The sequence below is a fragment of the Nicotiana tomentosiformis genome, chromosome 3 (genome assembly GCF_000390325.3).
Source record: "Nicotiana tomentosiformis chromosome 3, ASM39032v3, whole genome shotgun sequence".
NCBI lineage: Eukaryota > Viridiplantae > Streptophyta > Magnoliopsida > Solanales > Solanaceae > Nicotiana > Nicotiana tomentosiformis.
In genome coordinates this window covers 74,683,920-74,756,008 of record NC_090814.1, presented here as the reverse complement: position 1 = coordinate 74,756,008, position 72,089 = coordinate 74,683,920, and the positions used below count along the sequence as shown (strand labels likewise).

The 72,089-nt window shown below is 39.0% G+C and overlaps 3 protein-coding genes across 3 annotated transcripts; all 3 read left to right on the top strand.

The window, feature by feature from the left end:
- Nucleotides 1-18,620: 18,620 nt before the first annotated feature.
- On the top strand, nt 18,621-19,088 carry LOC138908022 (uncharacterized mitochondrial protein AtMg00810-like). Its single transcript, XM_070198652.1, has 2 exons — nt 18,621-18,754; nt 18,950-19,088. The coding sequence occupies exons 1-2, from the start codon at nt 18,621-18,623 to the stop codon at nt 19,086-19,088; spliced, it is 273 nt and encodes a 90-aa protein (XP_070054753.1).
- Nucleotides 19,089-20,418: 1,330 nt separating this feature from the next.
- LOC138908021 (uncharacterized) lies at nt 20,419-20,997 on the top strand. The gene is made up of 2 exons (XM_070198651.1): nt 20,419-20,713; nt 20,759-20,997. Exons 1-2 carry the CDS (start codon nt 20,419-20,421, stop codon nt 20,995-20,997), a joined length of 534 nt encoding a protein of 177 aa, XP_070054752.1.
- A 4,739-nt stretch (nt 20,998-25,736) lies between these two features.
- On the top strand, nt 25,737-30,047 carry LOC104118445 (probable pectinesterase/pectinesterase inhibitor 59). The gene is made up of 2 exons (XM_009629676.4): nt 25,737-26,767; nt 29,072-30,047. Exons 1-2 carry the CDS (start codon nt 25,870-25,872, stop codon nt 29,764-29,766), a joined length of 1,593 nt encoding a protein of 530 aa, XP_009627971.1. The 5' UTR covers nt 25,737-25,869; the 3' UTR covers nt 29,767-30,047.
- The last annotated feature ends 42,042 nt before the right edge of the window (nt 30,048-72,089 follow it).

Genomic DNA, 72,089 nt, shown 5'->3' with positions numbered 1-72,089 from the left:
GTCCCGACTCTCTCTCTCCCGTGATTTGATTTGTACTTGTTATAGTCTTTGTTTGGGCTGTTGTTGTGATAATTGTGAAGCTGGAAAGGCTAGTGACTGATATAGGGCATGAGTGCCAGGTTGAGAGTTGTGTGAGATATATTGGATCGGGCTGCACGCCGCAGCAATACCTGGATCGGGCTGCACGTCGCAATAAATGTTGGATCGGGTTGCACGCTGCAACAAGCCTTCGGGCCATGATATTGGATCGGGTTGCACGCCGCAACAGTACCTAGATCGAGCTACACGCCGTAGTAATATATGGATCGGGCTGCATGCCGCAGCAGTATTGGGTATGGCTGCATGCCGCAACAATATAGCACTTGGGCTGTAGGAGCCCCTCCGGAGTCTGTACACACCCCCAGCGAGCGCAGGTACCTTGAGTGTGAGTATTGATGCTGAGAGCCGAGCGATTGAGCTGTCGAGATAGATGAGTGACAGTAGCCCCTGTGAGGCTGTGTATGGCTTTTATTTATTGATGCACATTGTTGCTAGTCATTTCTGTTGTGATGTTTTGAAGGACTTATACTGTTTCGCATGAGCTTAAACGTTTTGAGTTTAAAAGCACCGGTTTGAAAGCATGCCTAAATTCCTTTACTGAAATTTCTGAAAAGAACTCCGTTTTGTGTAGCTCGACTTTGTTTTCTCAATTCCTTATTTATTTTTGTTGCTTGCTGTATTGGTTGTACTCATGCTACACCCTGCACTCCATATGTAGATCCAGGTGTGTTTGATCACGGAGGTCGTTGAGTTCGGGCACGATCGAGCACCGGAGACTACGAGGTAGTTGCCGTCGTCCACAGGACCTTGTCTCTCCTTCTATATTTCTTTCTGTCTTGTATTGATACTTAGACACTGGTTGTATTAGTTTGGTTATTTAGATGCTCATGACTTAGTGACACCCCAATGTTTGGGGCTGGTTCCGCATTTTGATTTTATATCGAGTTCAAATGTGGTTTTTATGATATGAAAAAGTTTAAAACTACCTTTTATTGAACTACTAAAGTATTTTGGGAAAGTCGGCTTGCCTAGTACCATCGATAGGCGCCATCACGACATGTTAGGTTTTTGGGTCGTGACAGATTGGTATCAGAGCCCTAGGTTACATAGGTCTCACGAGTCATGAGCAGATTTAGTAGAGTCTTGCGGATCGGTACGGAGACATCTGTACTTATCTTCGAGGGGCTGCAAAACCTTTAGGAAAATTCTACATTCTTGAAATCTTGTCATGCGAATCTGTTGATTCTGGTAACTAAACATCTGTTGTTTCATTCTCTCACAGATGGTGAGGACTCGAACTACCGGGAAGGATGGACAACCACCAGTACCACTAGCCAGGGCCGCGAGAGGTCGAGGTCGCGATAGGGGTAGAGGTGCAGCCCACACAGCAGCTGGGGCAGTACCTGTAGATCCACCAGTTGTCCCAAATCAGGACCAGATTCCAGTTGTTGATGCACCCGCTCAAGCACCACCTGTGCCTATTGTGATTCCAGGCCTCCAGGAGGCCCTAGCTCAGATTCTGACAGCGTATACCGGCCTTCCTTAGGCGGTCTCTATCTCGACGGCAGCAGCCACTTCTCAGGCTGGGGGAGGCACAAGCACTCAAACTTCTATCGCTCGCACACTTGAGCAGCTTGTTCAGGGACTCCAGACACCGGGGGCACCACCAGCCCAGCCGGTTGCAGCTGCACAGGATTATGTGGTTCCTGCTATGCCTGAGGATGATCAGCATAAGTTGGAGAGGTTTGGGAGACTCCAGCCGCCACCTTTCAGTGGCATATAGAGAGAGGATGCTTAGGACTTCTTGGACAGATGTTAGAGGATACTCCGTACAGCTGGTATTCTAGAGACTTGTGGGGTCTCATTTACTACCTTTCAGTTTTCCGGGATGCACTCAGATGGTGGTAGACTTACGAGAGGCGTAGGCCTGTTGGCACAACACCCCTTACTTGGCAGCAGTTCTCCGTGGCCTTTTTGGAGAAGTTCGTGCCTCGGTTCAGCAGAGAGGAGCTGCGTAGACAGTTTGAGCGACTTTGCCAGAGTGATATGTCTGTGACGCAGTATGAGATGCGATTCTCGGACTTGGCCCGTCATGCTATCTAGTTAGTTCCCACGGACAGGGAGAGGATCATGAGGTTTATTGATGGTCTCACTTTTTAGCTACAGTTGCTCATGACCAGAGAGAGGGTGTCGAGTGCTACCTTTGATGAGGTTGTCGACATTGCTCGGCAGATTGAGATGGTTCGCAATCAGGAGAGGGTTGAGAGGAAGGCCAAGAGGCCTCGTGGTCGGGTTGGATTCAGTGGTGCACCTTCTGGGGGTCAGTTCCAGCACTGTAGAGATCGTCATTTCAGACAGGCTCAGCCAGCTCTGCCATTTCATCATGGTGCATTATCTAGCCATGGTTCTCACAGTTATCAGCAGGGCCATTCATCTCTTGGTGCCCTTCCAGTGCATAGTTCTTCACGTGCTCCATTGGCTCAGAGTTCGTCTATGCCGGGTCCTTCTGCTAGTCATCCTAGTGCTCAGGGCTCCCTTCAGTCCCCAACACCAGCATCAGGGTATTGCTATGAGTGTGGAGAGTTTGGTCACCTGAGGAGGGAGTGTCCCCATCTAGTTGGAGGTCCCGCTCCGCAGAGGAGCCAGTCAGCTAGGGGTGGAGCCCAGTCAGCTAGGGGTCGCCCTAGAGGGGGAGGCAGATCAGGGGGTGGCCATGCCCGTTTCTATGCCCTCCCTGCTAGACCAGATGATATTGCTTCAGATGCTATGATTACAGGTATTGTCTCAGTTTGTCATAGAGATACCTCTGTATTATTTGACCCTGGTTCCACGTATTCATATGTTTCCTTGTATTTCGCCCATTTTCTAGATATGCCCCGTGAGTCTTTAGTTTTATCTGTTTATGTATCTACTCCTATAGGTGATGCTATTGTTATGGACCGCGTATATCGGTCATGTATGGTGACTATTAGGGGTCTGGAGACCCAAGTGGACCTTTTGTTGCTCATTATGGTTGACTTTGATATGATATTGGGTATGGATTGGTTATCTCCATGTCATGCTGTTCTATATTGTCACGCTAAGACTGTGACGTTGGCGATGCCGGGATTTTCGAGGGTTGGGTGGAGCGGTTCTATAGATTATGTACCTAGTAGGGTGATTTCATATTTGAAGGCTCAGCGTATGGTTGAGAAGGGTTGCCTATCTTATTTGGCGTTTGTGAGGGATGTTAGTGCAGAGACTCCTGCCATTGATTCTGTTCCGATGGTACGTGATTTTCCGGATGTGTTTTCTGCAGACCTACCAGGCATGCCGCCTGACAGGGATATTGACTTTGGTATTGATTTGGTGCCAGGCACTCAGCCCATTTCTATTCCACCGTATCGTATGGCATCGACGGGGTTGAAGGAATTGAAAGAACAACTTCAGGAACTCCTTAATAAGGGATTTATTCGGCCTAGTGTGTCACCTTGGGTGCACCAATTCTATTTGTGAAGAAGAAGGATAGTTCCATGAGAATGTGTATTGATTACAGGCAGTTGAACAAGGTCAAAGTCAAGAACAAGTATCCTTTGCCTCGTATTGATGATTTATTTGACCAGCTTCAGGGAGCGAGGGTGTTCTCCAAGATTGATTTGAGGTCCGGTTATCACCAGCTAAAGATTCGGGATTCAGATATTCTTAAGGCAGCTTTCAGGAACCGATATGTCCATTATGAGTTCTTAGTGATGTCTTTTGGGCTGACCAATTCCTCAGCAGCGTTCATGCATTTGATGAACAGTGTATTCCAGCCCTATTTGTACTCATTCATTGTTGTATTCATCGATGACATCCTAGTGTACTCTCGTAGCCAGGAGGAGCACGCTCAACATTTGAGGATTGTATTACAGAAATTGAGGGAGGAGAAGCTTTATGTAAAGTTCTCCAAGTGTGAGTTTTGGCTCAGTTCAGTAGCATTCTTGGGACACGTGGTGTCCAGTGAGGGTATTCAGGTAGATCCGAAGAAGATAGAGGCGGTGCAGAGTTGGCCTAGACTGTCCTCAGCCACGGAGATTAGGAGCTTTCTTGGTTTGACGGGTTATTACCATCGCTTTGTGGAGGGATTTTCATCTATTGCATCGCCCTTGACCAAATTAACCAAAAAGGGTGCTCCATTCAGGTGGTTGGATGAATGTGAGGAGAGCTTTCAGTAGCTCAAGACTGCCTTGACCACACCTCTAGTGTTAGTTCTGCCATCAGCTTCAGGTTCTTACACCATGTATTGTCATGCCTCGAGGGTAGGTATTGGATGTGTTCTGATGCAGGAGGGTAGGGTGATTGCCTATGCCTCACGCTAGTTGAAGACCCATGAGAAGAACTATCCTGTCCATGATCTTGAGTTAGCAGCCATTGTTCACGCCTTGAAGATTTGGCGTCATTATTTGTATGGGGTTCATTGTGAGATCTATACTGATCACCGGAGTTTGCAGTATCTGTTGAAGCAGAAGGATCTTAACTTGCCTCAGCGGAGATGGTTAGAGCTTCTTAAGGACTATGATATCACTATTTTGTACTATTCGGGGAAGGCCAATGTGGTGGCCTATGCTTTGGGTCGCCGGGCGGAGAGTTTGGGGATTTTAGCATATCTTCCAGCAGCAGAGAGACCTTTGGCATTGGATGTCCAGGCCTTAGCTGGCCAGCTTGTCAGATTGGATATTTCGGAGCCAAGTCGGGTATTGGCTTGTGTGGTCTCTAGGTCTTCTCTTTATGACCGTATCAGGGAGCCTCAGTATGATGACCCCCATTGTTCGTTCTTCAGGATAGGGTTCAGCGAGGTGATGCTAGGGATGTGACCATTGGTGATTATGACATGTTGAGGATGCATGGCCGGATATGTATACCTAATATAGATGGGATCAGGGAGTTGATTCTTGAGGAGGCCCACAACTCGCGGTATTCCATCCATCCGGGTGCCGCAAAGATGTACCAGGATTTGAGACAGCACTATTGGTGGAGATAGATGAAGAAGGATATAGTTGGGTTTGTAGCTTGGTGTCTCAACTGTCAGCAGGTTAAGTATGAGCATCAGAGACCGGGTGGCTTGCCTCAGAGATTAGAGATCCCAAAGTGGAAGTGGGAGCGGATCACCATAGACTTCGTAGTTGGGCTCCCACGGACTTCGAGTTAGTTCAATGCTATTTAGGTGATTATGGATCGGCTGACCAAGTCCGTGCACTTCATTCCTGTTGGTACTACTTACACTTCAGAGTGGTTGACTGAGATTTATATTCGCGAGATTGTTCGCCTGCATGGTGTTCCAGTTTCCATCATTTCGGATAGAGGTACTCAGTTTCACAGTTTTGGAGGGCCGTGCAGCGAGAGTTGGGTACTCAGGTTGAGTTGAGCACAGTTTTTCACCCTTAGATGGACGGGCAGTCCGAGCGCACCATTCAGATATTAGAAGACATGTTGCGCACTTACGTCATTGACTTTGGGGGTTCATGGGACCAGTTTTTGTCGCTCGCGAAGTTTGCATATAACAACAGTTACCAGTCGAGTATTCAGATGGCTCCGTACGAGGCTTTATATGGGAGGAGGTGTAGATCTCTAGTAGGATGGTTTGAGCCAAGAGAGGCTAGGCTATTGGGTACAGACTTGGTCCAGGATACATTAGATAAGGCGAAATTAATTCAGGAGCGGCTTCGCACGACACAGTCTAGGCAGAAGAGCTACGCGGACATGAGGGTCCGTAATGAGTCTTTTATGGTTGGGGAGAAGGTTTTGCTTAAGGTATCACCCATGAAGGGTGTTATGAGGTTTGGGAAGAGGGGCAAGTTGAGCCCCCGATTCATTGGGCCTTTTGAGGTGCTTCAGAGGATAGGGGAGGTGGCTTATAAGCTTGCCTTGCCACCCAGCTTGTCGAGTGTGCATCCAGTGTTTCATGTTTCCATGCTTCGGAAGTATGTTGGCGATCCGTCCCATGTTTTGAACTTCAGCACGGTTCAGTTGAAGGGTGATATGACTTATGATGTGGAGTCGGTGCCATTTGGATCGGCAGATTCGGAAGTTGAGGTCAAAGGATATAGCTTCAGTGAAGGAGCATTGGAGAGGTCAGCCTGTGGAGGAAGCCACCTGGGAGACCGAGCGGGAGATGCGGAGCAGATATCCACACCTATTCGAGACTCCAGGTATGTTTCTAGACCCGTTCGAGGACGAACAATTGCTTAAGAGGGAGAGGATGTAACGACCCGACCGGTCGTTTCTAGAGTTATAGCCCGATTTCCCCCATTTTTGATTCTTTTTGTGTTATTCAAATATAGTGTGTTATACCAGGTTGGTTGGTTCGGGTCCGGAGTGGAATAAGACATTTAATCTCTTATTTAGAAGCTTAAGTTAGAAAAGTCAACCGGATGTTGACTTATGAGTAAACGATCTTGAAATTGAATTTTTATGGTTCCGTTAGCTCTGTTAGGTGATTTTGGACTTAGGAGTGCGTCCAGAATGTGATTTGGAGGTCCGTAGTAGAATTAGGCTTGAATTGGCGAAAGTTGGAAATTTTGCGATTTTGTTCGGCAGTGGAAAATTTGATATCGGGTCGGAATGGAATTCCGAAAGTTGGAGTAGGTTCGTAGTGTCATTTGCGATGTGTGTGCTAAATGTGAGGTTATTCGGGCGTGGTTTGGTAAGTTTCGGGGTCGTTTGCATAATTTGGAAGTATAAAAGTTCTTAGGCTTGAATCCGAGGGTAATTTGGTGTTTTGATGTTGTTTTGAGTGTTCCGAAGGCTCGACTAAGTTTGTATATTGATATATGACTTGTTGGTATGTTTTGGTTGAGGTTCCGAGGGGCTCGGGGTAATTCCGGGTGGTTAACGGATTATTTAAAGTTGGAAATTGCAGCTGAAGCTGCTGCTGCTGGTATTTTCGCACCTGCGAAGGAGGGGAACACAGGTGCAAGTTCACAGGCGTGCGTGGGAGTTCGCAGGTACGGGCAAGGCTAAGGAGGGATGGAACCATAGGTGCGAGGAGTCTGTCGCATCTGCGAGCCCGCAGGTGCGAGGCCTGGGGCGCATATGCGGAGATGAGGATTTTGGGCAGGCTTCGCAGAAGCGTAGGGAAATGCGCAGGTGCGCTTTTGCAGGAACGAGATTTTGGGCCGCAGATGTGGAACCTGGGCTCTTAAGTGAATTCGGCAGGTGCGATGGTTTTGACCGCAGGTGCGGTCCCGCAGGCGCGGGAAAGAGCCCGCAGGTGAGAAAACCTGGGCAGAATGTATAGATAGCACACTTCGCGAATTTTGGTTCATTTCTACCATTTTCAAGTCGGGTTTTGGAGCTTTTGGAGGAATTTTGAAGGGAGATTCAAAGATTTTCAGTGAGGTAAGTTGCTTGAGCCCTAATACTCGTGTTTATGGTGATTTCTCTTTGTTTAATCATTTAATTAATGGAAAAGGAGGGGTTAGGGATTGGAATTTTGGAGAGTTTAATTTAAGAATTTGAGGGACCAAATGATATCGGATTTTGATAAATTTTGTATGTATGGACTCGTGAGTGAATGGGCTTTCTAGTTTTGTAAATTTTGCCGGATTTCGAGACGTGGGCTCGAGGGGCGGGTTTGAGCCGATTTCGGGATTTTCGGCTAATTTGATAGTTTTTCTTGTGGAATTCATTCTATTAGCGTATATTGATGGTATTGTACTGATTGTGAATAGATTCGGAGCGTTTGGAGGCCGATTTGGGAGGCAAGGGCATCGAGGAGTAGGATTTTGCTTGGTTTGAGGTAAGTAACTGTTTTAAATATGGTCTTGAGGGTATGAAACCTCGAGAAACTGATATGATGTTGATATTTAGAGGTGATGCACACGCTGGGTGACGGACGTGTGAGCATGCACCGAGGGGGATTGAGACTTGGTCTGTCCCGGTAGACTGTAAAGTCAAATACACCTTTGCTATTACTTGTTCACTCTTGTTTTCGAGTTATTGCCTGCCTTAAATGTTAGAAACCATGTTTAGGTTATATGGAAACCCTGTTGGGACCCACAGTGGTAGTGAACTTGTTGCATTGACTGTTAAATTGCTAACTTGTACTCAGTCATCATTTGCTTATGCACTTTGTCCCGGCTCTCTCTCCCGTGATTTGATTTGTACTTGTTATAGTCTTTGTTTGGGCTGTTGTTGTGATAATTGTGAAGCTGGAAAGGCTAGTGACTAATATAGGGCCTGAGTGCCGGGTTGAGAGCTGTGTGAGATATATTGGATCGGGCTGCACATCGCAGTTGTACCTGGATCGGGCTGCGCACCGCAGTAAATGTTGGATCGGGTTGCACGCCGCGATAAGCCTTCGAGCCATGATATTGGATCGGGCTGCATGCCGCAGCAGTACCTGGATCGGGCTGCATGCCGCAACAGTACCTGGATCGGGCTGCACGCTACAGTAATATATGGATCGAGCTTCACGCCGCAGCAGTATTGGGTCGGGCTGCATGCCGCAACAATATAGCGCTTGGGCTGTAGGAGCCCCTCCGGAGTCTGTACGCACACCTAGTGAGCGCACGTACCTTGAGTGTGAGTATTGAGGCTGAGAGCCGAGCGATTGAGCTGTCGAGATAAATGAGTGACAGTAGCCCCTGTGAGGCTGTGTATGGTTTTTATTTATTGATGCACATTGTTGCTAGTCATTTCTGTTGTGATGTTTTGAAGGACTTATACTGTTTCGCATGAGCTTATACGTTTTGATTTTTAAAGCACCGGTTTGAAAGCATGCCTAAATTCCTTTACTGAATTTTTTGAAAAGAACTGTATTATGTGTAGCTCGACTTTGTTTTCTCAGTTCCTTATTTATTTCTGTTACTTCCTGATTTGGTTGCACGCATGCTACACCATGCTCTTCATGTGCAGATCCAGGTGTGTTTGATCACGAAGGTTGTTAATTTCGGGCGCAATCGAGCACCGAAGACTACGAGGTAGCTGTCGGCGTCCGTAGGATCTTTTCTCTCCTTCTATATTTCTTTCTGTCTTGTATTGATACTTAGACACTGGTTGTATTAGTTTGGTTATTTAGATGCTCATGACTTAGTGACACCCCGATGTTTGGGGCTTGTTCCGCATCGGGGTTCAACTGTGGTTTTTATGATATGAAAGAGTTTAAAACTACCTTTTATTAAACTACTGAAATATTTTGGGAAAATCGGCTTGCCTAGTACCATCGATAGGCGCCATCACGACAAGTTAGGTTTTTGGGTCGTGACATGGGATTTATTAGTCGTGTGAGTAGTAAGTTGGTATTTGAAGGCTCTCCTGTTGTGATCGCCCTAAATACGAGGAGATAAACTATATGTCATGGGTACCAATAGTATAAGATAATATCATGATAAAATTATAGAGGAATTAAGGAATGTACTAGACCGATACAGATGACTTTATATTGAAAGAGTTTTGATGGAGTGTTTGTGAATAACATATGTAAGCTGAGGGTTGATGTTGAAATTCTGCTTATGAGAATGATTAGAAAATGGAATCTTCACCCATAAAAAAGTTTGAAAATGGAGAACAAGTATGTAACGTCATTTCAAGTGTTGTGGTGAAACCTTAATTCTAGAAGAATTACACGGAATGTAGGGATAGATATCCAAAATACAGTTGTTATTTGAATGAACAATGCCAAGAACATGGGTTAAGAAACATGATGTGGCATCCTTATAAAGAAATCGCCAATGAAAGGTATAATGAAGCTCAAATGGTAAAGCGTACTTCGTGGAGGTTGTAGAAGATTTCTAGAAAGAGTGGGGACCACACATGATTTTACATTATAACCGAAACTACCTTTAGTAGATTTGATCTTATAATTGCCTAACTACGAGAGTATATGGACGACGAGGCATGTGTGATTCATGTGGTAAAAGAGGTAATAACCTTAGAGGCAGTGCTATCTTTTGATCTCTCCAAATAGGTTCACATATTGAGAATGATAGTCTCATTTACGAGGGAGAATCGGTTGAGACTCATGTGATGCAAGTTTGTGGGTTGAAAAATATAGTCATAAATCCAGTGAAAGTATTATCGCATTATGATATTGAGAAGGCCGCTTGGAATATCGATGAGGGATGTGAAAATTTGATGCCCTTACTTGTTCATGACCACAAGTATGAATGTTTCTTAGCATTTTCTTTTAATTCGATGTATATCATGCTTATTCCGTGAAGTGAGTAGGTAAATAGTTTATCTTGCTTATAAGTTGAGATTCAGTACATAATTGATGTAGTTGATTCACGTATTGCCTATGGTGGCTAGGCATGTCTCAGGATATATACCTTATTATTGTAATGCTGGGAGTGTTTAAGAGATCCCTCACATGTCATTTTGCCACAAATTATTGAGATAAATGAATTACTAACATATGAGGATATTTATATTTGTATACTTGATGAACAACTATGAAAGTTGAGGAGAAAAAAGAGATACCATCGGTTAAGGTGTTATGTCAGAGTCAAGATATTGAAGAAGCAACATGAGAAGCGTAGGATGACATGAATAAAAGATATCCTTATCTAATTCAATAATATGGAGGCTAGGCTTGAATAGTATACAAATGTGTCTTATATTTCCTTTTAAAACTTGAATTGTAATCACTTGTATTTGGTAGAGTGTATTAAACTTTTGTTGGCATATAAAGATGCATTGTGTTAAATGCGAGCTTTATGGGGCCGCCATGCTTGATGTATATCACATACGTGCGGTTGGCTAACAAGTGGATATTTGCGGATGATCATATTTATAAAGGAGACTTTGTCAAATATTTTTGAGAATTTGGAGAGTTAGCCAAAAAGGATGAATAATTAGAGGTCATTTAGTAAAAAGGTCTAGAAGAGTTATGATTATTTGAACTTGATTACGATATCGGCTTGACATTCAAGGACAAATATTTCTAAGTGGGGAAGATTGTAAAGATCAAGAAATTTTTCTAACAAGATTAAGCCTAATTCGAGCTTAAGAGAATAATTAGCAAGACATCGAAGTATGTGCCAATGCACACGAGAGTATCGAGATCATTAAAATACTTGGACATGAATATTATGAGGTTTGAAGGTCACTAAGTTGCATGAATAAAGGCATAGCGAGGAATGGTGGAGAAAAGAGGAAAGAAGGAAACACGGCAAGCCTGCGTAGGCAAAATCAGCATGCTGGAGGAGGGGGAGGCTTTTGTTACGTAGGCTACGCAATTTGCCTACAAAACTCATTTTTTAAAAATAGTAGGAGGTCAGGATTGTCACGCCCCAACCTCGGGGAGGAGCGCGACCGACGCTCAACCGAGATACCCTGGTTAAGCAAGCCTACTAGATTCTTTCTACCCAACCTTGCCCATTAACAACATAAGAATCAGTACAAGTGATAGACATGAGAAGAGTCAAGTATTCCACATTCTTTTTCCATTACTAAAGGATATTCATTTATGATTTTCAAAATATTACAAGTTTATAGATATGATGAAAAACATGTTTGCTCAAATACCAACACTTACTAGTTTAATTCCGAACATCAAACACCACCCACAACCTATCTACGGAGCCTCTAAGTACAACAAAAGAGTAGTATGGAAGTATCGGAGATAAAGCCCCGACTATGCCTCAAAACATAAAGTACAATGTCAAATGACATGAAGCCCAGAACAGAGTAGGGCTCACCAAAATCTGCTGAATAGAGAGTAACTGCTAACGAGGATCAAAACCTCCCGCTGACGAACCACCTACATCCATTGAAGATGCAGCGCCCTCGACAAAAGGGATATTTGTACATATGGAATAGTACTAATATGTACAGCTAAATGTCCTCTTTCGAAATAGAATGCCAATATAAGAAAGAGAAAATCATAGAAACAACAGGTCACCATCAACAATATCCAAATGCCTAGTTAAAACATAATAATTTTCAAAATACAAAAATATATATATATTTGGTTGGGAGATCATTAGTACCGATATAGATATGCCACCGTGTATTTTGCACGGAGTTCGATCACGACCCGATCGGCTAGGCCGTCTTCCCCGAAGACAATTACATTTACTATCCCGAACTTCAATCATTAACTCAATCACAATTTCAATTATAATTTCCAGCACAATCACTACCATGTGTGCGGCATGGCGTCCGATCACGACCGGACCGGACCACAATGTCGTGTGGATCGACATCACCCTTTTCTAGTAATCACCTCATTCCAATAAAGGGGAATATTCTCATCACAACAATCTCATCCCAAATAAGGGGAATAATCACAATGTACCCTACACCTGTACATGTAGTTTCAGGGTTAGATTATTCCTACCTACCCTTCCTCGGTGACTAACGATACTCCCAAAAATATTTTTCTTTTGCACATAAGAGAAATAAAAATACAAATATATTTTATATTCACCTCATTACCTTTTACACTATATATATCTTCATTAATATTTTCAACTATTCACAACATCGTTATTTTCTTGGCTCTCTTGGCCATACTTATGATTCTTCATTCATGGCACAGTGGCCCTATATCATATTCCACACTTTCATTTCTTTACTTTTAAGGATCATCATCACAAACATCAACATATCGAATAATTCGGAAATCATAACTTCAAGTTCATTAGTAATGAAAACTTTAAACACAATAGGCTTCTTCCTAAAGAATGGGGAAAACTTACCAGCAGTAGAAACACACGTTAAAATCATAAACGAGCAATACACCATTTATTTTTGAAATGCTTTTTCCAAAAAGGGCAGTGCATAATTTCAACTCATAAATATGTAAAGGCTTAAAACATGTTGGAAATACTTACAAAGCATAGCGTTAGTTAAAGAAGCCACATTGGGGCATGACTTGAGGACATAAAATTTTAGGCAAATCTATTTTCGAAGTCAATTTGGAACAGTTGAATCAAAGCTCATTTCATAACCTTTCTCATATCATTTTATTTTATTGGAACCATTGGCCACAAGTATAATTTTCATTCTTGGTACGTTGGCCACACTTTATACCTCCAACTCACTTCTTTCACTTTCAAGCATCTTTATAGATTATCAATAATATGAATATTCAAAATCAAGGCCTTAAGTATATATATGAGCAATAAGAGTTTTAGACGCATTGAGTATTCTTTCCAAGTTAAGCATAATGGACTTTCATTTGAAACAAGACTCAAAGCCATAACATTTTCATACACAATTCTTGAACACAGTCCCGAAGGATAACACAATGTGATAAGAACATTCGGAACACATTTTGAATACATAACTCTCGACACTTTGCTTACTCGAGACAATCGAATTTATTGGGAACAACTCGGAACATGGGAATAAGGAACTTGAGCCAACCATACCTGAAACTCACGGGAACATCATGGAATTCAATTCTAAGAGAGTAGTTTAGCCAACATACCTTGTTTGAGCTTTCCTTAAGTTACTACAACGTCCCAATACTTCTAGCAATAACAATCTATAGGAAGATAGCAAAAATCGGATAATAATTAGAAGGATTCTCATGGTGTAACACTCTTAGAAATTTTGTCAAACACCTAGTATGCAAAATAGACTATAAAGCTCTACAATGGTAATCCCTTCCTCCCCCAACTAATTTCAACAAGAAACTAACCAAAATGGTTCATTAATCCCACATACTACAACCTATTGTCACATGCATGGCCTATTTCTAAACCCCCACAATATACTTGAACTCATAACCTCTTGCATGAAAGCTTAGGAGTAGGACTTACCCGGATAGATGATAATCTAGTGATTGGCTTCCTTGATTATTGAAGATTGGTGCAAGAATAGGTGATTAGAATGCTAGGTTTCCTCCTTCTCTCTCTCTAAAATACTCTTAACTCTCTCTAAAATCATTAGATATTTCCTTCTAAATGGGCCCCTAAGGCTATTTATCAAAATGTGATCGAGTTATAAAATAGGGAAATTGGACCCTCCGAACTCAGGTATGTGGTCGCAGAGTGGACCGCATAACAGATATGTGATCAGCAAAATGGACTGCGAAAGTGATGCCGAAATACTAGAATGGTCTGGACAGGTCTGCGGTCCGCAGACCACTTATGCGGCCGTATAATGGACCGCATAATCACCTAATAAAATTCTTTATACAAAATCTGCGATGGATGTGCAGACTGTGAAATGGATATGCGACTGCAGAATGGGCTGCAAAACGACCTTCAAAATTTGACCATTTTTCTACTCAACTCTACGACGGGAATGCGGCCCGCATAATGGATCTGCGGTCGCGATTCTGACCGCATAACTGACCCTTCAATAAAACATTTCTACCAACACCTCGATGCATTCTTCAACCCAAAAAGTCCATACCGCGGCGAGCTTACTACTACATCTGTACACATTACCTAACCTCGGCACCACAAAACTAGAATTTATTGGCGAAATTTTACGGGGCCTTACATCCTCCCCCACTTAGTATCATTCGTCCTCGAATGAGGAGTAGAGTCCGCCCAGAACACCCAACATAATTCATTTCTCCTTTCACACATCACAAGCCCCCAAATTTGACTAACTCTCAAATTTTTCAGAAATTTTGGTAAAGTCACCCCTGTAATTGGGCCTATCTACCTACCAGAGAACCACCAAAACAACTCCTAGAAACACATCCACAACTCAACAAAGTATCACAATATATATCAACAATACTAATCTCAACATTAAAGGCATTACATTAACAGAAGTGGTACCTTGACATGAACTGTACATATTTTAAGTCATAACACATAGAAAGTACCTTTTGAACCACAGTCATTTGGCTCTACAAACGAGTGAGAACATTTTCTTCCCACAACATACTCGGCTATCGAGGAGACCTACTCGACTCATAGACTTAGCCATAGCGCTTGACGGAGGCAATCTCAACTTCTGGACTTATCTAACAAGGATGACAATTAGGTACATCTCATAAGTCAATTACTCATTAACTTTACCTTCCATAGCTCCCACTAGAACGATAGACAAACAATTCCCAGCTATCCTCCTTGACGTAGACACATGAAACACAGGGTGCAAGGAGAACAACGATGGGGGACATCATCGCCGTGAAGATTAACTATTACGTCCGTACACATTACCTGACCTTGGCACCACAAAAGTAGAATTCCTTGGCAAAATTTTACGGGGCCTTAAAGGGGTGAGAGAAAGAAATTACATTTTTGGCTACATTTTGGGTTCTAGAGAGAAAGTGGAGCATCCTCAATTCAGATGAGTTTTATGATATTTTTATAATGGATTAACACTAGTTAATGATAGTATTAACATCATAGGGATTCCTCTAATCTTCAAGAATCATTCAAAGGGGTTCAAGTTAGGGTTTGAGCTATAAGAGATAAATTCTCTACCCTACACTTAAATATAACTATGGATTAAGCATTTGGAATATATTATGAAGTAGAAAATACCAATTGGTTGAAGAATTATGTTAGTCCTTGAAATGGATATTGTGAGTTAGGGTTCTTGAATGGGGAAGAAGATGAATTGTGAATTTTTGAATCTTGTTAGGATGATTGGTGATTATATTACTTCAATAGCTTAATAATGATTAAGTATTGGATCCTATAACCTTGATTGGGAAATAAAGGCCAAGGATGGAATCATTTAATGATAAAAGGGATATGTTTGGGTGAATTGGGTTTTCGAGGACTTACAATCAACTTGTTAACCTTAAATGGGTATCGACATATATATATTTGGATAAGTTTTGATGTCTTGGGATATCTAATGTAGAGATTGGCTTGTTGGCGACGTTTGAGAGTTCTAAATGAATTGGAGCGTCATACTATTATTTAAAGCTTGGACTTGAGGTATATTGATTAAAACTTACTCTTCTAGAGGGATTTTCTCTAAAATCATATTTGAGTCATTACATGCGTTTGTTTGTAAATGTGCATCCGTACTTGTGGGGACAAGCGGGGAAAGGATGTCACCATATATTTTGAGTTTTGTTGCATAAAAGAATGTCTTGTTATTTTACAATTGAGAAATTCTATTTTTAAAGATTTGAAGGTAAATAACGCTTGCGGAAAATGTTATAACTTTTATTTAAACTTATGTATTGGAAAGAATATAAAGCATTTGAGTGATAAAGAGGTATTTTATGAAAAGTATTTCTTTTGAATCTTGATTAATAGATAACACTCGTCATATCTTTGAATGATGGCTGTTAAATCGCTAAAGGCTTTTACATGAAAAAGATCATATAATTGATTGTTTTATTCCAATGGTCTAGTTTGGCCATGAGCTATGATCTGATAAAAATAGATCATTTGAGGCAACTATGCTATGAATCTATTTTAGAGATTTCAAATATTTTCGGAGTTACTAGTGGAGACCACCGAGATTGGTTCAAATATTGAGTTCGTTGCCATGGAATTGCACGTGCCAGTGTAGGGACATATTCCAAGGCTAAGCTAAGGTTTGTGGGATAAAGTCCCCCATTGAGAGGGCAAATGATCATTACTTAAAGTAATGAGGTTAAGTCGACTCGTACGGCACTACGGGAAGCCGCCCAGACAAGTATGGTCAAATACTTGTTGCTAGGTCTATCACATAGTAGTTGTTTATTATGTTGGTGTCAGTATAGTACTCCCGGTAAAAAGTTAAGAGATAATTTTGTTATGTTTAGGCCTAAGGAGCCAAAAGTAATTTCAATGACTTAATGAAGATGAAATGGTTTCGTATGATTTTTTTAGAATCATGGATTTATATAAATATTTTAAAGGTTTGTATCATAATTTATTCTAGTCTTTTCATTTAAAATAATAAAGAGCATGAATTGATATAATTGTCATCATTTTATATTGAATGCTAGTTGCATTATTTTTGTTAAGCCTTGTCCCATGAACTTGAGATAGAGAGAGTCTATGACACTTACTGAGTACCGTTGTGATGTACTCAGCCCTCAGGGGCCCCTCTCCAGAGTTCTGCTTACTTTATATGTTTCAGGAGGAGGTATGGTATGTGATGAGTGGATGAGCCTAGGATGACTCTCTTTCCGAGATGTATGGTGAGGCACCACTTCTATTTCGTGCTAGCTGCCATGTTGATTATTTACACTCTGTTGCTTAGGATTGTCTCAAATATTTATTTTATTCTCATGTCATAGAGATTCCATAGACTATTAGTATTATTTTGGGGTTGTAATTGATGGTCATTCATGTATCATGAAATGAAAGAGACATTGTTATCCTTATGTATTTTCAATTATTGAAAATGATGTATTTAAAGATTATACTTCATGTATGATTTTAATCATTTAAAATGATTATGTTTTCAAAAAGGCTTTCGCATGCATCTGTTAGTCATATAGATGGATATTCTAGTATGGGTTGGTTTGCCCGGGTTGGGTAGTGTGTCGGGTGCCGGTCACGTGGTCTTGGGTCGTGAAACTATCGGGTGCCGGTCACGTGGTCTTGATAAATCTAACAATTTGGCCGAGAAAGGTCTGCATGATGAAGATTATGACATAGGACTCATTGGTGATGAAGTCATAGGAATCTGAACCTCAGTATGAAGATGGATCCGAAGACCACAAGGAAATTGACAGTGATCATGAGGAACAAGAAGACGAAAGAACTGCTTTAACTGCTAACCAGATTAATGAAGCCACACCCACTAAACCTGTTCCTTTGGGTCACTCCTCCAATGAATCTTCTCTGGGTATAGAGACCAGACAATGGAAACATCAAAGTTCACATCCTCTTGAGAATATCATCTCTGATCCAAATGGAGGAATGCAAACCAGGTCTTCTCTAAGAAATCTATGTGCACTGACAATATTTCTCTCACAGGTTGAACCTAAGACCATCAAAGAAGCTATAAATGATCTAGACTGGATCATGGCCATGCAAGAAGAGCTAAATCAGTTTGAGAGAAACAAGCTCTGACACTTGGTACAGAGACCCAAGAACAAAACTGTCATAGGTACCAGATGGGTGTTTAGAAACAAGCTAGATGAACAAGGAAATATCACAAGAAACAAGGCCAGACTGGTGGTTAAGGGATACAATCAAGAGGAGGGCATTGACTATGATGAGTTTTTTGCACCTGTACCTAGAATGAAAGCTATAATAATGTTGATAGCTTTTGCTGCCCATATGGAATTCACCTTATATCAGATGGATGTAAAGAGTGCATTTTTGAATGGTTATCTAAAGGAGGAAGTATTTGTCAAACAACCTCCTGGATTTGAAAGTGAAGAATTTCCTGACTATGTGTTCAAACTGGATAAATCTCTTTATGGACTGAAACAGGCTCTAAAAGCTTGGTATGAAAGACTCTCAAAGTTCCTCTTAGCCAAACTTTGTAAGAGAAAAGGTGGACAACACTCTATTTCTAAGGAGTAAAAGGAAAAATATTCTGATTGTGCAAGTGTATGTGGATGACATTATCTTTGGGGTTACCAATGAAGCAATGTGTAAGAATTTGCTGAGATGATGGGAAATGAGTTTGAAATGAGCATGATGGGTGAATTGAACTTCTTTCTAGGGCTGCAAATCAAGAAAACACCTACTGGAACCATGATATATCAGCAGAAATATATCAAGGAACTACTGAAGTAGTTCAACATGGACTCCTATGAGTTCATTGACACTCCCATTGCAACTGCAACAAAGCTGGATCTTGATGACGATAGGAAAAGTGTGGGACAGAAACTATATAGAGGAATGATTGGGTCACTGTTGTACCTCACAACAAGCAGGCATGATATTGTATTCATTGTGGTATTATGTGCAAGATTTCAGGCAAATCCCAAGGAATCTCACCTGAAGGCTATCAAAAGGATACTATGATATCTCAAGGGGACCCCTGACCTCTGTCTATGGTATCCCAGAGGGTATAGCTTTGATCTAGTTGGTTATGCTGATGCTGACTATGCAGGTTTTTATGTTGACAGGAAAAGCACTTCAGGAATAGCTCATTTTCTAGGTTCTTGTTTGGTGTCTTGGGGAACTAAGAAGCAAAACTCAATGGCCTTATCTACAGCTGAGGCTGAATATGTGGCAGCAACATCCTATTGTGCTCAGTTGCTATGAATAAGACAATAACTAATGGACTATGGTATATTTGTTAATTGTATTTCCATTTTCTGTGACAACACCAATGCTATAAACATTGCTAAAAATCTATGTCAGCACAAAAAAACCAAGCACATTGGCATTAGACATCTCTTTCTCAGAGACAATATTGAAAAGAGGAATATCTCAATTAACTTTTGTAAAGCAAAAGATCAAATTGCTGATATTTTTACTAAAGCTCTAAGTAGGGATCACTTTGAAAGGAACATACTAGAACTAGGTCTAATCAACTCTTCCAACTAAGTTGAATCCTAATGATTGGCTAGAAAAGGCATAATTAGATGTAGATAATTAAGTACAATGTGTTTGATTCAGCTTTGTACTTGTATTAAGCTCACACACTTGCTTGGAAAATTTGGCTGATAACTGTATTGTATGATACTAATATGAAGTGCTGAAGCTTTATTGCAGAAATAAATAAGGAGTTACTAAGGAGTTAGTTCTTTGACTCAGGTACGTGCCATAATGTTTTAAGTCATTAGGTCTTAATATCCTAAAATTATTGCTATGCTCAGACTTCTAATTCTATTGCATCACTTCCAGTCGTCTTCTAGTCAAAGAGTAAGGGGGAATCCTAGTACAATTAGAGTTCACTTACTCCTAAAATCCTAACAATCAAAGTAACCGTTATAAGAGTCCCGTTAGAACTCAGATTTGGTCACCTTCTGTCTTCCAGTCAAATCAGGAGTAACGTCTTTAAAAGGCCTCTACGATTAGCTTCTCAGACCTCATTGTTTCTCTCAAACCCTAAGCAAGAATCAAGAGAAAATATCAAGAACTAACTCTCCCTCTCTCTTCTTCGAGTCTCTTATATGATCACCATGCCTAAAGCCAGTCAAACCCCAACTAAAGACAAATCATCAACCAAGGCTGAAGAAAAATCCAAAATCATGAAGCCCAAATCATAAAAAAGTGCCAAGCCTTCAAGGGAACCCACACCCACACCTGCTCCTTCTCCTTCGATATCCTCCGATGTACCTACATCATCATCCCCTATTCCTGCTGCTCTTACTATCTTCACCTCCACAGTACCCCCACTTCTAAAACCAACCACCCATGCACCTGAGCTTACTGCGAAAAATACCTCTAAGTCAACAAAGGTCAAGGCTAATCTAAGAAAATCTATCAAGTGCCTGATGCTGCTACATAGGTAGACACATTAGTCAAGGAATCTGTGATTCAGGGAGAATTAGTGCCAATCATTACTGATCAGGTACAACATCCTCCTTTGAAATTATATATTTTGGTATTCGTTATAGATGTTGCACCCCTAGATACTCTCCCACCCATGGGTGAGAAAACACAAGTGGAGAAATTCACTGTGGAAAAGGGTGTAGGTGATCTGGGAAAGGAGGTAGATACTACTACTGTGGAGCCTATGGTTAAGGGGGAAAGAAGTAAAGAACCTGTGCAAAAAGAAGCTTCTGATGATCTTTCATTTAGTTGGACTGAGAATAAGGATAATGATGGGGGTGAAAAAGAAGAAGAAGATGTGAACAGTCATGAAGAGAATGATGCTCAAAACATAGCCAATGAAGAAGAAAAGAGTGAGAATGAGGGAGCATCTAGAGATGAGAAGGAGAGTGATACAGATTATGAGACATGTGAATAAGTAAATGACTCTGCAGAAGAAGAAAATCATAGTGAAGAAGAGGACAACTCTGAAAGTAAGGGTGAGGATCAAGAAAAGGTAAGTGAGTGTGAAAGAGCTGATGAAGAGAGTGAGAAAGAAAATGAGAATGTGAGTGAGGAATTTGAAGGCTCTATGACCAATGGGAACACTGTGATAGCCCCTTCAGAAGAAACTGGTGAAGAGACAAGGGCTCAAGAACCTGGGTCTATGTTAACTCCTTTCACTGGAGATTAAGAAGTTAACAGTGATGAAGATGAACCAGGAAGACTCATGTGAAAGCTACAAAGTCAGCAGTCCCAACAAGGAAATGAGTGGTTCCTCCTGCCATGACTCCTCTTACAAGGAGTAAAAGAAAGGTTGTTGATGAACAAGTCATTAAAGAGTCTAGAAGTGCAAAGAAGCCAAGGAAGAAGGTCTCAATTGTGGAACCTGTTATTGAGCTGGATTGAGAAGATGAGTCTGAATCTGCCTTGCCAACTAAGTCCTCTACACCAAAGAGAAAGGTTTCCAAAGTTACAAAAAATGGCTACCCCTTCTGCAATGGCTAGTAGGGGTAAGACAAGAAAGAATGTGACAGTTGCAGTTGATCGACTCACAGAGTTCAGCAACAAAAAAGTGCTAAATAGAAGATTCTTGCAAACACTGATGAGAAGGGGATGGCTCAACTGGTCGAAAAACTTGAGCTACAGGGGTGGAAGCACATGTTTGTCAAAGATTTCCCTCTTGTATGTGTTCCTGTTGTGTGGAGTTCTATTCAAATTTCAACTTTGATGGGAAGGTAGTCAAGAGTAAGTTAGGGGGATTTGAAATGAAGTTTGATGTTGAGGAGTTGGGGAAGCTTCTGAATATCTCTTCTTTGGGATTTGACAATTGCTTGAAGAAAAAGTGGCCAGCCATAGACAATGATGTTGACAGTAGCATTGTGGTCACAAGGAAGTTTTCTCAAAAGTTTGAACTAGATTTTCCCCAGAAAGTGTACAAGACTGATATGACTCTCTTCCACAAGTTATTGTTTCATTTTGTCAATTCCTGCATTCTTTAGAGTTCTGAGAGAAGGCATGAAGCTACTCTGCTGGACATGGCTGTAATGGAACTGCTTGACACTGGTAGACCTATCAATCTCTCTAGCCTGATGATTCAGCATATGGCAAGAGCTACAGACACCTCCAAACCTAAGCATGCTATGCCTTATGGTTTCATGTTGACTGAGTTGTTTAACAAGCTCAACATTACCTTACCTAAGCTTAAGTTTGGAAACAACAATGACGTTTTGGATGTTGTTACCCTCAAGCAGTATGGGTATGGGGAGATCAAGGCTAGAGGACCCAAAAGATCTGCTATTCTACCTGGGAGCAAGAGGGTTGCAGAGCTCAGTAAGAGGTTGGAGTTGGCTGTTGAGGAGAATGCCAAGCTTCGTGAAGACGATGATGAGCTGAGAAATGAAACAAGGCAACTTAGGAAAGAGCTTAGAAGAGATATTGAAGCTCATTCCCAATAGATTGCCACCCTTTTGAAAGCATTGACTCCCTCTACTTCTCACCAATTAACTTGTTCCTTCCCAGTGTCCTTAGTTTCCTTTGTTATTCCAGTGATGCCTTATCTTTTTTTCTTCTTCTTCTTAGTCTGAGTAGTTTGCAGTATGCTTAGTATATTTTGTTCTAATAGTTAAGACGAGACCCTGGGCTTCTTTTGGCACTACTTAATGTCTCCTCTTGTTTTGCTTTACTGCTTTGTACAATATTGGATCTTCAGCCTAGTCTGTTTGCCTTGATATTTCTTAAGCTTGTGATGTAGCCTGTTTGGCCTTAAATCTTAAATTATATTTGCTTAATGTCTAATATTTTTTTTTTTTTTGATGATTCCAAAAGGGGATGGTAAGGTTGGAAGGGTTATGAACATACATGTATGTCAATAGTACTTGTTGTGATACCTGAATTTGCTGTATATAAAGTTTTTCATCATCAAAAAGGGGGAATTTGTTGAGTATTGAAGTTTAGATTATTAACAAAGTATGTCTAAATGCTCAAAGAACCAGGTCCTCAATGTAGCTACTTACTTGTTCTAAAGAACCAGCTCCCCTGGATAAAGGGCCGAATCCTCATGTTGATAATTGTACATCTGTACAAGACAGTAACTTTACCTCAAAGTTACCCAGGTCCGAGTTTGGTGGAAGGTGACTGCTATATGTGATAAGGGTTGTTGTTCAAGAAGATACGGATAATTCAGTCAGAGACAAAAGTCCCAAAGCATATGGAATCCTTGGAGCATAAGGAGTCTTATCAAAGGAGAAACTAACTATGAATAAGACTCTTAGAAGATCTCAATGAAAAGTGTTTAAATACGATCTACTTTGGACTTCTGTAGTTATCTTTTTACACATCAACTGAAGAGTCCTAAGTCGATTACTCCAGTCGAGTACTTGCATTGTATTCTTCTTGAGTCAGTCGAGTGAATGTGTTTTAGGAAATCGAGTTGTAATCAAGTGTCATAAACAATTGGTGAGTTGGAGTGAATGTTTGCTTTACAAGTTAGAGTAACTTGTAAATCAAATTATCGTAGTAGGAGTACTGGAGAGTATTGAATTGCATTCTTGTAATTGATGCATTTTTGGCTCATTATTCTAGTGGAGTTGAAGTTGAAAATTCTATGCAGTAGATCGGTGTTTTTGCATCTTTTGAGCTAGGTAATTTTTCACATAAAAATTGATATGTTTAATTTATTGCTTATTTACTTCACGTTTAAGGAACGCAACAAAGAACCTAGTTCTTTAATAATTCATAGGGGTACTCAAATTAACAAGCTTACTCGTGATTCGTGTAATCTAAAGGCAAAGTGTTTAACTGAACAATTGCATAAAGTTAACTTCAACTCAATATTCAAAAGCAACAAGGTTTATCGTAAAGATCCCAATGCGCACCCAGTGAAAATTAGATAATCTGTAAACAAACTCCGCAAGTTGATTTAGATTTTCTTAATCTTACTTAGAATTTTCACACCGAATAAAAGGAACATTGCGTCCGAAGAACTTGCAAGCACATGGGCATCCCCCGATAAATAGCTGTTTAGGCATCTGCTTAAGGGATTAGGGAGAATACTAAGCTTCTATTCCTTAAATTGCACATTAATTACTCTGCTTGAGCATCAAGTTAAGCATCACATGTACGGACCTCAAGACATGCATGTTAATGGCTTTCTTTCTGTCCACTCTATATTTGTTAACGCTTAAATATTTAAACATACCCTCCAGTACTGCTGCCAAATGAGCGGGTCGAATCAAACAGACAGGTTGAAAACGGATAATATAAGTACATGCATCTTGAATAAGAGTGTAGAGGAATCAATGTAAGAAAATAAATTTAGTAAAAATGCTTACCATCTCCTGCTTAATTTTATATGTAGCTGAAGATAAAAATAATGGTTGCAAAGCAAACTCACAAAGGAAATATTATATCACTGTTTTACTTGTGTAGTTGGATTTGAATCTTAAGCTATGAATTTATATCACTGTTTTACTTGTGTAGTTGGATTTGAATCTTAAGCTATGAATTTAATTGGCAAACCAATTGACTACAATCTTGGTTAAAAAATGTCCTTTTGATTGACAAAACAAGTAGTAGTAAGCAGTGTTTTAAAAAGCGTGGGCGTAAGGCAAGACGTTTTACATATGTCTCAGCAGGGCGTAAGTCCCATAGGTATTTAATTTTTAATATTTTATAAATAATATAATGACAGTAAATATTTATAAACAGGTAAAATTGCATAAAAATTAAAGAAAACTATATATATGTGTGCTCCATCCCCACAAAAAACTAATCAAAATAATCTATCATACGTTACTTACAAGCACAAGTAATTTGAGTCTAAAAAAATAAAGTTTTCTATAAGGAGAAACAAAAAGGATGATTAACCTGCAATTTGAACTTTGAATTTGCTGCTATGAAGAAGAATGTAGTTCTCTTTGTATTTGTAAAAAAAAATTAAATATTCGTTGCTTTTGGGAGATATTAGCAGACTAGCAGACAAGATAAAAAATTAGGAAAACCATGAATTAGAGCTTAAATCAATAAAAAAAGGTCTTTACTTTTAAATTTAATACTTTTGAGTTCTTTATATACCTTTTGAGTAATTACCAAACTGACTTTTGAGAATTTAGGTATTATATGAAGGACTAATTCAACAAATTTTGTTTTAATTTGAAAAAGTATCTAGGCTTACTCCGTACTAAAAAAACACACCCGGGCGTATGCCCCGAACGCCCGGGCGTACGCCCCGAACTCCCAGGCGTACGCCCCAAATTGCGGGGCGTACGCCTCTTGAGACTTTCGCCTCACACCATCGCCCCGGGACATTTTTGGTATGCTTCGCTCCGGGATTCGCCCCAGAAACGCCTTTTAAAACGGTGATAGTAAGTACATATTAATGTAATTACATCGGATAACAAAGTTTAATTCATATTTGATCCATTTAAATAAATCAATTGACCAACACATTTTTAACTAGGGGCTGGATGGATACTATATATAATTTTTATCCATTTTGCTTGCACTACCCTCCAGCAATCATCATCAAGTGGGGGGAAAATAATTGACATACTAATTCTTGCTTTGCGCCAATATGAAATCTTGTAATTTGAATCTTAGTTGAACTTGTATATAGCGCATATATAATCACGTTCATTAAGCAGCTCAACAAAGTCCACCTACATGTTTCAGAAGAATTCATACTTTACTTAAACGACTGCTATCATAATTGTCACATTAATGAAACTCATGAATTCAGCGTAAAACCAGAGAGATCATTAGTCTTTCTCTATTTAAATATTGAGTGCATTTTCAGTGATCCACTAAACAAGGATCTCAAAACAAAGGAAGGACACACCGGCATTTTAATTTGAATATGAACATTGATTTAATTTTCTTATTTGTGGTTTCATATCTTATAACTGTGATTTTGCCACCCCAATATTTCAGAATCCAACTGTCATTTGACATTGCACTTCTCTTCTATCTATACTAGTATAAGAACTCACTAAACTTATCAGCCTTAAATGTTTTCTTAGCTAGTTCCTCTCGTTACCCTAACACAACACTATCACACCATTACACAATGACAATATATAAGTTCAATTCTTTACTACTCCTGTTCTTTTCTCTATCTTTGTTCCTACACCAATCTTTAGCAATTGATGAAGAAACAAGTAATGACATTAACTGGTGGTGTAGCAAAACTCCTCACCCCGAGCCATGTAAATACTTCATGTCTGGAGATTCTTTCAAACCCCAAAACAAATCCGAATTTCGAACAATGACAGTCCAAGTTGCATTGGATCATGTGATTCAAGTACAGGCCCATGCAAAAAATGTAAGCCAATATTGCAGGGGAAAACGTAAGCAGTTAGTATGGATGGATTGTGACAAGCTAATGGATGATACAGTTCTCCAATTAAACCGTAGTCTTGACGGGATTAAATCAAATTCAAGTTCAGATTTTGATGCTCAAACTTGGCTTAGTGCATCTATGACAAACATTGAAACATGTTTATCCGGATCAAATGATCTCAATGTTTCCAATATCCTACAGCCGAATTTGTCCACTAATGTTTCGCAGCTGATTAGTAACTGTTTGGCTATGAATGGGGAGTTCGTGGACTGGGAAAATACAACACAAGTTGGTGGATTTCCAAATTGGCTCACGGCTAGTGAAAGAGTGTTGTTACATTCCTCGTCGATAGATTTGATGGCTACGAAGGCTAATTATGTGGTGGCTAAAGATAGATCGGGTCATTTTCGGTCTATTCAGTCTGCAATTAATTATGCAACTTCAAGAAGAGTTGGAAATCAGAGGATTGTGATATACATCAAAAGGGGTGTTTATAGAGAGAATATATTGATAGGTCCAACTATGGGGAAGATTATGTTAGTTGGTGATGGCTTGAGATACACTGTAATCACAGGCAGCCGCAGTGTTGCTGCAGGTTACACAACTTACAGTACTGCAACTCTTGGTAATGACTCTCGAACTCTCTCTCAGTTTCCTTTCAGTTTTGAGTTATCTTTCCTTTTAGATCTTTAAGGTTTTTGGGTGAAAATGATCTTAAGATTTCAAGCATTGAAATAGATTAATATTGCATGATTGTAAAAGCATGAAGTAAGGGGCTTGTTTAAAAAGGTAGCAACTAGTAAAGCTAGATAGCATCGGCATATTCTAGTATCGGGTTTAACTGAATCCATAACTGAGTATAAATTTATGTGAAAAAGTTCACAAAAATTACAAAAATAATAGATATAAACCTCGTAACTTTAAAAATATCATGTGCTTAGTGCTAAAACTTTTAAAAGTTGAACTTATAGAATTTAAATCCTAAATCCGCCTCTCACTACATAAAACTCAAAGAGCAGAGGAGAGATTAGGAGGATTTCCATTTAGAATGAACAAGCTTTTAGGAAATGTGTCAAGGGATTTGCTTTTGAAGTTGTAGATTTCTTTACTTTTTGTGTTATAGTTGAACCCCAACATATGAATTTATAAAATACTAAATAAATAGAATGCGAGTTAAGTACTCCAAATAGCCATAATTGTTTCAAGCATAGGGTGTGAATCAACTCCATAATGACGGCTGGATCAGAATCTACTTTTTATTAAACTTAATGTATTAAGGTCAAAAGAAATTTAAGCTAATTAAAAGTCATAGCTATTTTGGCGGGTTATTTGTTGCATTCAATAACTGTCATGTGCAATTATTCTTAGGCTTGTTCGCGAGGGAACAATCTGATTTTCAAACTACTAAAATTTAGCTTTCATGTCAGATCTTATTTTTTTACAAAAGTATCCTTCTGCTGTGAAGATGTGCTGAGATTAAGGAATGCAATAAAAATTAAATACTTGCTTAATAAGGTTGTTTTGTCTGACATGGATTATATATTGATATTTTCGTAGAATATTTCCTTTGTACATTTATAAATTTTAAGTAGTAGCTTTTAGGAGATGATTTTTCTGAGAAGATGTAGGTTTCCTTTTCCTTTGGTGTAATGGTTGATGCCCGCCATAGAAGTTAGAGAATGCTAGTTAACTCCAAATTTGCATAACTTTTTGAATATCGGAAGTGAACCAACCCCCCTAATATATACAGGCTGGATCATAATCTGCTTTTTGTTAAATTAATAATAAAGGAAAAAGGGTGGGGGTGGGGGGGGGTGGGGGGGGGGATGAAGGTAAATGTCAATGCAATTTTGGCGGATCATTTTGTTGCATTCAATTCCATTCACGTGCAACAATTCTTAGGCTTGTTCTCGAGGGAACAGTCTGCATTTTCAAACTACTAAAATATATTTTTTTCATGTCAGAATTTAGTTTTCGAAATAAAAAAGAACGTTCCTTTCCGTGGCGAAGCCAGGAAATTCAACAAAGGTGTTCAAACCTTTGTCAATGGGCTATGTAAGGGTGTTCAAAGTCTATTTTTAATCAATAACAAGTAATATTTTACCTTATACGGAGTATAATTTTCCGGCGAAGGGTGATCAGTTGATCACCCTTGGTTGCACGTAGCTTCGCCCCTGGACTTCCTTCTGCTATGAACATGTTCGCTGAGATTAATAAACGGGGTTGACATACTCACAACTAAAAAAAATAAGTATTTGGTACATTATAAGGTATTTATTTTTGAAAAGGTACGGATCATGGATATTTTCTCGCAATATTCGGTATCAATATATGAAACAAGTCTTATCAAGAAATGTAGTACTGCATCCCAATTGCATTAGATATTTGATTTAATGCGTAGTTTTTGCATGTCTAACCTCTAAATGACTGTCTCATCCAAAGAAACTGATTTGATCAAGTGATCCAGCTCAATAGCTTAAACCTCAACTTTCGTAAGCTAACAAGAGCTGTACACTTGCTTTGGGGGTTATGCTAACCATAAATTAATGTGCAAGTTAATTTATTAGGACCTACTTATATTCATTAACATTGTAATGAATTTCTATATTAGCAGTCTAGTTTAACTTTTTATAACAAGTTAGTTACACCCTTTTACAAGTTATCAAAACATGCTTGCTGCGGTATTTAAAGTTGAATTTAAAATAATTCGATAGTGTTAAAATTCTTTATAGTTAGTAAACAATATTAAACCACTAAGCGTTAATTTAGCTTAGTGGATTAGTATCCTGTAAAACAAGGTAGATTACCTGTTACTACACCAAAACAGGCTGATAATGTAAATTTTTCATAAATTTTCCTCTCGGTGTATATAAATTTAATCCAAACATTAGTTATTCACTTTTTTCGTTTACAAATTATGATGCTTTAGGGGTGGACGGGATTGGATTCATTGCTCGAGGCATCACATTCCGAAACACAGCAGGGCCACAAAATGGCCAAGCAGTAGCTCTTCGATCCGCATCAGATCTTTCAGTGTTCTACGGCTGTGGTTTCGAAGGATACCAAGATACCCTTTTTGTCCAATCCCAACGTCAGTTCTACAAATCATGTTATATCTACGGCACCATAGACTTCATCTTCGGCAACGCCGCAGTTGTTTTCCAAAATTGCATGATTTACGTTCGAAGGCCCTTATGGGGTCAAGTGAACGTAATCACAGCACAAGGCAGAAACGACCCTTTTCAGAACACTGCAATTTCAATTCATAACTCTCGGATAATGGCAGCACCTGATCTTCGGCCCGTGGTTCAGTCGTTTCAGACATATTTGGGACGTCCGTGGCAGCAATATTCAAGAACGATTATAATGAAGACTTATATTGACAGTTTAGTAAACCGAGCAGGTTGGTTAACTTGGTTAGATTCTAATTTTGCTTTGAGCACTTTGTACTATGCGGAATATGGTAATATTGGACCAGCGGCTTCAACAAGGTATAGGGTGAAATGGCCTGGTTATCATGTGATAAAGAGTGGTAATGTTGCTTCGAAATATACTGTTGCTAGCCTTATTGCTGGAAGGGCATGGCTGCCTTCTACTGGTGTGCCATTCACTGCGGGGCTCTAAACAAGTGTTATACTACTCTTTTATTTGTATTGTTAATTTTCTTCTTATTTTTTCATTGATTTTTTTCGTACGTGTCATGTCATTATGACACATAAATGGATACTATGGAGTATGGAGTATTATTTGCCCACACTTTCTTTGTCCGTTTCCTAGTTTTATGTGCAAATTGTTATAGTTCCGAACATCCTAGAATCTTTAAAAGAATAGTCGGTCAGATTTACTGTTTATTTTTTCGAACCGGTATCATAGACTATAAATTAATTATATATATATATTATACATTTACCGTCTATTTTTATTTAAGCGGTTGAACGACTATTTAAGTTAACCAAACTACTAGCTAGAGCATCCCTCACTTGTTTATGAGTTTTTTTTAAGTTTACTATTTGCGGTTTTCTAACGTCTCAAATTTAGGACTTGGTTCCGGCCTTGTTTGGTAGTCATCAATTTATGAACTTGAATACTTCTAATACTGAATTCCTTTTTATAAATTCAACTTGACTTCTATCTACTTGGAATAAAGAAAAATGGTATTCAATTGTGGGCCAAAAAATTAAAGAGGTAGACCTAGTGCCTTCCAATTGGATCAGAAGGTCATCTAGCTCTAAGTTTGTGGATTAAGAGCATGCAAGCCAGATCTACTTAAGAAATGAATGCGTTCTCCTAAAGAATTGATAGACGCGTAACATTGTCTATTTTAGTATTCGCTAAGATTGTCTACTTATAGGTTGTTTGACCAACCTTCTAAAGTCTCAAAAGTATTTTTTTTAAAAGTGCTTTTGGTGAGAAGCAGTTTGTGTTTGGCTGATTAATTTGAAAAGCATTTTTGAGCAGTAATTAGTGTTTAGCCAAGTTTTTAAAAACTGTTTCTAAGTGTATTTTTTCAAAAGTGCTTCTCAAAAAAGTGCTTTTGGAGAGAAGCTATTTTTTTCTGTTTCTCAAAAAGTGCTTCTACTTCTCCTCAAAAGCACTTTTTTTTCTTCCAAAAACTTGGCCAAACAACTCAATTTTTAGCCCAAAAAAAAACAAACACCTTTGGCCCAAAAAAAAACTTGGCCAAAGAGACTATCAAGCGGTTAAGCCCAAAATAAATTTTTCACAAGAATAACCTACAAGAAAAGATGAATTTTTTTTTTTGGGGTCAAAGGGGGTTTATTATGGACCCCTACCATTTACATTATTCCAAAGCTTCAATACATACAAAAGATGGAGGGGGGCATGAAAGCCTGACCTCCATGTAAGAGAATAGGATACTGGAACCAGTTTCCTAGTTAAAATTAATGGTCGAGAATCTGAGAGTTCTATGTACTAGTACATTTTAAATTCAAGCAACAAAAACTAAAACATAGTACTAGTACTATTTCTCAGAACTTCAAGGAGGGTTAAAACACCAGGTGGAGTTTTTTTTTAGCTCTTCTCTTGAAGGATAGAAGCTGCAAATTGTTCATTCTCAAAGGTCCTTTAGCTTCCCGAGGGAGATCGTTCTCATGTAAATATATTTTGTTCTCCTCTATAGTGGTGGCTACCTTTTCCAGAGCATCAGTCACCTCATTTCCTTCTCTATATCAATGATTCACTTGGATGTTTCTCTGCTTCATCTTTTCCTGGATAGCTTCAATTATTGACTTGTTGATCATATCACCATGAGATTCCAATTAAAGCTGCTTGAGCTTCACTAAAATGGTTGGTGTAGAATTGGGTGGTATATGCAAAAGCCATAATCATGTCCCCATTTCTATTTTTAACAATTCCCCCAGCTCCTGCCTTATTTTGAGACTTCATATAGCTGCCATCTGTACTGAGTTTGCACGAATTACTAGTCGGCCTTTTCCGGTTCACCGTGATACTGGTAGTTCTTGGTTTTTAATTTTCTGCTATAGAGCAAACATCTTTCCAGTTCCAGATGTGCTCTATTTTGCTGAATGTCTTCACCATTGTCACCTTTACCTAAAATAGAAAATGGTGATAAATGCTACTATTAGAAGATATTTGTGTTTGCTCATACTTACTCTTGCACCTTGCTTTCCAGATTTTCCTATGCTAGGGGTGATGTGGAGAAGATACTCGTGGACATAGTTTTTAGCCGGTGCCTTCCACCACTGCCAAAAGCAATTTAGGACATTATCTCCTGTGAGCATAATCCTTAGCGGAGTAGAGATTTTCCTTTAGGCCTGTTTGGCATTGCCGCTTCCAATAAATACATGAACGGTGGTCTCATTCTTGGGAACCCTGCAACAAGAACATCTTGAAACCATGTTAAAACCAAACCTATGCATAAAGTCATCAAAAGGTAATTCCTTTTTGAGGAAGTTTTCATATGAAGAATGAAATTTTGAAAAGAATTTTTTTATTCCAGATGTAAGAAGTTATAGGAAGGGGCTGTTTTTTCTTTCTTAGGAATTGGAAGACTGAGGAACATGAGAAAGAACCATTTTGAGAGAGGTTCCATATAGGCTATAGCCTTGTCATTGAAAGAAGGATCCCCAAAAATGTTAATATCACTAATAATATTCATAAGATAACATGGAATATCATAGGTGGTGTTTCCCAGGTCCCAATGATTATCATGAACAAAGGAGCAGACTTTCTCATTGCCAGGTTTAGGAGTAGGTTCTAGTAAGTGGAAGAGGGAGTCTTTACAATTTCAATTATCTCACCAAAAAAGACTATTTCCTTTGTTGATTTTCCAACTGATGTTTTGCTCAATCCTCTCTCTAATGGTGAGAAGATCTTTCCAACTGCTGGATTCCTTGTAGCTGATCACTTTAGAGAGTAGATTGCTCCTTTGACAGCATTTTGATTTAAGGAATTCAGACCAAAGAGAGTTTCAGTTATCAATCTCCATCACCTCTTAGCAGAGAATGAGTTACATATATCAAGTAAGCTCTTGAATCCTAAACCTCCTTCCTCTTTAGGGTAACACATCTTCCTCCAAGAGTTCCAGTTGTATGGGGTAAAATTGGTTAGCGATAGTTGGACAAATGAGGAGGTGACATGTGGAACTGAAGACAAGTAAGATGTGAGTCCGCAAGTAGTTGGCACTGGATACAAGTATGTGATCGGTGTTGTGTGAATTCTAAAGGCATGGGAACCGATAACAAAGATTTGAAGAAATGACATCGGATAGCATTCAATAAGCAGCCGTTACAGAGAATCTCTGCATTTACAGCCAACAGTTGTGTGTCCATCACTGACGGTTTTATTCTCATTCAAGAAGAGCTTGATTTGGGGATATTGTCTCCCTCAGTAGAACTATAAATAAGAGAATTAGTATCCATTGTAGGACACACAATATTTTGTACACAAGCGCTAAAATCCTCTCTCATTTTATAGACTGTTCTTTTACTTTGTTCTTAATATTGCTCTTGTTTATGCTACCGGAGAAGCTAAATTCATAGCCAGGCTTGTATTTCTTTTATATTTATTTTATAATCTTACTTCTGTTCTTATCTATTTTATATTTTTGGGTCAAATTAATTCACGTGTTGTTCCATTTATCTGTTACTAACAAATTTTGATTCCTTTCTTAGAAAAAGTAAAAATCATATATGGCAGCTAATGATGTCAACAATTTCTATAATATTGGAGCACACAACGAATGTGAGGATGTGTTCCAACATGATGATCAACCAACGAAACACGGAATGAAGGAGATGAAACAACTCCAGTTCGAAGGTCAAAATACTCGGCATGTGAGGAGTCCAACTCTTGATGATGGAAATGACGAATATGTTGTTGAAACGGTCAAAATCTTGAGAGAGCAACAAAGGGCAATTATGGATCATCTCTCAAGGCAAGACCAGGTGATGACTGAATTGAAGCAGGCGCTATTGGTTGCTTCTAATAATTCTAATAGAGGAGCTCGGATACCTCCTAGCGTCCTTACAAATCAAGCAGCTCAAAGAGCCGGTAACGACGCTCCAAGGGAGCAGTTCCGTTTTAACGAGGCAAGAGGTACCTGTAGTGGATCTGGGAACGACAATAATGCAAACGACCCTTTCAAAACTGAGCCCATAGGATTCATAAGGGAAATGAATGAACGTATGGACCAAAATGCTAAAGAATGCCATGCTCGTATGGGTCAGATTGCGGGAGTGCCACCGGTGCTAAAGGGACCAGATTCTATGAAATATACACAGTTGCCGTTCAAACAAAGTGTAGCCCAGAGTTGATTCTGAAAAGGTTTAAGATGCCGGATATCCTGAAATATGATGGGACTTCGGATCCACAGGAGCATATCACGATCTACACTACTGTTGTGAAGGGAAATGACTTGGACCAACACAAGATCGAATCGGTCTTGTTGAAAAAAATTTGCAAAACCATGATGAAGGGTGCTTGTGAGGCCCCTCAAATTTCCTATTAGTCCGAGGCCATAAGCACGCTCACAAGTTGCTTAAGTGTCATCTTACCTTCCACGAGGGATTAAGGACTGTAAAAACTTAGATGATCATCATATTAAGTGTAGGAGTTCTATTTGATATTGTTTAGGGTCTAAGTAGATCCCTAGAACTAAGCCATGTTCGAAACTATGCAATGGGCTAAAGTTTGAGATAAATTCGCACAAGATACGACTTCAAATGCATGCTTCTACCAAACTATAAATACTTAGCTGGTGATATACCTATAAAATTAAAGCCCTTTGAGTCTAGTTTCCAATGCATCAAACCATTTATCATTTGGATATTTTTACAGAAAGTTATGGCTATTTTACCAGACCTATGCCATATGCACGACTAGATGCGCAGCCGTGCATATTGGAGGGTATTCTGCCTTGTGTGCGTGGCCAGATGTGCGGTCACTTGCCCAGGTGAGCGACCGCGCACGTAGGAGTCCTATAAATTCCTCCAAGGCCGGGTAGAGAGAGTGGCTAAGTACATTCTTTGAGCTAGGGCTTGCTCTATCAAGGGAAATCCGTTCTATACTTCCCTCCCATGAACCAAGGTAATGTTTTTAGAGTATTTTAAGTTGATTACTACTCCTAAACACTTATATTAACAAGGATTAATCTTGAATATCCATAGATTTTCATTCAAATCCCCAAATTGGTCAAGAACACTACAAGTTGGGATTCTCAAGAGTTTCACTATAAGAGGTATGTCTACCATCTCTAACTAATATATGGTGATTAATTATGTATGAAATATGTGTTATGACTCATGGGATGGTGATTGGAAGCCATAAGTGTCTAACCTAGGTTGTGTTGGTATTGTAGAGATTGTAAAATAAATTAATTGATAACATTTATAGGTTGGGAGTGAAGTATTGGGCATGCATGTGCTAATGGAAGTTCTGAGGTGAATCATTGGTGTGGAAGGTGGTTGTTAGGTGAATAAATTCCACTGAAGAAGGTTGTAGAAATACATGCACATTAGATATTTGATAAAAAGTCTAAATGACTTAAAGTATAGAAATCTTACTAATATTGGCGCAATTGTGTTGCATTGTTGTAGATTGAAGTTGTTTAGTGTGGTGGACCATCGTAGTATTATTAATGGGCGAATTTCAGGTATGAAGGCTAAACTCTTTTTCTGGTATTGGAATTCCCGTGTTATTACAAAACTCCATCGTGTAAAGTTCCGAAATGGAATGCTATTGACATGGAGTACTCAAACTAGTAGAATTGATGCCCGATTGGCATAACGTGTTAGAACCCTCGTGTGTTAATGATTCTCTATTTTTGACTTAATCATGTTATACCCCTTTGGGAAGAAGATCTTGTATAAAATCAATGTGCTTAAACACTTATTTCTGATATGATGAAACTTTATGAATTTACACTTGCTAAGGCCAAAGGTGCGAAACAGTTGATTAAAATGGAACTCTTTTGTACATATTATTATCATTTTGGGAACTCGAGTTGTGGCATCGTGGTTATACCTCCACTCGTATACAGTGGGGTGAGGCGGCGGGGCCGCTTTGTGTAGAGCTGTGGTATTGTGATTACACCTCCACTCGCACACGTTAGGGTGAGGCGGTGGGGCCGCTTTGTGTAGAGTTCTGGTATTATGATTCCACCTCCACCAGCATGCATTGGGGTGAGGCGGCAAGGCCACTCTGTGTAAAGGTAGTTGTAGAGGATTCCCGACTTGAAATTTATAAGTGTTATTGGAAGTTCTTAATAAATTTGTTTTGATTTTTATGGCTACATAAGCCCTATGACTGTTACCATGATTTATCATATTCATGTTGTATTTCCAAGTCCTTGAATAGGCGTTTTGGTTTTCATACTAGTACTATTCAACATATACTAACGTCCCTTTTGCCGGTGACGCTGCATCTTTAATGGATGTAAGTGGTTCCACAGCGGGAGGCATTGACCAGTGATAGCGGTACACTTTTTCCCAACTGACGTGGTGAGCCCCACTTCATTTCGGGGTTGTGCATCTTTTGTTCTGTGTGTATTATGTTTTGAGGTATAACCAGAGCCTTATTGCCGGCACTATCATTGTACTCTTTTATATCTATTAGAGGCTCCGTAGACATAGTGTGGGTTGTGTATTAGTGTGGGAAAGTTAAACTAAAGATGTCGTAATTGTATCTCATGCTTCCACTGTAAAACTATGGTTATGAAATGTATTGTTTTGGAGACTTATAAATGAAGTAACTAATGGTGATGGAACTAGTGTTGTTCATGAACTCTCGTGGTATTAATTAATAAAGTTTATATTCTCTTTATTTATGGCTGAGTTGGGTAGAAAGAAATCCAGCAGGCTTGCTCGGCCGGGTTACCTCGGTTGAGCGCCGGTCGTGCTCCCCGAAGTCGGGTCGTGACAAACTTGGTATCAAAGCCTAAGGTTTTAAGGTGTCCTAGGATGTATCGGAGCCGTGTCTAGTAGAGTCCTTCTTATCGATATGTTGTCGACCATATCTATAATGAGGTACTTGGACACTTATGAATAATACCCTTCTTTTATGTTCTCGATCGTGCGATAAAGCTGATTGTAAGATTATTTCTCCTTTAACTCGTGCTTTACTCTAACTTACTGTATGTGGCGCCTAGGAAGAAGGCAAGAACTGGCCAAGGATCCAATGTCGCCCTAGGATTGGCAGTTGATTCGATATTTGATGATGCGGGTGAGCACCCGAGGGGTGAGGATATTCCCCAATTACTACTTCGCCTGAATCTACTATTCCTGTTCAGACTGCACCAGTTTCTACACCTACATAGGGTGCAACGGCCCTCCAACTGATATTCCACTTCCACCTCCAGCTTCAGCTTCTGGTCCCGCTGTTTCTAATGGGGATCCTAGAGGGTCCATACATATGTTGTCTTAGATAGTGGCCTCCTAGGCCCAGAGATCAAATGTTGCACCTACTTCTTCTAGTCAGCCATGGGATTCCGCTAATTCTAGGGTGTACAGGTTTCTCCAGTTGGATCCTCCCGTGTTCATAGGTACTGATCCTAAGAAGGACCCCTAGGACTTCATTGATGAGATGCACAGGATTCTCTGAGTTTTGCGTGCTACTGAGACGGAGGGAGTGGAGTTGGCCTCCTACCGCCTGAAAGGGGTGGCATATTTTTGGTTTGAGATATGGGAGGAGTCCTGTGAGGAGGGGAGCCCTCCGGTGAGGTGGAGTGAGTTCACCAATGCTTTTATGGATCATTTCTTGCATGCCGATACTAAGGCGGCCCGTGCCGCTGAGTTTGAGAGCTTGAAGTAGGGTAGCACGAATGTGTGGGAGTACCATATGGAATTTGCGCGCCTGTCCAAGTATGTTATTCATATGTTGCCTACTGTGGAAGCTAGAGTGTGTCGGTTTGTGCAGGGCCTTAGACCCTTGGTTATTAATGAGGCTGCTACGGCTGCCTTGAATTATGATATGAACTATGGGAAGATGGTGGCGTTTGCTCAAGCTACAGAGGATCGTAAACTGAAAAATAGAAGGGAGCATGAGGGTAGCAGCAACGCCCGGACCGCGAGCAACTTGGGTGGTTCTTCTAGTGGTGGTAGGTCGACATTTTGGGGAGGGTCATCAGGTCTATCTCAGTCATTCACTCAGTCTTCGATGAGTGCACCACCATCCGGGCCCAGTTAGGGAAACAGGAGACCCCACCAACAGGGTTGACCTGGAGGGAGATTCCAGTAGCAGCAGAGGCCCCCATGCCCTAAGTGTGGGAGGATGCACTTTGGGGTCTGCTTCTTGGACCTACCTATATGTTACGAGTGCAGTATGAGGGGTCACATTCAGAGGGATTGTCGCTCGTCCCGCTACATCAGGGGCAGAGGTGTGGCGCAGCCAACTAGATCTACAACTATTACATCCACAACACCTCCTCCAGCTCGAGGCACCCCAGCACCCGCAGGGCGTGGTGCAGCTAGGGCTGGTGCATAGAGTTTGGGAGGACCCAGCAGATTTTATGTTATGCGGAGGCGTCAAGATTCAGAAGTTTCTCCAGATGTTGTCACAGGTATATTGACTGTCCAATCCCATAATGTATATAATCTTATTGATCCCAATTCTACTTTGTCATATGTCACTCCTTATGTTGCTATGGAATTTGGGATAGAATCGGAACAACTTCATGAGTCGTTCTCTATATCTACTCCGGTTGGTGAGTCTATTGTGGCCTCACGTGTTTATAAGGATTGTATTGTCACGGTGCATGGTCGGGACATCCTCGACGATCTCCTAGAAATGGGGATTGATGATTTTGATATAATAATGGGGATGGACTGGCTTTATTCATGTTTTGCTAAGCTTGATTGTCGAACCAAGACCGTTAGGTTTGAATTTCCAAATGAGTCAGTGATTGAATGAAAGGGGGAGGATGTGGTGCCGAAGGGTAGGTTTATTTCCTACCTTAAGGCTGCAAAGATGATTAACAAGGGGTGTATCTACCATTTGGTCCGGGTTACGAACACCGATGCTGAGGCACCTACACTTGAGTTTGTGTCTGTTATGAATGAATTTCTGGAGGTCTTTCCGGATGAGATCCCTGGGATCCCACCAGATAGGGAGATTGACTTCGGGATTAATGTGATTCCAGGCATGCAGCCTATATCTATTCCACCCTACATAATGGCACCGGCAGAATTGAAGGAACTAAAGGAACAATTGAAGGACTTGCTTGAGAAGGGTTTCATCCGGCCGAGTGTGTTACCTTGGGGAATACCGGTTCTCTTTGTAAGGAAGAAATATGGGTTACTGAGAATGTGTATTGACTATCGGTAGCTCAACAAGGTCACGATCAAGAATAAGTATCCATTGCCAAGGATAGATGACTTGTTTGATCAATTGTAGGGTGCTAAGTATTTCTCCAAGATTGATTTAAGATTCGGGTATCACCAATTGAATATCAAGGAGTAGGATATTCCGAGAACAGCTTTCAGGACCCGGTATGGGCACTTTAAATTTTTGGTAATGTCTTTTGGGCTAAAAAATGCCCCGACAGCTTTCATGGATCTTTTGAATCGATTCTTCAAGCCTTTCCCTCTACTCATTTGTGATAGTGTTTATTGGCGATATTCTGGTATATTCACGAAGTCGGGAGGACCATGCCGATCACCTCAGGGTAGTTCTACGGACTCTACACCAATAGAAGTTGTATGCAAAGTTTTCGAAATGTGAATTTTGGCTTGCATCTGTTACATTCTTGGGGCATGTCGTCTCTAGAGAAGGAATTAAGGCCGATCCTCAGAAGATTTCAGCGGTGAAGAACTGGCCTAGACCTACTACCCCGACTGAGATTCGCAGTTTCTTGGGCTTAGCTGAATATTACAGGAAGTTTCTGGAGGGGTTCTCTACTCTTGCCTCTCCGTTGACTAAATTGACGCAGAAGGCGGTTAAGTTCCAATTGTCAGATGCTTGTGAAAGAAGCTTCCAAGAGTTAAAATTAAGATTGACTACGACACCGGTGTTGACCCTACCAGAGGGTACAAATGGGTTTATGGTATATTGTGATGCTTCAAGAATCGAACTTGGGTGTGTATTAATGCAACATAGCAAGGAATTAGCTTATGCTTCTAGGCAACTCAAGAATCATGAAAAGAATTATCCAACATGTGACTTAAAGCTTGCAGCGGTGGTCTTTGTGTTAAAGATTTGGCGTCATTATTTGTATGGGGTCCATGTGGATGTATTCACAAACCATAAGAGCTTTCAATATATATTCAAACAGAAGGAATTGTATCTGAGGCAGAGAAAATGTCTGGAATTAATCAAGGATTACGACATCGATATTCTATATCATCCGGGGAAGGTTAATATTGTAGCAGATGCTCTTAGCCAGAAATTTATGGGTAGTTTGGCCCACTTGGAGGCATATCGAAAGGCCGTTGGCCAAGGAGGTTCATCGGTTGGCTAGTTTAGGAGTTCGTCTTGCGGATTCCAGTGAAGGAGGAGTGATTGTGCAAAATAGAGCTGAATCATTGCTTGGGGTGGAAGTCAAGGATAAGCAATATAATGATCCATTATTGGTGCAATTGAAGGAGGGGATCCATAAACATAAGACCATGGTCTTTTCTCTAGGCATGGGTGATGGTACACTAAGGTACCAAGGGCGTGTATGTGTTCCAAATGTAGATGGTCTCCGGGAGAGAATCATGACCGAGGCTCACACTTCGAGGTATTTCGTACACCCCGGGCTCTACAAAAATGTATCATGATCTTAGGGAGGCCTATTGATGGAATGATATGAAAATGAATGTAGAGGACTTTGTGGCGAGATGTCCAAATTGTCAGCAAGTGAAGGCCGAAACCAAAGGTTCGGTGGGTTAGCACAGGACATAGAAATTCCAATGTGGAAGTGGAAAATGATTAATATAGACTTAGTGGTAAGACTACCTCGCACTCCTCGTAAGTTCGACTCGATTTGGGTAACTATGGACCGACTCACGAAATCAGCACACTTCTTGCCGATTAAGGCTACCGACACGGCGGAACAGTATGCTCAGTTATATATCAAAAAAATAGTCATGTTGCATGGCACTCCAGTTTCTATCATTTCTGATCGGGGGCACAATTCACGGCTAATTTTTGGAAGACATTTCAGCAAGGTTTGGCTAATCAGATGAATCTTAGTATAACCTTTCACCCGCATACTGACGGGCAGGCATATCAGACTATTCAGACGCTTGATGATATATTGCGAGCTTGTGTTCTTGACTTCAGGTATAGCTGGGATGATCATTTGTCGCTCACAGAGTTTTCCTACAATAACATTTATCATGCTAGCATTTAGATGGCACCGTTCAAGGCTTTATATGGTAGGAGATATAGATCTCCCATTAGGTGGTTCGAGATTAGGGAATCAGAACTGATAGGGCCGGACCTCGTGCATCAGGCTATAGAGAAGGTTAAGATCATTATAGAACGGTTGAAAACTTCTCAGAGTCGTCAAAATTCCTATTCGGATGTGCTTCGTAGGGTTTGGAGTTCAAAGAAGATGATTGTGTATTCTTGAAGGATTTGGAGTTCAAAGAAGATGATTGGGTATTCTTGAAGATTTCCCCTATGAAGGGTGAATGCAGTTTGGTAAGAAAGGGAAATTGAGTCTGAGGTATGTCGGACCATACAGAATCACTCAGAGGATTGGTCAGGTGGCTTAGAGGCTAGAACTACCTCCAAAGTGTCTTTAGTGCACCCAATGTTTCATGTATCCATGTTGAAGAAGGTGGTTAGAGATCGTCGCTTATTGTTCCGATTGATACTATAGAAGTTAATGAGGAATTGACTTATGAAGAGATTCCAGTTTCCATTCTTGATACGCAAGTCCAGAAGTTGAGAAACAAAGAGATTGCTTTAGTGAAGGTGTTATGGCGAAACCAACTAGTCGAAGAGGCCACCTGGGAAGCCGAAGAAGAGATGAAGAAGAAGTATCCTAATTTATTTGAATAGCTATGTAATTGTGTCCATGATGTTAAAAGCTAACTTTCTATAAATTTTGTTTCCCCCTGTACAACTTATGTTAAGGATTCTCCTTCTTGGTAGTGTAATATTTATGGCATTGTGGCCGGTGTTTTTTCCATTTTTTTACATCATTGTGTTGTGGTTATGTTGTTAGGACTGGTTTTGGGATTCTCTGGCAGGTGGATAGGCCTAATTGCAGGGGAGACTCTTGCAAAATTTTTGGAAATTTAGGGAGTTAGTCAAAATTTGGGACTGTTGGTATGCGAAGTAACAGTTAGGTCACATTATATGCTAATGGCGGATTTTGACCCTCATTCGAGGACGAATGATCCTAAGCGGGGGAGGATGTGAGGCCCCTCAAATTTCCTATTAGTCCAAGGCCATAAGCACGCTCACAAGTCACTTAAGTGTCATCTTGCCTTCCACGAGGGGTTAAGGACAGTAAAAACTTATATGATCATGATATTAAGTGTAAGAGTTGTATTGGATATTGTTGAGGGCCTAAGGAGATCCCTAGAACTAAGCCATGTTGGGAACTATGCAATGGGCTAAAGTTTCGGATAAATTCGCATAAGATCCGACTTCAAATGCATGATGCTAGCAAACTATATTTACTTAGGTGTTAATATACCTATAAAATTAAAGCTCTTTGATTCTAGTTTCCAACGCATCAAACTATTTGTCATTTGGATATTTTTACAGAAAGTTATGGCTATTTTACCGGACCTATGCCATATGCGCACCGAGATGCGCGGCCGCGCATATTGGAGGGTATTCTTCCTTGTGTGCGTGGTCAGTTGCCCAGGTGTGCGACCGCGCACATAGGAGTCCTATAAATACCCCCAAGGCCGGGTATAGAGAGTGGATAAGTCATTTCTTTGAGCTAGGGCTTGCTCTATCAAGGGGAATACATCCTATACTTCCCTCCTATGAACCAAGGTAATGTTTTTGGAGTTTTTGAGTTGATTACTACTCCTAAACACTTATATTAACAAGGATTAATCTTGAATATCTATATATTTCCATTTAAATCCCCATATTTGTCAAGAACACTACAAGTTGGGATTCTCAAGAGTTTCACTATAAGAAGAATGTCTACCATCTCTAACTAATCTATGGCGATTAATTATGTATGAAATATGTGTTATGACTTATGGGATGGTGATAGGTTGTGTTGGTATTGTAGAGATTGTAAAATGAATTAATTGGTAACATTTATGGGTTGGGAGTGAAGTGTTGGGCATGCATGTGCTAATGGAAGTTGTGAGGTGAATCATTGGTGTGGAAGATGGTTGTTAGGTGAAGAAATTCCATTGAAGTATGTTGTAGAAATACATGCACATTAGGTATTGATGTGGAGTATTAAAACTAGTAGAATTGATGCCCGATTGGCATAACGTATTAGAACCCTCGTGTGTTAATGATTCTCTATTTTTGACTTAATCATGTTATACCACTTCGGGAAGAAGATTTTGTATGAAATTAATGTGATTAAATACTTATTTCTGATATGATGAAACTTTACGAATTTACACTTGCTAAGGTCAAAGGTGCCACACAGTTGATTAAAAGGGAACTCTTTTGTACATATTATTATCATTTTGGGAACTCGAGTTGTGGCATCGTGGTTACACTTCCACCCGCATACGTTGGGGTAAGGCGGAGGGGCCGCTTTGTGTATAGTTGTGGTATTGTGAATACACCTCCACCCGCATACATTGGGGTGAGGCGGCGGGGCCCTCTGTGTAAAGGTAGTTGTAGAGGTTTCCTGACTTGAAATTTATAAGTGTTATTGGAAGTTCTTAATAAATATGTTTTGACTTTTATCGCTACATAATCCCTATGACTATTACCATGATTCATCATATTTATGTTGTATTTCCAAGTCCTTGAATAGGTGTTTTGGTTTTCATACTAGTACTATTCGACATGTACTAACGTCTATTTTGCCAGGGGCGCTGCATCTTTAATGGATGCAGGTGGCTCCACAGCGGGAGGCATTGACCAGTGATAGTGGCTCCACAATGGGAGGCATTGACTAGTGATAGCGGTACACTTTTTCCCAACTGACTTGGTGAGCCCCACTTTATTCCGGGGTTGTGCATCTTTTTTTCCGTGTGTATTATATTTTGAGGTATAGCCGAAGCCTTATTACCGACACTATCATTGTACTCTTTTATATCTATTAGAGGCTCCATAGACATAGTGTGGGTTGTGTATTCGTGTGGAAACGTTAAACTAAATATGTCGTAATTGTATCTCATGCTTCCACTATAAAACTATAGTTGTGAAATGTATTATTTTGGAGACTTAGAAATGAAGTAACTAATGGTTATGGAACTAGTGTTGTTCATGAACGCTCGTGGTATTAATTAATGAAGTTTATATTCTCTTTATTTATGGGTGAGTTGGGTAGAAGGAAATCCAGCAAGCTTTCTCGGTCGGGTTACCTCGGTTGAGCGCCGGCCGCGCTCCCCGAAACCAGGCCATGACAGTGCTTTAACTTGGTATTCTCTTTTACCTAGCATTCCATTGATTCTTTTGAAATGCTTGCAGATTCTTTTATAAATCTCATGTTGGAGCAAGAAAGGTCCAAGCAAAGAAGGAAGGTATATTCAGAATAGCCCAGGAGAATCCAAACTATTATGAGAGTTTGTAATCCGATTTCAGAAGGAAAGGATGTTGTTGTCGGTAGTACCATATGAATGGGCAGCGAAAGAATTTACAAAGGGTCTCAACCCGTTTAGTTTCGATTTCTCTAGGAAACTGAAGAAAAGCTTGTTCGAACTTTAAGAAACCACATGGGCAGATATCCACAATCGCTACGAGTCAAAGATTATAATAGAAGATGATCAACTAGGTTCCTCGGTGTCTTCAAAAAGACGCAATCGAGATCGGAATCAGGATAGATTTAAAGCTGATGTTGATACAGATCAGAGATCTTCTAGAGGTCGTTTTCAGAATTACAAAAGGGCCGATGGGCAAGGAAATAAAGGTTATCAATCATCAAATAGATTTGCTTATGATAGAAGAACGGATCATGGTCGGAGTAGCAGAACTCTGTAGGCGAAAGAAGCATTGAGGTCCCGAGATTCAACATATCCCCGATTATCCGACAACAACTTTAACATTAGTTTGGTAGAACTAGTGTCGGCTATGAGGAACATAAAGGAGGCTAATTTCCCTAAACCAATTCAATCAGATCCTAGCTAAAGGTATCTCAATATGTGGTGTATGTTCCATGGAACACATGGTCGCAGAACTGAGGATTGTCGCCACCTTCGTGAAGAAGTGGCAACATTGTTGAAGAATGGTCACCTCAGAGAATTCTTAAGTGATCGGGCCACGAATAACTACGGGAAAATCGAGATGTCCCAGAGCTACCAAAACTGGCAGGGGGGTCACCTCGTATGACGATAAACATGATCTTCGGTAGAGATGAATTAAATGGGGTGACATTTTCAGCAGACAAGAAGATAAAGATATCAGTAATGGCAAGAGGATCCGAGAAGTTTCAGAAGATGACATCACCCTTACAGAAGAGGATGTTGATGGACTTCTTTTACCATACAACGATCCTCTAGTAATTTCTCTTAATGTTTTAGATTTCAAAATTAAACATGTGTTTGTTGATCCAGAAAATTCAACCAACATCATACAATGGAGAGTTTTGGAGCAAGCAAAGTTAACCGAAAACATAGTTCCAGTAACAAAGCTTCTGGTCGGGTTCAACTTAACGAGTGTAACGATCCGACGAGAGATTTTACTCCCAGCGCATGACGAAGCCATAACAAAGACCACAATGTTCTAAGTGGTAGATAGCTACATGAGATACAATGTGATCCTTGGAAGGCCATGGATATATGAAATGAAGGTTGTGCCTTCAACATATCATTAGCTGTTGAAATTTCCCACACCGAAAGGGGTCAAGTGGATCAGAAAAGATCAATTGGCTTCAAGGGAGATGAATGCAGTAACCGTGTCCAGTAGCAAGGGAAAGGAAACAAGCAAATAGCAATTACAGGAATTAGTGCCTTCTTCCACCTTGATTGAATATAATAAAGAAGATGAGTCATTAGAATTTTATCAGGTACCCAGATCTTTTCAGGTACTGGAGAAAACGGATACGACCAAATCAACCGCCGAACAAGTGGCATTGTTCGAGGAGGTCTAAGAAAGAAAGTTTCACTTAGGTATAAAATATAACGTCTATTGTTTTTCATGGTCTCATTTAGATATGACAGGTATTCCCTAAGAAATGGTTGTCCACCAGTTGAGTTTGGATCCTAACTTCCCTCTGGTAAGGCAGAATAAATGACCGATTGTAGAGGTCAAACAGGTTTGCCAAGTAAGAGGTAACCCAATTACTAAATATAGGTTCTATTCGGGAGGTAAATTACCCCGACTGGATAGCTAACTTAGTGGTAGTACCTAAAAAGAATAATAAATTTAGAATGTGTATTGACTATAAAGATTTAAATAAGGCATACCCTAAGGACTCTTTCCCATTGCAGAACATTGATCAAAATATCGATGCTATGGCTGGGCATGAGTTGATGAGTTTCCTTGATGCATATTCTGGGTATAATCAAATTAGGATGCACCCGAAAGATCAAGAAAAGACTTCATTTATCATAAATTTTGGCACATATTGCTATAATGTGATGCCTTTCGGGCTTATGAATGCCGAAGCCACTTACCAGAGGCTTGTTAATAAGATGTTTGAACAAAATATTGGTAAGACATTGGAGGTTTATATTGACGACATGTTGGTTAAGTCTTCCAATGAAGGAGATCATTTAAATCATCTCCAAGAAAACATTTGACATTCTGAAAAAATACAACATGAAGCTCAACTTAGAGCAATGTTCCTTTGAAGTTGGTTCCGGTAAGTTTCTAGAGTTTTTGGTCTCCCAAAGAGGAATCAAAGTAAACCTCGATAAGATCAAAGCCATTGAAGATATCTCAGATCAGTTAACAAGTGTGAATGGGGTACAAAGGTTGACCAGTAGGCTAGCGGCCCTAAGCAAGTTTATCTCAAGGTATTCGGAGAAATGCCATCATTTCATTTTACTGTTGAAAAAGAATGACTTCGTGTGGACTCCGGAATGCAACAAGCATTGAAAGTCCTGAAAATGTACATGTCTAGCCCTCCTTTTTGTCAAAACAAGAAGAAGGTGAACAACTGTTAATTTATCTGGTGGTCTCGAAAGTATCGGTAAGTGCTGTTTGGTCCGAGAGAAAAAAGATATGTAATTTACCGTTTATTATGTTAGTAAAGTGTTATCGGGAGAGGAGACATGGTATCCTCACCTTAAAAATTTGGCCTTAGCTCTCGTATTTACCTCTCGAAAGCTTAGGCCTTTTTATTCAATTTTAACCCATAGCCGTTGTGACAATTTTTCCCTTGAGGAATGTCCTTCATAAACCCGAACATCGGGTCGATTACTAAATGGACAGTCGAAGTTAGGGAATTCGACATTGAATAAAACCCAGTACTGCGATCGAGTCATAAGATTTGGTCGACTTTGTGGCCGACTTTAGTCTGGGGTTGATGCCTTTAGCTGCTAAAGAGGCACTTCTGGTATCAGGGACGATATCAGGTGTTTGGACCTTGTTTGCGAATGAAGCTTCCAATGTAAAAGGGTCCGGTCTAGGGATAGTTTTAATAACTCTTTCGGGAGAAACCCTGTGACAAGCCATTAGAACTGTGCCATTTACTAATAATGAAGTCAAGTACGAGAATTTGGTTGTAGGACTTGAATTAGCTCGGGGACTAGGCTCTGAGATGATCGAGATAAAATGTGATTTTCTCAACTAGTAGTAAATCAGGTGTATGGAATTTTCGACACCAAGGAGGAACGTATGCAACAATACTTGAATAAGGTCCAAGTATTGCTTTCTCGATTTAGGAAATGGTTGGTTATACATATTTCGAGGAAAGAAAACGTTGAAGCAGGCGCACTGGCCAGTTTAGGGTTGTCCACGGAAGTTAAAATATCTAATTCTGGTGCGGTAGTTCAATTGTTGCATTCGGTGTTAGACATGGATGGCTATTGTGAAGTTAACTCAACCAACCTAATTTGGGATTAGAGAAATGAGTTTATAGAATATCTAAGGCATGGCAAATTTCCTGAAGACCAAAAAGAATCCTGGGAACTACGGTCTAAGGAAACTCATTACTGTCTTGTTGACGGTCAGTTATACAAGAGGTCATTCCAAGGATCATTGGCTCCGTATTTAGGGACATCGGAGGCTGACTACGTGATGAGAGGCGTTCATGAAGGAGTGTACGGGAAGCACTACGGTGCAGATTTGTTGGTTCTAGAATTGATAAGGGTAGGTTATTATTAGCCTCGGATGGAGCAGGACACGGAAATATTTATTCAAAAAGGTGATAAATGTTAGCGTCACGCACAATTAGTACATCAACCAGCAAAACTTTTACATTTGGTGGTGTAACCATGTCCATTCATGAAATGGGGGATGGACATAGTCGATCAATTATCACAAGGACCAGTAAGGTAAGATTTCTTTTGATTTTAACTGAATATTTTACTAAATGGGTTGAAGCATGTTCTTGCCAAAAGATCGTAGAATGAGAAATGATTGATTTTATATGGGATCACATCATCTGTCGATTTGGAGTACCAAAAGAAATTGCTTGTGACAATGGGGCATAATTTATAGGTACCAATGTCACAAAGCTTTTGGAAGGATTGAAGATCAAATGGATCACATCTTTACCATACCACCTAAGTGCTAACGAACAAGAGGAGTCAATTAACAAGATAATAATTCAAAACCTTAAAAAGAAGTTAGAGGACGCTAAAGGCAAATGGCCAGACGAGCTACCGGGTGTATTGTGGGAAAATCGTACAACGGCAAAATCGAGCAAGGGTGAAACACCATTATCACTTGTGTACGGTGCAGAAGTTTTGATACCGGTGGAGATTAGGATTTAACCCTAAGATATTCCCGAGCAAACGAGGAGACAAATAATGAAGTATTGCTGGTTAAACTGAATTTTCTTGAAGAGCATCAGAATCTGCCGTATGTGAGAATGGTGGAAAAAAAGAAAAGAATAGAAAGATATTACCGTAGAGCAAATCTTTGATATTTCAAAGTCGGAGATTTGATATTGAGAAATTTAACTCAGAGTACTCGGGAGGTTAATACCGGGAAGCTGGGACCAACGTGGGAAGGACCTTACCGAATTTCATCTATAGCTAGTAAAGGTTCATATCAGTTAGAAAATCAAGATAGTGTTGAATTGCCAAGCAATTGGAACGTGACTCGCCTTAAAAGGTATTACTGCTGAAGATCCTTGCTAATACTGAAAGTATGTGCTACACTCTTTTTTCCTTCGTGCAGGTTTTATCCCAATTGGATTTTTTGCAAGGTTTTTAATGAGGCAACAATGAAAAGCATTCTACGAAGAAAGGATCATCGGCGATAGCAAAATCTCCAGTGTTCGAATTCTCATACTTAGCATCCGAACACTATGGGGAACCATTACATACTAAGGCACTAAAAGTGTGATGAAGACCGGGGACTGTTAGAATCGGGATCTATGTCTTATCAGGATCGGGGACTGCATGCTCAACCCCGGAAAAATAAGTTGTACATGTTAGCCATATGTATTGGAAACATTATTTACTTAAGCAACTAAATATTTATGTAAATTTACTTTAAAAATAGAGGGAATAAATCAAAGTTCTTTTATTTTTATCTTATTTCTTGTCCGAATGATAAGTTCATTTATTTATTCGTTTGAAAGTTAGTTAAAACTTCAAATGCTTGTGCCGAAATGAACATAAGACGTACTCTTCAAGAGCACCGTAAACATAAAGGCCATCTCTTATGAAACCCTCATAGTCAAAGGGTAGATTCTGATAGTGTGAATGCCTAAGATCAAAATCTATCAGATGAGAAAAGAACTCCTGAAGCGTTGTCAATAATAAAACAAAAAGTGGAGAGAGTATTTTTTGCACAATACTTAAGAAAAATATTTCTTTCATAAATTAAAATGCCAAACTCAAAAAAGAATTTTTGGCATAGTTGCAAAAGAAAAGAAAAATGTATACATTAGTTGTTTTGCTGCCAGAACCCGAAGGGAGAGAAGAGTCTTTGTTCTTCTTTTCAGGAAAAGGTTGTTCTGCTTCCGGTTCGAGGCCTTCATCCTTATCTTCTTCTTCTTTGGCTTCCTATTTGGTATCCGAATACTCAGAGCTAGATTTCGAAGAGTCAGAGCCACCGGGCTGAGAAGGGAGATTCTCGAGAGCAGTCATCTCCAATTTACAAGCTTTGGGAATGCATTCCTCCATGTTTGCAATGCCTTCTCTAGCCTCTTCCAAGTTTTCCTCCTCATGTGATAAATGTCATAGGTTTTTTCGAAGAGGAAAAAATCTTCTTGGTCTTTGAGTTTTGCTCAGAGTTTTTCAATTTTGTTTTTGGAGTTTATCATTTTTAGCTTTCACAATACTGATCCTGGAGTCAAATTCAGTATTGGTTATCGCATGAAGCTGGATCTGCTCCATCGTCCTTTTGAGCCTCTCTTCCATTTTGGCTCTTTTCTCCTCGACAATATTAGCCTCTTCAATTTTCGAGCGTAAGTCTGCTTTCAAGTTACTGATTTGCTCCATAAAAGTAGACTCACGTTCGACCGCAGCAGTCACGACATCATGTAGTTCAGCCCACTTGGCTTTTGCTTCCTTAAGGTCTTCCTATAATTGAGCGATTTCTTGACTCCAAGCCTTTCTATCTTGCTCAGATTGTTCTAATCTAGCTTCCATCTCACCCATTTGAGCAATTTTTTTTTCCATCTCCAGGAGGCGCTAGAAAATCAACCGTAGTAAGGTTTCCAACTTTTGTTTCGGCCAAAAGTTGATCTCATTCCGTAGTAAGTTCCTGTTTATCCACAATCAACCTTTGTAGGCCCTTGGAAGCAAGAAGGTTGGCCTGAAAAGGTTAAAGTTAAGGTTATTAGTGCAAAGTATAATAAATGAAAACGGGATATAAGAAGGTTAAATTGATTGAGATGATGAAGATCTTTTTCTTCTTTGAAGGGGAGCCGCTTCATCACCGGTCCCTTCCTCATCAAGGACCACTATAGTCGGTCCGGTTCATGTTTCTTTCAATCTCTTCTCTGAGTCACAGTCGAGGAGGTACGTTTTCTCTTTGGTTTCTTTTCCTTAGGCTGGGGATTTCGGCACATTCATCGGAAGAAAGATTAAATTCATGATCACTCCTCCAGTTAAGGACATTTTGTAATTCACATTTCTTGGTCATCGAGAACCTCGACGGCAAGGAAAAAAACAGACCCCTTCGGAAGTCCTGTATGTTGCAGAAAAAGAGTTAAGAAACTAATTCTGAGTCATTCTAGAATATGAAAGAAGGAAGGAAGAACCTTCACTTACCATGGTTTTTGTCTTTCCAATTAAATCTGAGAGCCATCTCTTTTCACCTTCGAGATTCTGAGGTAAAAATATCCAAACTTTTCTGTACCCATTGAGCCAGGTTCTGAACCCGTGGTGATTCCCAATGACTAGTTGGAATAATAGAAATACAAAATTAACGAAAAGGGAAAATCTTTCTAAACATGGAAAGGAAAAGACATCTGAAGACTTACGAAAAAGGTTCCACGATTCAAGAAAATCAAGTGATGTGGTCAGGTGAATATCCTTGGTAGCAATGACAACGAACCATTTCATCCAGCCACGATCGTTGTCATAGTCAATACTAGTAAGTAGGGCATGGTGATCACATTTTCTAAGCTTCGGTACACTCCGCAGAAGAGCTTTGGAGAGTATAGGTTCATCATGTGTGCAAGAGTTAGGGTTTCCCCAGTCTTGGAGCACAACTAGCAGAGACAAGCCACCGTACGCCATACTAATGGGCCTGCTTGTGCCAAACAGATTTGATACCGGTGGCAAAATTCTAATATTATTGGGTTGATTCCTAGACCCACTCCCAAAGTGAAAGGGTATGTATAGACATACATGAACCCTGGTTTGGGGAAGGTGACCCTTTCCACTTCACTAGGGGCGAAGATCTCAATGTTGTTCCATTTGCAATCTTCCTTCATGACAGAGATGCTAGAAAGACGAATGGAAGAAGGATACCTACTAATATGTCAATGTCTGTCACTTTTGGGATTAATGGGTTCTTTATGCTCTTAAAGGTCATATTGGTGTTAAGTTGAAGGGGTACGATGTAGTTCACGGTAGGAGGTTCGAACTCAACATACACCTTTTTTGTTTTGTTCTTTTTAGGACCCCCTCTGAAGAGAAAGCTAGTATTTCCGAGGACAGTAGTGTTAGAAGACATGATGGTAAGAAATTTGACTGGGAAGATTTTACTGAGAAAGTTGAATTTTACAGTAGGGTTCTGAGAGAATTCGAAACTTGTGAAAATTTTTCAAATCATGGGATAATACATAGTCGGGGAATTAAATATGTAGAGACGTGTGTCCTTTCAAATATCAGAAACTATTCAGAAACTTATCCACCGCTAAGAAAAGAAGTTTTATCTACTTCCCGATAACACTAAAGTATTATCACCAGAAAATAGGGAGATTATCTATATGGGGTAAACTTGGTTAGCTATGGTTGGACAAATGAGGAGGTGACACGTAAAACTGAAGACATTTAAGATGTCAGTCAGAAAGTAGTTGGCACCAGATACAAGCATGTGATTAGTACTGTGTGAATTCCGAAGGCATAGGAACCGATAGCAAAGATTTGAAGAAATGACAACAGATAGCATTCAATGAGCAGCCGTTACAGAGAATCTCTGCATTTACAGCCAACCGTTATGCGGCCATCAATGACAGTTTTATTCTCACTCAAGAGGAGCTTGATTTGGGATCATGTCTTCCTCAATAGAACTAAAATAGGAGAATTAGTATCCATTGTAAGACACACAATATTTTGTACACAAAAGCTAAAATCATCTCTCATTTTATAGACTGCTCTTTTACTTTGTTCTTAATATTGCTCATATTTCTGCTACTATAGAAGCTAAATTCATAGCCAGGCTTGTATTTCCTTTAAGTTTATTTTATAATCTTATTTCTATTCTTATTTATTTTATATTTTCAGGTCAAATTAATTCATATGTCTATAAATTACGTTACAAATTTAATTGTACCCTTTTACGAGTAAACACCAGTGACAACTATTTTTCTTATCTCTTTGCCCCCAAAACAGATTTAAAATTTGCATCTCTATCTCTTTTAGGACAGATCTTCTTCCTGTCTGAGTATATGGGACAATCAAGGTAAGCGAAAGGGAATGGTGAGTTTTTGTAACCTGTCCATTTCCTTATTCTTCTATTGGTACGTCTGTTGATGTTCTCATGGGTCAAGAAAAAACTTTTTTCTTTGCTTATCTCTTGGCCTGACGCTTGCTGATACCTATTGAGTTGCCTCATGATAAGTTTTATTGATCTTCTATCCCGAGAGGTGAAGAGAACCAAATCATCTTCATAGCCAAGATGATTAATTTGAGCCCCCCCTTTTGTGCATTGAAAAACTAATAAAGTCCTCTTTCTAGTGTAGATCAAGGCCCTTGTGAGTGTTTCTTCCACTGATATAAAAAGAGCCGGTGAGCGAGGATCACCCTGCTTAAGATCTTTCGTAGATTTGAAGAAACCAAATCTTGTAACATTAACGATTACAGAGTACTAGTTATTGGAGATAAGTCTGTAGATCGTCTCAATAAAATATTTAGCAAAACCAAATTTCCTTAGGACATAAGTGAGGAAGGTCCAGGACATTTTATCGTAGGGTTTAGACATGTCCAGTTTGATGGAAAACATTTTCCGAAAAATATTTTCCAATTTTTTCATGTTTGGTTGGTTTAAATGTTTTGGAAAATATTTTTCTCGTGAACTCATTTTCCTCCAATTGGAAGAAAATATTTTCCCTGTCAAAAGAAGGAAAAACATTATACAAAACTCTTTTTCAACCTTCTCTACCACATTTCCATTATTATTTTTGGATATAATTACTTGAATAATTTCTTGCATCAGAAGAATATTTTCCATAATCAATCTTCCTTTGACAATTACTGACGGATTGTCAGAAATTAGTTTTGGAAGTAAAGAGTTCAGTCTCATGGACAAGATCTTGGAGAGGATCTTATTAGAAAAATTACAAAGACTAATTGGCCTGAGTTGTGAGAAACTATCAGGAGATGAGACGTTAGGAATGAGACCAAGGCAAGCATGCGTGAAGTACTTGCTAAGACTAGCACCCTGAAAGAAAGAGGTGATGAATTCAATAACATCCTTTTTTTATTATATCCCATGTAACGTGATAAAAGTGGCTATTAAAACCATCTGGACCTATAGAGCTGCTAGGGTCCATAGAAAATATAGCCTCTTTAATCTCTTCTTCCTCGGGAATTTTTTGCATCAGGTGGTTTTCTTCATTAGTAATGACGTTCTCACAGTTTCTAAGAATCTGCATATTGAATTCAGAATTTTGCTCAGTGAACATATGACTAAAGTAATCTACCGCTGCCTCAAAAATATCTTGAATACCCTCCACCCATTGATCTTGTCTGTTCTTAATCCTGTAAGTTTGTTATCTTCTCCTCCTTTCTCTGATGACACCTTTAAAGTACTTAAAATTAGTATCACCTTCTTCTGCCTATTTGACCATTAATTTAAAGGGAACATCACATTTCTTCTCCTCTAAGGCCATGATGAAATTAAAATCCCCTCCAACCTCCCAGGGACCATCAATAATGGAGTTGAGATCTCTCAACTTGTTCCATAGGTACACTCTTTTAGCTGCCTTTGATCTAGCATAAACTGCAGTAATCCATAATGGATCTAAACTTCCCAGCAAACTTCATTTTTAAGGGTGATATGTTGTCTGCTTTTGGAGATGACCGAACAATTCATATTAGAGTTCTAAAAATACCATATTTTACAATTGGCATTAGCAATAGCATGGTCATACCCTATACCTCTTCTAAATCTATCAATTTTGTTACTTTTCAATAAAGGCTCATGAAGTGCTACAAAATTTACCTTGTGAAGCTTGACTAATTGAACTAGTCTTTGATATACTCCTTTGGACTTCATCCCTCTTATATTTCATATAATTATCTTAATCATAATAAATATTTTAGGGTTGAGCTAACTTCTTTTCTTGGGTTGCATTACCGCTTTCCTATTTTCTTTTGTTCTTTTTGTTGTGATTTTGTCTTCTCGGATGTAGGCCTTGGTGTTGAATCACCTGCTCAAGCTTCTTGGTAATTGGATATGTAGGTTACTTAGGTATAAGTGTAAAGTCTTCACTTAGAATGTCTGCCATTTCTTCCTTGTCGGACTTATTGCCTTCACGAAAACTTTCTGTTACTTCTTTATCCAAGGAGTCTTCTTCAATATGTTCCTTACTAGTATCATAAAAGTATTCATTATCTGAATTATGCTGAAAATTTGGACCATGTCTCTCATGACTTGCAGCTGAAATTACCTGTACAGGTCCTAGATCCATTATAATCTGACCTCCTCTGGCTTGCTTACAAGCTGTGTCTGCTGTGAAAGGGATCATCATCTCTTCATTGGAGCTGTTACCATTGCTATGTTCCCCTTTGTCATTTCCATCTTCTTAAGATACTTCAATAGAATTGAGTGTATTTTTCTTTTGTAATCCTCTTTGCTTTTTTGTTTCTTTATCTATCTTTTCATACTCCATTGTTTCCTTTAATCTATTCTCAAAAGATTGGTTTGGCTTTTGCTTGACCCATATCATGTTCTTTACTTTAAGAAAAGATGATGTCTTTATTGATTGCTTTCTTTTCTTCTTATTCTTATTCTTCTTAATTGACGTCGTGGTTCTTTCTAGTTGTGCTTTAGCAGTGGTCTGCATATTGTTCGTACCTTCTTCAATTCCCTTTTCCTTGTCAACATTGTCCTTGATTAATTCCTTCTCCTTTCCTTTGCTCTTATCTATCGTAATTTTTGGGGGGACAACCTTGTTTTTGGATTTTTTATTTTTCCTGCTCTTAACTTGGGTGAACCCATCCCATCGTGAATGTCGTTCTTTGTTTGAGATGTGCTAGCTTTTCCTTTGGTCGCATCTATTTGAATCCCTGAAGCCCCTTCTCTTTTTGCATTAATGATTTGTGGCTCCTTTTTTCCTTAATTATCCCCTCGCTCTTCGTCCATCTTAGAAGCGTTCTTTATAGCCTCAACCTTACATTTCGTGTGCTCGTGGCCTTGCAATTTGCAAGTTTTACAGAATGCTAGAACACCTTCATATTCTAATTTCTGTTCGTGCCCTTTTAGCCCAACTCCGTGACCTTCCTGCCCAACAAAAACATTTTTAGGTAATGACTTGAGCAGATCCACTTCCACTCTTACCTTTGCCAAGTTAGGCCTAGATTTGATTATCGTTGCCACGTCTTCTTTAATAGGGGATCCCACTTGTGCTAAAATTTATTTTAGGTAATCCCAATTGAAAAGGTGATGCTTTAATTCTGCAGTAACACACAGATTGTGGCCAAAGATGTTTCTTCATTAGGGTCGAAATCAGGGGACCATTTGATCATACGCATAAATGAGCCTGAAATCCCCAAAAATCTTTTGAAATACACTTCATTTAGATCAGCTTCATTATTAAAATCAATAAAGACATGCCTGTAATCACAAACCCAAATTCTAACTTTACCATTCAGAGGAATTTGCTCTAAAAGTTTCGATCTGATGAGTTCGATTTGGTTTGCCATATGTGACATTTTCAACTAGTGTCCATTTGCATTCTTCGGCCATCACGCCATAGTAGTCTTCTGCTTTGAAAATCACCGCCGGTATCCTATTATGTGTAGTCTGTCGTACTACCACCTTAGAGCTAGGTTTAGGAGTGCTAGCTTTCATGGGTACCACAATAACATTAGCATATCCCAATTTTAAAGTAATTTCTTCCATGGTTGTGGTCGATCCAGCTGTGGGAGCTTTATTATCAGTTGGACGCGTCGGTGTAGTTCCGGGCAGTGTCGCCATAGATTGGTGCGTGTGCACCAGTCTCCCAAAAGATGACTGTTGTGTAATCGTTAGACCTTTTGTACGGAGAGCGTTTTTGCATATGTTATTTTTTACTGTGAGAAAAGATGAAGAACTTCATATAACAGCAAGACCAAGCCGGACTAAGTCATTTGACAAACGTATTAGTAGCAGAAGCAACATTTGTAGTACTCAACTTGCTTCTTCTGCCTTGTTGAAAGAAATTATAACCATCTTATCTATATAGCTCATATTTTTGATCTGACATGTAATTCCAGTCATGCATAACTCGAGTTTGGCTTGGGAGGTTAATTGAATGTATAGGCGGACCTACATGTTCACTAGAGGGGTCACCGGAACCCGTTAGTTTCGGCAAAAATCGTATATATATATATATATATTATTTTATATACATTAAGGACCCCTTAAATAATTTTGATGTGCCCTTCAAACTCAAAAGCTGGGTTGATGTGCTGGTTTGGCATGCAACAATTATTCCTCCTCCGCAAGATGATCAGGGTTTTAGACCCAGCGCCATCAACTGCTGCCCTTTTTTAATTTATTTTTTTTCTATTTTTATTCAAGGTAGTTTAGTATTCTATATTTAGTGCTCAACTTGTTTTTTTCTTCTTTATCTTTTCTGAGTTCAAAAATATTTTAGCACCAGTACATATAGTGAACTTAGTTTAACTTTTTTCCCTTCAAATCTCTCTCTTAAAAGCCTCAAACCAAGCTTCCTTTCACGATTAGTTCTTTAGAACTTTTACATAAAATAGTAAGAAACATTTATGAGAAACGTCCTTCTAGACGTTGAAAAAGGTAATAGAGAGACATAAAAAGATTAAAGAAAATTGGGAGAGTGTAAAATATTTCATTATCAAGAAGCCAAATATTTTTTTTTATCATGATAACTAAGTTTATAAGTATCACCATTTTCTTGACTTGTATTAAAATAAGTAATTCAACAAAAATTTCCCCCAAAAGGAGTAGTAGAAAAACTCCAAAAGTACTTCTACCTTCAAAAATCAATTTGGCAAAGTAGCATACCTCTGTCGATTTAATGATGGCGATTGAGACTTTTCTTGAACTGCTTAACGAATATTTAATCCTGATTTTATTTGAGTAAGTTTTTGATATTTTAAAAGATTTTTATCCTGCATTTTCCTGGGCCGGATTGTAATTCAATTGGTCAGAGCATCGCCTTGTTAAGGCGAAAGTTGCGGGTTTGAGCCCCGTCTGTCCTGAAGGATCCAATAAATATATCAATAAATTTTTTCCCTTTTTATGAAGGGGCCTTTGACTAACTGTCTTAGAGGGCATTCCACACAATGACCAGTGCAATTCGCACATCTGTAGGTAGAGGGTTCAAACAATGTAAGTAGCTCGCAAAGAGGGAGTCACTGACTCATAATCATTTAGTTTTCAGGGAGTTAGCATGCCAAATTTTATCGCTACCAGCTGATATATCTGTGTCAAAGACAATGATATCCCCGCTGTGCTCAAATTCTGGGCCCGCATCTATTTAAATGGCATTCATTTCTCTCATTTTGTTTTTCATAAAAGGAAACTTCTCGCTTTTGACACTTCACTAATGGATCATAACCCATCACTATTAAGTAACGGGACTTTTATATATATATATATATATATATATATATATATATATATATATATATATATATATATGAAATTTCAAATTTGTTTACCTGGTTTGTCTATGTTTTTCTATTTCCAAAAAGTAACTAAAGTTTTGTATAAAATATATACAAATTCGCTCACATCTATAATTTATCTACAATTTGAAAATAATTTTTTTCTATAAAATAGGTCAAAAACTACAATACACACAAAATTTATATGCAATTTATATACAATTATGTTAGTTGTATATATTTTGTATACCGTTTTTACACTCGACATACAAAATATATGCAATTCATTTATGTCTTCCCCTTCAATTTTCTTTCTGAAATTCTAACCAAAATCACTTCGAATTTTCACCAAATTTTTTCAAAATTGAGATATAAATTTCAGAGGACATTCACAATCAATTGCAACAACACACAATCCAAACAAATAACAATTTTGCAAAATTTAATTTTCGAATTTAAAGTTTCGAAACTTTTTAATGGTTGTCAATGACGATTTATTAAAGAAAATAAAAGAAGACGTAACTGAAAACTTATAATCTTATTCAACTATTCATTGCTTAGATAAATTAGTGATCGTTTACATTACATGTTTAAATTGTATGTTCATATCATATTACTCTAATGTATTGTTACGGAAGGAAATAATAATTTGGGTCAACTATGTCGGTTAACAAATGGGGAAGGAAGAAGAGGGAGAGAAATGGGTAAAATATTATTTGGGTCTATATCAAAGTACATATAAGCTAGATCCCTATTAAATACTCTAAAAGAATGAGTGACGTTATCTCTTAGCGAATAGAGCCACATAATCAAAAACTTTATTAAGAAAGTCAGTGATATATTTTTTTTATATTTATTGTAATACAGAAAGTCTAACAATTTGTTTTTATAGGAATGCTCTGTTAATAGATTGGGTGCGCGTTTCTTCTCCAATCTCCGCGTCCTTATCAGAAAGTCAACGCCACATTTTTCATTAAATTCTTTCTTACGTGTCATGTCATTATGACACAAAAATGGATTACTATAGAGTACCCATCCGTTTCAATTTGTATGAACATATTTAACTGAGTACGAAATTTAACAAAAAAAAAAAAAATTAAACTTGTTGTATAAAGTGAAACACATATATTTTGTGTGACTATATATCATTGTATAAAGATAAATTGTTTCTAAATATGAAAAGAAGTTATTCTTTTTTGCACGAACCAAAAAGAAAATAAGTTCACATAAATTGAAATGGACGTGTATTATTTTCACACACCTTTTTTGTCCGTCTCCTAATTTTATTCATCCCTCAAACTTGTTTATGAATTGTCTGTGGGGGCTAAAAGACCAGAAGAGATATACCTAGTGGCCTTCCTATTCAAAAAATTGCATGGAGTGACACTGGGAGACAGATCTTAGCTAAATATCCTGTAATTGACAGTACTTAATAAATGGATTCCGTATATTTCTCTTATGTGACAAATAACATATTTGCCCTTTCAGCTCCTCCTCAATCTTTCTTCTTCACCAAAAATACCACAATTTTTTAATTTTGAAAGCTTGAAATTCTTGTTCGGGGATGGAACTAGAAGTTAATGATTAATTGTTGTTAAAATTGTTTAATGTTGATAATTTGTGCTTGAAATTTCAGTTCAAAAACTGATGCAGTGATTTCTTTAAAAATCTTAAAACTTTATTGTTGCTCCTTAGAAAGTGTTGATAAAAATAAAGTGGATCTTCTTGATTATGTTAATTTATTACTAAATTGACAATTGGGGATCGTTTGTGTTGGTATTTTGATGCTTAATTTTAAAATCTGAGATCATTAGCACATATTTGGAGTGGTGGTTTGATTGAAACTAGAATTGCAAATTCGAAGAATATTTCATTAAACAACAAGAAGAATTATGTCAATCGAGTAGACTTGGATGAGCAATTTAATTAATAGATAGGTCGAATGTAAATAACACAAAGTCATGTCAATCTTGTAGAGTTTGATGAACAATTAAACAAACACAAAATCAACAACAACAACAACAACCCAGTAAAATCCAACAAGTGGGGTCTGGGGAGGGTAGTGTGTACGCAGACCTTACCCCTACCCCGAAGGAGTAGAGAGGCTGTTTCTGAAAAATCCTTGTCGCAAGAAGACGGAAAAGACGAGAAGATAAGGGAAGGGTAAACAAACACAAAATCATGCCATTTAAATCGGGTAGATTTCGATAAAAACTTTAATAGATATGTTGATTATAGATAACACAAAGTTACGTCAATCTAGTAGAGTTTGATGAACAGTTGAACAAGTAAAAAAATCATGACAATCAGGTAGAGTTTATAAATAATTGACAATATAGGTAGAGTAACAACACACAACCCAGTAAAATCTCACTAGTGGGGTCTGGGAGAGTAGAGTGTACGCAGACCTTACCCCTACCCCAGAAGGGTAGAGAGGATATTTTCAGGAGACTCTCGACCCAATAGAAAATACAATAATATTCGAAAAGAACAAAAGAATAGATCCATAACAACAAAAGAACAAAAAAATAATAATAACAGCATCTTATGAGACATCAAATAAGTGGAAGAGCAACAACACAATACTATGCAAAATAAAAAACGGCAAAGGGCCAAATATACCCCTGTATTTTCGAAAATGGTCTAAGAATACCCCTCGTTATACTATTGCGTTATCTATACCCATGCGGTCATACTTTGGGTTCAAATATACCCATTATTTAAACGGAGGGACACATGTCATCGTTCTGTTGGCCAATTCTAAATATCTCCTATTTAATTAAAAAGACCCATTACCCATGCCCGAAAAATAATTTTCTAAAGCAATATTTTTTTGTAAAAACTGAAATTTTTTTTTTTTTTTTTTTTACTAAAAACTGAAGATTTTTCCCAGTTTTTACAAAAAAAACTGAAAAATATTTTCTAAAACAATATTTTTGTAAAAACTGAAAAAAGAAAAACTGAAAAGTAATTTTCTAAAGCAATATTTTTGTAAAAACTGGAAAAAACTAAATATTTTTTTTTTCTAAAAACTGAAAAATCAAAAATAATGTTTTCCAGTTTTGCTTTTAAAAAAAGCTGAAAAATAATTTCTAAAGCAATTGTTTTGTAAAAACTACAAAAAACTGAAAAGCAATTTTCTAAAGCAATATTTTTGTAAAAACTGAAAAAACAAATATTTTCTTCTTTTTTTTCAGTTTTAATGTAAAAAGAATTCAGTTTTTTCCAGTTTTTAATTGCTTTAGAATATTGCTTTTCAGTTTTTTTTCCAGTTTTTACAAAAAAATAGTTATAGAAAATATTTTTCAGTTTTTTTTAAAGCAGTTTTTTTGTAAAAACTGGGGAAAAGAAATATTTCCGTTTTTTTTCAGTTTTTAGTAAAAAAAAAAATTCAGTTTTTTTTCAGTTTTTACAAAAATAAAATGCTTTAGAAAATTATTTTTCGGGTATGGGTAATGAGTCTTTTTAATTAATTAGGAGATATTTAGAATTGGCCAACAAGACGATGACACGTGTCCCTCCATTTAAATGAGGGGTATATTTGAACCCAAAGTATGACTGCAGGGGTATAGATAACCCAATAGTATAACGAGGGGTATTCTTAGACCATTTTCGAAAGTGCAGGGGTATATTTGGACCTTTTCCGAATAAAAAATAATGTGAACACAACATAAACCGCTAGCAGTCCTAGACAAAACTCTATCAGACTATCCAGCACAAATAGAAAAAAATACTCGACATCCCCTAGCCTACAACCCTAATGCTCGACCTCCACACGTTCCTATCAAGAGCCATATCCTTGGAAATCTGAAGCTGCGCCATGTCCTGCCTGATCACCTCGTCCCAATACGTCTTCAGCCGCTCTCTACCTCTTCTCGTACCTGCCAAAGCCAATTGTTCACACCTCCTAACCGAGGCATCTAGGCTTCTCCTCCGCACGTGCCCGAACCATCTCAGCCTCGCTTCCTGCATCTCGTCGTCCATGGGAGCAACACCCTTTCTCTCCCAAAAATCTTCATTCCTAATCTTATCTAGTCTAGTATACCCGCACATCCATCTCAACATCCTCATTTCGGCTACTTTCATCTTCTGGATATGTGAATTCATGACTGGACAACATTCAACCCCATACAATGTGGCCGGTCTGACCACCGCTCTGTAGAACTTACCTTTAAGTTTCAGTGACACATTCTTGTCACACGGGACTCCAGATGCTAACTGCCATTTCATCCACCCCACCCCAATATGGTGCATGACATCCTCGTCGATCTCCCCATCTCCCTGGATATTTGACCTTAGGTACTTGAAACTTTCTCTCTTGGGATGACTTGAGAGTCGAGCCTCACTTCCATGTCCGCTTCTCCTGTCACGCCGCTAAACTTACATTCCAGATATTCCGTCTTAGTCCTACTCAACTTGAAACCTTTGGACTTCGGGGCCTGCCTCCCCTCCAGTATCTCATTAACGCCGCCTCGTGTCTCATCAATCAGAACTATATCATCAGCGAACAACATACACCATGGCACCTCCCCTTAAATATGGCATGTTAAGGCGTCCATTGCCAGGGAAAATAAGAACAGGCTGAGCGCAGATCCTTGGTGTAACCCCATAACCACCGGAAAAAGCTCACCTCCCGCAGTCCTAACCCGAGTCTTAGCTACCGGTACCCCTTTCACCTCCAGGCATCTCCAAAGAACGTCCCTAGGGACCTTGTCATTCGCCTTCTCTAGGTCAATAAACACCATGTGCAAGTCCCTTCCCTGTATTGTTCCACTAACCTTCTGATAAGGTGGATAGCTTCCGTAGTAGAATGACCTAACATGAAACCAAATTAGTTTTCAGAAATAGACATCGCCCTCCTTACCCTCTCTTCCACCACCCTCTCCCAAACTTTTATGGTATGACTTAGTAACTTGATGCTCCTATAGTTGTTACAATTCTGGATATCACCTTTTTTCTTGTACAACAGAATCATCGTACTACATCTCCACTCATCTGGCATCCTTTTTGTCCCGAAATAACATTAAATATCCCAATCAGCCACTCCAAGCCTTCTCTATCCATATACCTCCAAAATTCTATTGGAATCTCATTTGGTGCGGTCTCTTTGCCCCGACTTATCTTACGCATAATACCCACGACCTCCTCAACCTTAATACGCCTACAACTCCTAAATTCTCGGTGACTCTTGGAGTGCCCCAACTCCCCTAGCACGATGTTACTATCCCCCTCTTCATTCAGAAGTTTATGAAAGTACGTCTGCCATCTATACTTAATATGGGACTCTTCCATCAATACTCTACCTTACTCGTCTTTGATGCACCTCACTTTATCTAGGTCCCGAGCCTTCCTATCTCTTGCTTTGGCTAGATGAAATAACTTCTTGTCCCCACCTTTGCCCCAAGTCCCTCATACAACCGACCAAATGCAGCAGTCTTCGCCTCCTTGACCGCTAATTTTGCCTCCTTCCTAGCTTCCTTATATCTTACTCTGTTCGCTCTCCTCTACTCCTCATCGATGCTCTCTACTAACTTAAGGTATGCCGCTTTCTTTGCTTCCAATTTACCTTGGACCACGTCATTCCACCACCAATCGCCTCGGTGCCCGCCAGAGTAGCCCTTCGAGACCCCAAACACCTCTCTCGCTGCCTCTCTTATGCGGTCCGTCGTCGCCGTCCATATAGCCCTAGCATCCCCACCACTCCTCCAGGCACCCATAGCCGTCAGTTGCCCTTCCAACTCATGTGCATTATCCTTAGTCAAAACACCCCACCTGATCCTCGGTTGGCCCCGTACAAACCTCTTCTTCCTCTTTATCAAGATACCGATGTCCATCACCAGGAGCCGATGTTGAGTCGCGAGGTTCTCACTCGGTGTCACCTTACAATCCTCGCACAACCCCATATCACACCTCCTGAGGAGAAGATAATCAATCTGAGTCTTAGCCACCATACTCCGAAAAGTAATCAAATGCTCCTCCCTCTTCGGAAAACTAGAGTTCGCGATCAGCAACTCAAAAGCTCTAGCAAAATCCAACAGTGAAGTACCTCCTCCGTTCCTATCCCCAAAGCCGAAGCCACCGTGCACCTCGCCATAGCCCCCAACAAACGACCCAATATGACCATTAAAATCCCTTCATATAAATAACTTCTCCGTAAGCGGAATACCCCGCACCACCTCATCCAACCCCTCCCAGAAGCGCCTCTTAACCTCCTCGTCCAATCCTGCTTGTTGCGCGTAAGCGCTATTGACATTCAGAGTGCTCCCTCCAACTAATAACTTAAATCGCCATCAATCTGTCATTCACGTGCCTAACCTCTACCACTGACTCTCTGAGCTCCCTATTCACGTAAATACCCACCCCATTCCTGCCCTTCACGTGTCCTGAGTACCACAATTTAAACCCGTCAGCATTCCTCGCCTTCGATCCTGCCCACCTGGTCTCCTGAACACAAGCTATATTGACCTTCCTATTCTGGAGAATCTTCGCCAGCTCTATTGACTTACCCATCAACTTTCATATATTCCATGATCTAATCCTCAACCTACATGCTCCCTTGTTCCCTTTATCCCCTATGTGCCCCATCCCACCCCTGACCCGTGTCCTACCCCCTGCCCTCCACCTGCCCTCCCCGAGGACATGACCCTACTCTGCCATTACAAACCACAACCGCTATAGCTACGGTAGTCTAGACAAAAAAAGCGCAACTACAGACAAGCAAAGGTCTAAACTCGAAAGGAACAAATATTACGATCTACTACATCAACAAATTAACTAACACAGGGAGGTACTAATTCCCGCAAATAGAACATGAACTTTTGACTTGCTATACTCCCGATGCGGTGGAACCCAACATCCAGCCTTTGTGATCGCCAGTCGATCTGCTCTGCTGCGTTTGCGTGTTCACCTCCCACCCGTCACCAAACAGCCACCAAAAAAATGCTACCTGAAAAATACACAACACACCATGGGACCAAGAAAAATAGGCGAGGACAGGACTGTCACCGTCACCACTGGTGACACACCGATCTGATGGTGGCCCGAATGAAAGTCGTCGGACCGGATGTCACCGGAGAACAGTGACGGGCCTAGAAACAGTAGGCATGAAAAAGTATAAAGAAGAAAGGAAGCACAGAGGAGGTGGTTGGGGTTGAAGCCAGAAAAAGGAAGAAGAAAGGCGGAGCGGCATCGCCGACGCTACGGTCGCTGGCCTAACTACTGCTAGGGTTAAGAAGGGGGAAGAAAAGAAGGGGGAAGAGGGAGAGAAAGGCGGAGAGAGAGATAGAGAGAGAGGAGAGAGGGGTGTGCTTACCTGGTTTGCCTATCAACACCGGTGTCGGCGCTAGAGAAAATCTCCGATGGAAATAACCATTATACTCAAGACCGTTGAAGAAGAGAAGAGCGTGTAGGAGAGAGAGAGTCTTGATTTATATGTTAAAAGAATAATATAAATAAACAATAAATGTTAGTGTAATATAGGTAGAGTAAATATTCCATAAACTAGATCAATTCAGTAGAGAAATCCATGAATAGAAATAACTGTGTGCGCGGTCCGAGTGTCATTTTTTTTAATACATTCAAAAATAAAGATAATATTTTAAGATCAGCTCCTTATGAGGTGATTCCTGTCAATCACTCCTTCCTATTGGACCTGAAGGTCATCTAGCTTTAAATTCGTTGACAAAAAGCTAAGCCTACATGACAGAGCTACTTGAGAAATGAATGTGTTTCCTAAAAGCCTTCAATCTTGTGAACCAACTGCTACTGAAAGTCCAGTAGTTTCTTTCTTCCTATATGTAGCCTAAAATATCTCATTGCTCACAAAATTACGACAAAATATATATGTAAAAAGTGACATATAGGATTGCCACCTTGTACTAAATGTTTAGCGCTGCAAATTTGAGTTAAAACTCAAAGGTACACTAACAAAAATAAATATGTTTGGCAACAATAAGTAAAAATACACACCTAAAATAAAACAGTTTACTTTTAGAAAATGCTTCAGCAAGAGAAGTTCAGTGTCATCCACATTCAACAGCAAGATACTGTGAAAGCAAAGATATATGGAAGCTAGTTCTCTACTACCCTACACTTAAATATGACAAACTGACGCATCCATGAAAAGCTATCAAGTAATATAATCTCAAATTTGGTTATGTATCCGTCAAGGGAATTCGTGAGAGACAACACACAAATTATTTTTAAGGACCATAACAGTATTAAGACAAGAAAAGTTATAGGCTAGTGCAGTTCCTCAGAAAAATATTATATGCAATAACACTGTGATCTCCCTAGTATGGTGACAAAATTAGACTTAAGGAAGCGATGCTAGTTCTAGCAATATGGCACCAGTTTTAAACAGTTAGCACAGAAGAAGAAATTAGAAGAACATAGTTCTTGCAATATGGCACCAGTTTCAAACAAGAAATCTTATAGGCATAGCACTTCCTCAGAAAAACTGTTATAGGCTACTGCATAGCGATCTGTATAGTATGTAGACAAAATTAAACTTAAGGAAGCGATATTAATTCCAGCAATGTGGCACCAGATTTTAAACAATTAGTACAGAATAAGCAGTTAAAAGAACATATCAATCCATCAGGGAAAGAATTTCCTGTAATTAAGTGTTATGGCATGAGGCTTCAAACAACTTTTATATATGTAATTTTCCTAAATTCAAATCCAAATCATCCCTCCATTCAACGATTGATTGGAGTTTTGCGCTACAAGTATTTCAAGCAAGCTAGTGAAAAATAAAACAAGAAGCATCGACGACTATTACTTGACTTCTTAGGTATAAAAGAACCAAAAATAATACTATAACATTGTCTAAGTGCACACCATACTTAAATGGTAAGAAACACATTGTTAGTATTCTGTATTCGAAAATATATTCAAAAAATCGAAACAATGTAAAACCAGAAATGGAGAAGAACAAAATTAATCCGACCCCACTGAATTCACAGTGTTTCCTTAAGGAACTTAATCCCCTCCTAGTACTCGAGGTTTAGGATTATTTCCTCCCAAGATAGAACGGATAACCTCACTGGTGTAGCAGTACTTCAAACCACATTGAATACAAATGCAAAGAACAGTAGTAAATCACACTTACTACTTTTTTTTTCTGTTAAAACAATGCAAAAAAGAAGAAGGAGAAATCAGAATTTTTCGTAAGAAAAATCTAAGGGAAAAGTATACTACTTATAGCCAATATGTTGAGTTTAAATGAAGAGATGCAACTCTTCAGAATGTCTGTTATGAATGTTCACGTAAAATGGCCATTACGTAAATGGCTATTTATACAAAATAAAACGGGAAATCAAAACGCGGAGGAAAAAGAACGGCTAATTTAGATAAAAATGATATTATATTAATCTTAATATTAATAAATAAATTTGGTCCTAAACATTAATCAATCAATCGATCATTTGACCAAATCCGAAGCCGAAGCCGAAGCCGAGCTGAGCGAGCGACAACGACGACGACGCGAGGCTTGCCTTCTTCTTAACTCTTTAAGAGATAGAAGAAGAGCAATTGTATATATACCCATCAAAAGTCTTTTCCTCCTCCAATATGGGACAATGTCCCTTTGTCAAGGAGGGAAAATCAAAATTTTATTTTTCTCTCCATTTTTCATTCACTCACTTTTAAGCTCTAAGAAGCTTAAACCCAACAATCCCTCACATGAATGGGGAATGGCTATATCACAGAAATATGCATGAAAAACTATGTGATTTACAAGCAAGGATTAATCACATCTGGATAAGTAGGTTTTCCTTTGAACTTTCTGTAGTGTACTTATGTCGGATATACTCGATCAATCGGTAGATTTGATATCTTTAAACCGTCGAACTTTGGTGTACACCTAGACAACCATAAGTCACACAACTAACCCTTAACCGTATTTGGTTCTCATTGTTGTGTTAGTTTCAGCCATGAACACCGCTTGGTTTCATAAGAGCATAGAGAACCGGCCTTGCAAAATTCTCCTTGAAGCGGCTAACACTTCTCACTTACATAGGTGATTCCTAAACGTTTCATCCCATAGATACACTTTTTGATATATCCCGTATCAAATTTAGAAACTATTAAAAAGCCTTAATGCTTTATCCTTGGTACTGAACATTATCTCATCATGAGAATGGACCAAAATATTAAGTTGACAATGTTGAACGTCATTAATGACTTTGTTTGATCTCCTTGAACCTAGATCTTGGGATCTTCAGTCTTCTAGGTAGAGTTACCGCCACAATGACTTGTCCTCGGCCATAGTCCCATTCCCCTCGATGATCTTTCAACTACCTCTCTAGTTAGGCCTTTTGTAAGTGGATTCGACACATTTTCACTTGACTTTACGTAGTCAATTGTGATAATCCCCCTAGAGAGTAGCTCCCTAAAGATTTTATGTCTTTGTCGTATATGACGAGATTTACCGTTATACATAACACTCCCAACCCTTCAAATTACCGCTTGACTATCGCAATGTATGCATATTGGTACCAATGGTTTGGGCCAAAATGGAATATCTTTCAAGAAATTCCGGAGCCATTCAACCTTTTCACCGGCTTTATCTAAGGCTATAAATTCAGCATCCATTATAGAGCGGGCAATACACGTTTGTTTGGACGACTTCCAAGATACCGCTCCTCCACCAATAGTGAATATATATCCACTTGTGGACTTAGAATCAGTTGAACCGGTGATTCAATTTGCATTACAGTATCCCTTAATCACTGCAGAATAATTACTGTAGTGTAAAGCAAAGTCTTGGGTATGTTTTAAATATCTCAAAACTCATTTTATCCCTATCTAATGAGATTGACCTAGATTACTCATGTATTAACTCAATTTACTTATAGCACAAGCTATATCTGGTAGAGTACAATTCATGATAAATATTAAACATCCCAGCACACGAGCATAATCCAATTGTAATATGCTTTGGCCTTTCTTCTTTGCAAGTGCAAGGTTCATGTCAATTGGAGTCTTTGAAACTTTAAAATCTAAGTACTTGAATTTTTCAAGTATTGTTTTAATGTAATGAGATTGCGACAATGCTAGACTTTGAGAAGTCTTATGGATCTTAATACCCAAAATTAAATTGGCAACTCCCAAGTCTTTCATATCAAACTTGCTAGTTAGCATATGCTTAGTTGCATTTATGTTGGCAATGTCATTACTCATTATCAGCATATCTTCCACATATAAGCAAACAATGACTATGTGGTTTGTAACATTTTTAATGTACACACATTTATCACATTCATTTATCTTAAAATCTTTTGACAACATTGTTTGGTCAAATTTCGCATGCCGTTGTTTGGGTGCTTGTTTTAGTGTGTAAAGCGACTTAACAAGTCTACATACCCTGTTTTCTTTACCTGGAACCACAAACCCTTCAGGTTGTTCTATGTAAATTTCTTCCTCCTAATCTCCATTTAAGAAGGCCGTTTTAACGTTCATTTGATGAATTTCAAGATCATATACCGCAGCTAATGCTACTAACGTTCGTATGGACGTAATTATTGTAACTAGAGAGTATGTATCAAAATAGTCAAGAACTTCTCATTGTCTATACCCTTTCACCACAAGTCTTGCCTTGTATTTATCAATAGTACCATCATCTTTTATTTTCCTCTTAAAAATCCATTTAGAACCCAATGGTTTATTGCCTGGAGGAAGATCAATCAATTCCCAAGTATGGTTGTTCAATATGGATTCTATTTCACTATTGACTGCCTCTTTCCAAAATAATAATTCGGAAGAAGTCATAGCTTCTTTAAATGTTCGAGGCTCATTTTTCAATAAGAAAGTCACAAAATCTGGTCCAAATGAAGTAGATATTCTTTGACGTTTACTACGTCTTGGATCCTCCTGATTATACGTACTTTCTTTTGTTTCTTCCCGAAGTCGTTTAGATCTTTCACCAATCGACTCGCATTTTTTTTATATGGATATATACTCTCGAAAAATTCAGCATTATCTGATTTTATAACTGTATTATTATGAATATCGGAATTTCTAATTTATGAACCAGAAATTGATATGCTTTACTATTTATTTCATATCCTATGAAAACACAATCAATGATTTTCGGTCCTATCTTTACCATTTTAGGTTTCGGAACTTGTACTTTTTTCAAACACCCCCATATTTTAAAATAATTCAAGTTGGGCTTCCTTCCTTTCCATTTTTCATATGGAATGGACTGCGTTTTGTTATGGGGTACTCGATTTAATATCCGGTTAGCTGTAAGAATAGCTTCCCCCTACAAATTCTGCGGCAAACCAGAACTTATCAATAGGGTGTTTATCATTTCCTTTAATGATCAATTCTTTCTTTCCGCAATCCCATTGGATTGAGGCGTGTAAAGGGTCGTTGTTTGATAAATAATTCCATATTCTAAACATATCTCTTCAAAAGGAAATTCATATTCATCACCCCTATCACTTCTTATCATTTTGATTTTCTTGTTAAGTTGCGTTTCGATTTTATTTTTGTATTGATTGAATGCATATATTACTTCATCTTTACTATTAAGTAAGTAAACATAGCAATATCGAGTACTATCGTCAATAAAAGTTATGAAATATTTCTTTCCACCGCGAGATGGTATTGACTTCATGTCGCAAATATCTGCGTGAATTAAGTCTAAAGGATTTGAATTCCTTTCAACTGACTTATAAGGATGTTTAACGTACTTAGATTCCACACATATTTGACATTTTGAGTTGTCGCATTCAAACTTAGGCAATACTTCCAAATTAATTATTTTTTGCAGGGTTTTATAATTGACATGTCCCAAACGTATATGCCATAAATCTCTTGACTAAAGTTAGTAAGAAGAAGCTGAAATTTTATTATTGTCAACAACCATTATATTCAGCTTAAAAAGGCTCTAAGTAAGGTAACCTTTTCCTAAATACATCTCGTTCTTACTTATTACAACTTTGTCTGTAACAAAAACACACTTAAACCTGTTCTTGACGAGAAGTGAAATAGAAACTAAGTTCTTCCTTATTTCAGGAACATGACAAACGTTGTTCAGAGTCACTACCTTGCCAGAGGTCATCTTTAGGAATATTTTTCCATAACCTTCAATTTTGGCCGTTGCAGAATTTCCCATAAAAATGGTCTCGTCGGGTCCAGCGAGAGCATATAAAGCAAATGCTTCTCTAACAGCACAATCATGGCGGGTGGCTCCAGCATCAATCCACCACTCCTTAGGATTTTTCACTAAGTTGCATTCAGACAACATAGAATACAAGATATCAATATCATCATTTGTTTCAACCATATTTGCTTGACCATTTTTCTTCTCTTTCTTTGGAGCACGACATTCTGCAGCTTTGTCTCCAACCTTTTCACAATTGTGGTAGTTTCCCTTGAATTTCTTCTTGTTAGGATAGTTGTTTGGTCCAGAAGACTTCTTCCTCTTTTTCGGATTAGTTGGAGCAGTCTCAACAATATTTGCTCTCATAATTGTTGAGTTTCCACGTGTCTTCTTTTCTGCAGCTTTATTGTTATCTTCGATCCTCAATCGAACGATGAGATCTTCGAGTTTTATCTCCTTGCGATTGTGTTTCAAGTAGTTCTTAAAGTCCCTCCATAAAAGAGGTAATTTCTCAGTCATTGCTGCAACTTAAAATTCCTCATTGATGACCAAACCTTCAGCGAAAAATTCATAATTAGTAACTAAATTAATACTTTCAATAGAAGCATTAATTCGGATTATACCTTTAGCAAGGAGATCATGGATAATAACTTGCAACGCTTGAACTTGGGTAATGACAGGCTTGC

Excerpts from the sequence above, each read along its gene's own strand:
- LOC138908022 (XM_070198652.1), top strand. The coding sequence starts at position 18,621 with ATGGACTCCTATGAGTTCATTGACACTCCCATTGCAACTGCAACAAAG. Across the intron at positions 18,755-18,949 it reads TTGTACCTCACAACAAGCAG|GAAAAGCACTTCAGGAATAG; the intron begins GCATGATATTGT and ends TTATGTTGACAG.
- LOC138908021 (XM_070198651.1), top strand. The coding sequence starts at position 20,419 with ATGGGTGAGAAAACACAAGTGGAGAAATTCACTGTGGAAAAGGGTGTA. Across the intron at positions 20,714-20,758 it reads ATCTAGAGATGAGAAGGAGA|AAGAAGAAAATCATAGTGAA; the intron begins GTGATACAGATT and ends ATGACTCTGCAG.
- LOC104118445 (XM_009629676.4), top strand. The coding sequence starts at position 25,870 with ATGACAATATATAAGTTCAATTCTTTACTACTCCTGTTCTTTTCTCTA. Across the intron at positions 26,768-29,071 it reads TTACAGTACTGCAACTCTTG|GGGTGGACGGGATTGGATTC; the intron begins GTAATGACTCTC and ends ATGATGCTTTAG.